The 61,079-nt window shown below is 35.1% G+C and overlaps 4 protein-coding genes and 1 non-coding gene across 5 annotated transcripts; 3 read left to right on the forward strand and 2 right to left on the reverse strand.

Moving 5' to 3' along the window:
• The first annotated feature begins 4,772 nt into the window (after positions 1–4,772).
• Positions 4,773–22,020, forward strand: LOC132311723 (uncharacterized). The gene is made up of 7 exons (XM_059809785.1): positions 4,773–5,077; positions 14,996–15,139; positions 15,995–16,062; positions 16,329–16,379; positions 16,501–16,560; positions 16,659–17,105; positions 21,506–22,020. Exons 1-7 carry the CDS (start codon positions 4,933–4,935, stop codon positions 21,542–21,544), a joined length of 954 nt encoding a protein of 317 aa, XP_059665768.1. The 5' UTR covers positions 4,773–4,932; the 3' UTR covers positions 21,545–22,020.
• A 980-nt stretch (positions 22,021–23,000) lies between these two features.
• Positions 23,001–23,072, forward strand: TRNAD-GUC (transfer RNA aspartic acid (anticodon GUC)). Its single transcript has one exon. It is a non-coding gene; the product is annotated as a tRNA-Asp (tRNA).
• A 1,438-nt stretch (positions 23,073–24,510) lies between these two features.
• On the forward strand, positions 24,511–26,281 carry LOC132311724 (rubisco accumulation factor 1.1, chloroplastic-like). Its single transcript, XM_059809786.1, has one exon. The coding sequence runs from the start codon at positions 24,587–24,589 to the stop codon at positions 25,946–25,948; it is 1,362 nt and encodes a 453-aa protein (XP_059665769.1). The 5' UTR covers positions 24,511–24,586; the 3' UTR covers positions 25,949–26,281.
• Positions 26,282–29,011: 2,730 nt separating this feature from the next.
• LOC132311726 (peptidyl-prolyl cis-trans isomerase CYP19-3) lies at positions 29,012–31,899 on the reverse strand. The gene is made up of 2 exons (XM_059809788.1): positions 31,775–31,899; positions 29,012–29,841 (listed from the first exon to the last, which is right to left on the reverse strand). Exon 2 carries the CDS (start codon positions 29,821–29,823, stop codon positions 29,299–29,301), a length of 525 nt encoding a protein of 174 aa, XP_059665771.1. The 5' UTR covers positions 29,824–29,841; positions 31,775–31,899; the 3' UTR covers positions 29,012–29,298.
• Positions 31,900–35,048: 3,149 nt separating this feature from the next.
• On the reverse strand, positions 35,049–50,593 carry LOC132311725 (AT-hook motif nuclear-localized protein 14). Its single transcript, XM_059809787.1, has 6 exons — positions 50,102–50,593; positions 46,951–47,003; positions 40,058–40,189; positions 36,141–36,293; positions 35,404–35,704; positions 35,049–35,318 (listed from the first exon to the last, which is right to left on the reverse strand). Exons 1-6 carry the CDS (start codon positions 50,523–50,525, stop codon positions 35,269–35,271), a joined length of 1,113 nt encoding a protein of 370 aa, XP_059665770.1. The 5' UTR covers positions 50,526–50,593; the 3' UTR covers positions 35,049–35,268.
• Positions 50,594–61,079: the final 10,486 nt, after the last annotated feature.

Consider the following 61,079-nt stretch of genomic DNA (forward strand, 5'->3'; position numbering starts at 1 on the left):
CTATAAATATATACTACGTATAAAAGTACAATACTTTTTTTATTGTTTCTATACATTTTTCGCCTTTTTTTATAATAAAATATATGAAATTTGAAGAATGTATCTGAAATGTTATATATTTTTTCTTTTTTCACAATGTGAAATTTGAAGAGATCAGGCCAAAATGACCTTCCTAATATGTGCAATATTTCAGTTTTTATGACACATTACATAATTGATACTCCAATCTAAGTAATTAATTGTTGATTGCCCATCCCAATTCCAATTATATTTAAAAAAAGTAGTTAGTTTAATATATCAATTCATATCCTGACAACAATTTCTCCATCACATCAAGAATTACCTTCTAAATAAATTATCTACACATATACATATACATATAAAAGTGCCAAGGTTCTTATTATTATTATTATTATTATTATTATTATTATTTCTATTTCTATATAGTTAGGTTTTTCTAAATAATAAATAAGGTATTTGATATTCCGTATGTTATTTTTCTCAAATAAAAAGTCTCATTAATTAAAACACATAATAATATAATTCAAATAAATTGAGTAGCCCATCAGTTTCAAAAGTTTTAAACTTACAAATATTTTCATTAAATGTTTTAAATACTATTTTTATGGTTTTTAATTCAAATAAATTGAATTAAATAGTTCAGCTACTCGAGAATTCTAAAGTGACTTACCATTTTCTATTATATATGTATATAACATGCATGCAAGCGTGCAAATGCATCCACAGATTTCAACATCTTTTATTTGTATAGCTTCTTATTGTTAATTTCTGTAAAATTTGTGTTTTTACTCAGTCATTTTCGATGTGATACACTATTATCATCTCCCTCATAAAATTGTTGTAGTTTTTTTAATTTTTAATTTTTATTTTTTTATGGAAGGTGCTTCAATCAAAGTGGATAAGGTGAAAGGTGATTACTTGGCTCAACTCTTTAATTCTCATTTTGCAAATTCAATTTTAAAATATGAAATGAAACTTGACTAATAAATTAGTAATAGTTGTTTGACATACCCACTTTCTCTTTTTTTTTTTTTGTTTTTATTTGGATTAATTAATAGCGGTATGTTGGTTTTAATTGACATCATTTTAATTAACATTATTTGTGTGCCTTATTCTTTATTATTATGTTTCTCTTTGTTCCATGAGTGTTACTATAGAACCATGTTTAATTTGTTTTATTGTAAGTTATTTTAAATCTTTTCCTTTGTTTTGTGCTTCTTTTTTTTTTTTGGAAAAATTAAAGGAGAAATAAGCTTGAATTGATTTCTGGTTTGACTATATAGTAATTCTACATATATATGGAAGCCTAAATAAAAAATTGAAAAATTGATTGGTTTGGTTGGTTAAATTGAAAATTTTATATATTAAAAATTGTAATACAAACTTTTACTTTAGAGCTTCGGGCATTTCAAATAACCGTGTTAGATTGTTTTAAACCTTTGATATATTTTTTTCAGACCTATTAAGAATTCATTTACAACTAATTCTAAGACCAATAATTCCCTACATTTTCTCATAAGCATTTCAAATGCGTGAAGCTTTGTAATGGTGAATTGTGTGCTTTACTGGGATGCAACAAACGTTTAAAAGGGATGAGTGATGAACCATTGAGGTAAGATTTTTTTTTGTATTTGCTCCTAATCTTGTATTTTTGTGCGTGGTGTAACTTCTTCCAAAAACATTTAATTAACGACTTTTCAATGGTTCTTACAATGATTTCATTCAAAATACTAGAAGGTTGATAATAGTGGAATAAATCAAGGTTTATGATCTACTCTGGGTAAAGATCTGCCCGATTCGATTTGTATATATAGGACAAATGTTCCCACTACCACTTCTTTTGCTATGACTTTTTTTTTTCAATTCATTTCATGCTTTTCGCCGAACATTTTATGTATTTCTCTATATTTCATTCATCGATTGATTAAGAGTTTGAATGTACGATTGTCATACCAATTGCTTTATTTCTTCTAACTTGTTACCCTTATTGGATATAATCGATCACACTTTATTTTCTAAGGTAAAACATATAAGGAGATTTGTCATTTTTCAATTGATGAATTTAAAATATTATTTTAATTGGTATATTTTTTTGTAGTAAAATCATTATAATTGCTCTTCAATTTTGGTAGGTAATTCATATGATAAGAGTTAAAGTTACTTTTTGTAAGACATTGTATGTTACTTGAGTGTTTTTGAAAGATGATTAACCTTGTTCATCTGATTAACTTTTTAAAATGTTTAACTGTTTTGTCGATGTGAGTTTAAAGCTTTTTAAAACTGTTGGGCTATTTAATTTATTTGAATTAAATTATTATGTGTTTTTATTTAATGTGATTTTTTTTGTGAAAAAAAAATTCAAAAATGTTAAGAAATTAGCTACACTTTATTAATATAATTTTAAGATTTTTTATTTTTAAAAAATTAAAAAAATTTAAGAAAGTGTGTTTTATTTATTCAAATAAATTGAATAGCCCAACAGTTTCAAAAAGCTTTAAACTCGCGAATATTTTCATTAAATGTTTTAAATACTATTTTATGATTTTTAATTCAAATGAATTGAAATAAATGGTTCAGCTACCCAATAATTCTAAAGTGACTTACCGTTTTCCATTATATCTATAAATAATAGTTATTACCTTCTCAATGAAATTATCAATAAATATATATACTACGTATAAAAGTGTAAGGTGACTCTGTCTAATTTAATTTCTTAATATTTTTTAATTTTTTAAAAATAAAAAATCTTAAAATTATATTTATAGAGTGTAGCTAATTTCTTAACATTTTTGAATTTTTTTTTTCACAAAAAAAGTCACATTAAATAAAAACACATAATAATTTAATTCAAACAAATTGAATAGCCCAACAGTTTCAAAAAACTTTAAACTCATGAATATTTTCATTAAATGTTTTAAATACTATTTTTATAATTTTTAATTCAAATAAATTGAATTAAATGGTTCAGCTACCCGTATGTATATATGTGTGTGTGTGTGTATATATATATATATATATATATATATATATATATATTTATGGGTATTTTTATAAAACCAAATACCCATATGAGTGAGAGAGAGAACCAATTTAAATGCATGATAACGAAAGGAAAATCTCATGATGATAGCGTCAAAATCAAATAAATAGCGAAATCTCAAAAGTTGAACTAGTGAGAGAGAGGCTGCCAGTCACAACTGCAGAAAATGGGAATGCGACTGTAACAGGCTGAACTCAGAGTTTGAATATTCCTACTTACCCAAAATTGAATATATATATATATATATACACACGCAGATAATTTATATATATTAAAAAGAGAGTATTTTTATATTTAAATTTTCTTATTCTTGTATTTTGGAGATCAAATTAAGCTAAACTATTAATTCTCTCCACCTTTTTAGTTGCCTTTTGTGGCTTCTTCCATGTACTCACATGTGATCAAACTAAAATAGTAGCAAAGAATTTAAATGAGGTCTTCGAGCCCAACCTGGAAGCCAAAGAGATACTGAAACTAGGATTTTTTTTATTTTTTTATTTACCGCCCTCTCTGAGAGCAACCGGTGTAAAGCCTTTATTGCTAGTTAGGGAGTCAGTATTGCTAGTGTTTGCTTTGGTATAAGGCAAGCAATTTGTGGGACCCAGAGGAAAAATAGCAAAGGATCTCGTAACAAGTAACAAAGCTATTGCGAGCCAAACAAGGCCCACCACTGGTGCAACGGCTCTTCTCCCTTTGTTTTATTTTTTTTATTTTTTATTTATTTTGAAATAAATATTTATGATTTCTATTTCTTAGTCTTTTGAATTTTTTTTTAAAAAAAATTTGTCAACAAATATATATGATTTTTTTTTTTTTTTTTTTAAAAATCATACTGTTAGAAATGGGTTTTTTTTTCGTTACTATTTCCTTTTATATGTAATTTTATTTTATTTGTGAGAAAATATGTAATGTCTTTTTTATTTTATTTATGTAATTGTGAGAAAATATGTAATGTCTTTTTATTTATTTTATTTATGTAATTGTGAGAAAATATGTAATGTATTTTTGATTTATTTAATTATGAGAAAATATATTAATTTAAATATATTAAAAGAAGTATTCTATTCAAATATATAATGAAAAAAATTTCAAGTGGTTGAAAATGTAGCCGTTTTAAAAAATACAAACAAAAATAATAAAATAATAGATATCAATTAACCCATACCGTGACTAAAAGATAACAATATATAATAAAAAAAAAAATTCAATTGATTGAAAAAGTAGCCGTTTTAAAAAATACAAGCAAACAAAAAAATAAATGTATTTTTAATTTCTTTTACTCAAAATATTAAATGTATTAAAAAAGTAAAACAAAAAATAATAAAATAATAGATATTAATTAACCCATACCGTGCCTGAAAAATAATAATATACTGTTGCTAGCCACATCAGCACAATCCAACAAGGCTTTGATAGCCTGTATTGCTAGCACTGTACCACTTACCTTGAAAGCTTATTTTATTATTTTAATAAGCTTTTAATTTTATTAATTTTTATTCGAACCATCAAAATGTGGTACCAACCAAAGAGAAAGAAACATGAACATCAAAAAAGAGTTAGGAGTCTTACTCAAGCTTTTTTGATTCACTCTGCTTCACGTAAATAGTATTAAATACATGTAAGAGCGTTGACCCTGTTTGACTTAATTTGTTTTGATTTCAAGTCAAACGCGTCTTTAAGGCTGCAACGCATGGGACCGCACAATAAGTTACTGCAGAGGATTTGCGCCCTTGGAATTAATAGCTTTCCCAAATGGGATTCGGACTTGCGCAATTGTGAGTGTTATATTTTCCAAATCTTACTCTTATTTTATCAAACTCGAATTTCCAGATTGCTTCAGAGAATCATTCACACACCAGTTTTCACACGCAATGACACACATACACAGAGAGGTGAAAGGTGCGAACAATGGGACATATAGGAATCCGTGCATTACCATGCACCAACCATGGGCTTCTCTGCTCGTTTATGGCATTAAGCGCATCGAAGGCAGGTCTTGGATGGCTCCTATCAGAGGTAGACACTAAAACCCTAAATTTTGATTCCGAAACCCTAATACCCACCTTGATTTTGTATCAGTTTTTAGTATGCAGTGACGCTGATAGTTACTTGTCGTCTGCTTCATATGTTACAATCATATATTGATGATTTGATCTGTTTGTTTCCGAGAAATAGCAGCTCAAATTGGATACGGCCATACATCTAAGGACACGGTTATATATAAATATGTATATATTTTTGGATACGGCCATACATCTAATTATTGTTTGATTTCGACACTAAAGATGGCATAATTTATAAGATGAAGTTATGTGAATACTGTAAAGAGTTATTAGGTTATTTATTTATCTGACTTACCAAAAAAGAAAAAATTACTGAAAAAAAAGAAATTATGTTATTTATGATGCTACTCTCTTACTTTTTTAATTACATTTATGTGTTTGTCATATATAAAGATTTTTATTTGCATGCTCGGCTTGTGTTGGCTGTGTAAAAGATCAATGTTTCTTAGACAAAAAAGTTTGGACAATTTATGGTGTGTTCATGTTGGTAAATACTATTGCATTGCATGTTTTTGTGTTAGACGAATGTTTGAAATAATAAAATTTATTTTAAAATTATAGACATGTGCATGAATTGTCAGACACGTTTCTGGGAATGTCTGCGATGTTTCGGGCCTTTCAATGTCCAACATGTGTCCGACACAACCCTGACACCTTTGTAGAAGTGTATGTACTTCTTAGTTGAGAAGATGTAGAAAAGAACCAATGCAATATCCCTCTCTCTTCTCTCTCTCTCTCTCTCTAATAACTAAATTTATCAAAAAATCATGATATTACATTGAAGCTTAATATACACCCGATTGGAAAAGAAAATAGTTTTGATGCTGGTAAACACTGAAAATCCTCTCATATCCAAACCTTCCATACATGTTTGTATATCTATATCAATATCTTTTTGTTACGTATACCAATGCTACTATCTTTTGCAGCTCCTATTTCTCAATTCATATTTTCTTCAATTTCTTAAAACTAAAAATAAAAGACCCTGCAAAAGTCGTAGTAGACATGATCTTTAAGAGGGAAGGATCTCATATGAGATCTTAAGCCGTCCTCATGTTCATTAATTTTATTGTTCACACAAGAAGCCGACCTCATGTGACCAATGACAATCACCATGTATAGGGTGATTAGAGGAGGCAGTATTGTGTTAGTTTTGCCTTAATAAATGGAAATAAGCAAAAACAATGGCAATTTAATAATCATTATCCACTAGCAGTCATTAGATGAAGTAAAAATTGATGACATAGCGTATCTAATTAAATAGCACAATCTGATAGCTTAAAGTATTATTATATCTCCAAGAGGTGGCTATTGTGATGGCAGCTAGAGGTTGAGTCAACCAGACAGATGGTTGGGTAGAGAGGTGGTGGATAGAGTTAGAGGGTGTGCACTAGGAAGGCTAAAAGTTTTTCAAATAACTTTTTTAAACTTGTGAGGTTATAGGACTTAGGTTGGTAATTTTTTTTTTTTTTTTATTTTTTATTTTTTATCAAAACTTGGAGCCTGTAATTTGTTAGGAGTGTTTTGTTAGTTGTGGCACCTTGTACATGGGAAGATATGGAGGTTTGCATATACCCAAGGTAATTGTAGCTTGCAGTGGAACACTCACCAGTTAGGGTTCATGCATTCATCAATTAGGGTTTTATTTTATTTTTTTCATATTTGATTCATCTAAATCCTTTTATTTTTATTTTTTATATATGCATTAAAAAGTGTTTTTGGAAACTTATCAAAATCGAAATCCTATTTTTAAAAGGACTGGAAACTTCAATAGATCGACACGTCATCGAAGCCTACTGGCCCAGTGTCAATCAATCGACACTTGGCTCAATTGGTTGAGTAGTTCAAAAGTTAGATTCCTTTTTGAATTAAAATACTCAAAATTCTAATGTTTTCCGACTCTAAGCTCTATATAAAGACACCCAAAGTTCTGAAAACATAAGAAGAACATAGTAGAGCATCCAGTCATACTATATCAGCCCTTTTGCATTCTAGTGATCATTGATTACTAGACTTTTTATTTTTTGCATTCATCATACATTTATATGGTGAGTTGTGTCAATTGGTTGTTGAAACATCCAGAAGGTAGACCTTACTTGAAAGTAGATTGAAAATCCATGAAAAAGCAGGTTGCATGAGGAGTGGATTTGCCACCGGATAAGCAGCCGGAAGGATCTAGGAAATTCTTGCGTTAGTCTTGATTGGGAGGGACGAAGGGGTAACCTCTTTCTTACATAGTGGATTTTAATTTGCCTTTGTAAGTCCCTTGTTTTTTTTTTTTCTCCCCAAAAGTTAAAGAAAGCGAGCACACACCCACAATATTGCCCCTAATAGGGCTCGAACAGTCAACCTCCCCTTTGAGGAGGAGAGATCATACCATCTGGTTAATGCCCATTGGTGGTCCCGTGGCTTTATTTTTTTTCCATTTGAGTATTTCATGTAAAATTTGGCGTTTAATGTGTTTGATTTATTTTTATTGCTTTCATCGTTATATGTATTATGGATGGTTTAAATTATATGCTTGCTAGCTGATTCGGTATATAAGTTACTATTAATTTTGTTAAGTTTTAAAGTTAGTTAGAGTTCTTAGAATTTGAATTAAAAACTATTCGTCCCCCTCTTTGCGCAACTTTAGTTAGATCTTAGGGTTTGGTTCAATATTCTTCTCAAAACCCTATGCCTTATCAAAAAAAAAAAAAAAAACCCAAAATTATTCTGACGGAGTATAGGGAGGGCCTAGAAAGGGGGTTAGAAGAGTGAGAGATTCCTTGTGAATTTTCGTATTTGTCTTTTTTTTTTTTTTTTTTTTTGAATAAAATTTTACAATATAATATTGGAAGATGGGGCCTACTAAGAGATAGTGACATGCTCTATATAATGGATATAGATATATGGATTTTGTTTACTAGTAGAATGAAAATAGATTAGAAGTGTATATTCTTTAAAATGATGTTTGGTTGTTTGTGTATATGCATTTATGTCTTCGTGTAGTTAATTATTTCAATTTGCTTAAATGTATTAACAACTTAGCAGATAATTTGATTAGCTGCTTACTTTATGCTAGTGATTTTTTGAATTAGTATGAGAGTTTAGACTTTACACTGGAGAATTTCAGTCTACCAAATTTTATATACCAAAATAATTCTGTATGAAATTACAATACCATTATTGAGATTATTGAAACTTTGTTCCTCCAAAGAATCGTTTTTGAGGAACTTTATGAGCAAAGAATGTTAGTTTTATTTTTTCTGGGTCAAGTGATTTATGAGCAAGAATGATATCATCATAGCAGTAATATATCTCTTTAAATGTGCTGGAGAAGGAAAAATAAAATTAGGTATAAGAAGACCGATGAAATATAGTGGAGGAATTTAATTTAGTCTAAACCTTGGTTTGCAGTATAGAAGATTAAATTTAAGTGTTATGCTCTATATTATAAATAGATCTATTTAATGCGAGTACATATAGGTGATATCTCTGCTGGCAGAGCATCACGTTTAAAAAGGGTTTTGAGGTCTAATATTCTTCAACTGTAATAGATTTGTTAATGAGTGTTTGATAGATGTCTTACTTTCAATTCAGACCTGCAAGGGTGAACTCTGCAAAAGGTTTGTTCCTCTTTCTCTGTCTCGCTCGCTTGGGTAGGTCAGCAGGTTAAGCCTTATAGGATAGAACAGACATTTTGATGTTGGGAAAGGTTTGAGTTACCATATCTTTACAAACTTTGCAAACTTCTGTTTTGGGGTGAATTTTAAATTCAAAAGTGGTGCAATACTATGATGTTGAAGCATTTTGGTGTTGCTAAATTTAATGTTTTAATACATTTCCATATTGTTTTAATTTTTGCAATTTCTGAAGCGACGAGGAATACTATAAATTTGTGTCAGCTAGTGTTTGCATTTATGATACCACGATTTATGGAATAACTTACCATAATAGCAGAGATTTGACTATGCATATAATAGCATATATATGATACCACGATTTATGGTATGACTTACCATAATAGCAGAGAGTTGACTATGCTATAGAATATGCCATAGAATATGCTTTAGAATAAGTTGTGATTTGATTTTGATTTGATTTAGTTTCTTTTCTTGTAATATGAGCATGTGCTCATTTTATCTATAAATACTAGAGCTGTGAATGAATAATTCATTTCATTCAAGCCTTTACGCAATTCTCTCTTTTTTCTTCTTTTTATATATTTTTACTTGGTATCAGAGCCAACACCTTTCCACACTTTTCAGCAGTCTTGCTACTTGTGCGACAGCTACCTTAGGCTGTTTGTGACATCGTGTGACGTTGCCTATACATGTTTTTCTGTGTTGCTGTTTTGTGATCGAAAATAGGTATTTTTAAGTTTTACAATTTCTTTTTCACTGTTCTAGGATTGGGTAAATTGGGATAGTTGGTTTCTAACACCTAGAAGGGCTTGGGAATTAGTTTAGAAAGAGGTTCTGAATATTAAGAAGGAGGCTGTCTGGCTATATGTAAGTGGGCAGCGCTCCTTAAAAAAAGGTATGTATTTGAATTTTTCGGGAATGGTCTGAGGAGACATTGTTAATGGTCTGAGGAGACCCTTTGATTTATTAACAGAATTTGTGGTGTTTTTTGGAGTTCTTTTTATTGTCGTGTGACAGATTATGGCAGATTCAGGGTCCTCGACTGTTAATTCTCTTGGCTCACATTCTGTGGGTGGTGGTGCCATTTTTCCCACCAACTCATCAGAAAATCCAGGACTTCAAATCACCACAGTGAAGTTGGATGGTTTCAACTATTTGATTTGGGCACAGTCTGCCAAGATGTTCATTGGTGGCAAAGGCAAGATTGGCTATATTACTGGTTCTGAGAAAGAGCTAGCTGAGTCAGAGAAGGCATATCCACAGTGGTTTGCAGATAACGCTATGGTTATGTCTTGGCTAGTCAATTCGATGCAACCAAACATAGCTGTTGGCTATATGTTTATGAAGACTGCCAAGCAGATTTGGGATTCAGTTCAACGCACTTGTTCTCATAGGCAGAATAATGCACGAATTTTCCAACTGGGGCGAGATATCACCAGGATTTCTCAGAGTGAATTGACAGTTTCAGGTTACATCGCCACGCTTCGTGCTATTTGGGAGATGTCATATTATGATTCCTTCCACTCTTGGAAGGATCCGGATGATGCAGTTTTATATGCAGGAATTGTGGAGAAGAATCGAGTGTTTCAGTTTCTTGCTGGGTTGAACGACGAGTTTGAGTATGCTCGTGTTCATTTATTGGGCTTATCTTCATTCCCTACTCTTGAGGATGCATATTCCTATGTGTTGTCAGATGAGAGCTGTCGGACTCATCCATTAGGTGTTGCTTCTGTTTATCATTTTGCTATGGCAGTTCGGATTCCCAACCTTTCAGGAACTTCACCATCCCAATCAGTTCAGAGCACTACCACCGGTCCTCCTCTGGGACGACAACGTGGACGGTGTGACTATTGCGGAAAAATTGGTCACATCAAATCTCATTGTTATGCTCTACATGGACGTCCACCGCAACAGAAACAATAGCCTCGATCCTCTATACATTCTGTTACACAACCAGTCTCGTTGTCAACTCCTGACAACCCTGCCTCTACATCTTCTGCCACAGTTACCTTAACTCAAGCTGATTTGGACAAGTTCAAGCAATTCTTCAACCAAATGGAGGCATCATCTCAGCCAACCTCCACTTATGCCCACTTAGGTACTATTGCGTCTACACATATCGTATCTACATCTTCAACACCATGGATCATTGATTCTGGTGCTTCAAACTGGTATGTCCTCACTCTTCCAATCTTATAGTATTTGCTCTAGCTAACGCAAGGTCCGCCTTGCGGATGGCTCTCCATCGTCCATTGCTGGGAAAGGTCAAATATCAGTTACTCCTTCATTAACTTTGTCAAATACACTTCATATTCCAAAGTTGACTACAAATCTTATTTCCGTTAGTAGCGTTACCAAACAATTAAATTGTAGTGTAACGTTCTTTCCCTCTCATTATATTTTTCAGGATCTGGTGTCGAAACGGACAATTGGCAGTGGGCGTGAAGTGGACGGTTTATACCTATTGGATGCTCCTTTGTCACCTCAAGCACATTCAGCTTCATTTTCTAATATTGTTTCATCTAATAAAGCCTAGCTTATGCGTTGGCACATGCGTTTAGGACATATTTCTTTTGGTTATTTGAAACATTTATTTCCTTCTTTATTTTGCAACGTGGCAGTGTTAGATTTGTCCTGTGAAACATGTCATATGGCTAAACATGTTCGTTCCAATTATCCTGCTAGTAGTAATAAATCTGCTTTAACACCTTTTGATCTTGTTCATTCAGATGTGTGGGGTCCTTGCACAGTTACTTCTAGTCTTGGATTTCGATATTTCGTGTTGTTCATTGATGATCATAGTCGTGTTACTTGGGTTTATCTTATGAAAACCAAAAATGAGGTATACACCATTTTTAAAAATTTTATGATAATGGTTCAGACTCAATATGGTCGTACCGTTAAAAAATTCCGATCTGACCAGGGTACATAGTACACTTATGGAGAGGTACAACGGTTATGTACAGAATTTGGGATTGAGCATCAGCTGGCTAATGTTAAAACTCCTCAACAAAATGGTCGTTCTGAGAGAAAGAATCATCACATCCTTGACTCAGCCAGAGCAGTCTGCATTGGCATGAATGTTCCCCAGTCATTTTGGGGAGATGCAGTTCTTACCGCTGTTTACATCATTAATAGGACTCCTTCTAGGATTCTTAACTTTGCAGCCCCACTCTCAATCTTACATCCCAATTCATCTCTATTTTTGATTCCTCCGCGAGTCTTCGGGTGTGTGTGCTTTGTTCAGCAGTTGGGGCAAACTCGTACAAAGCTTGACCCCAAGGCTTTGAAGTGTGTATTTTTGGGCTATTCTCACTCTCAAAAAGGTTATAGGTGTTACCATCCTCCCAGTCGTCGGCGGTTTATATCCATGGATGTTTCTTTCTTTGAGCATACACCATACTATAGTAGTTCAGTTGGTTCTCAGAGTGAATGGTTCCCATTGAATATAATGGATGATCACCTTCTTCCGTCTTCAACTCCTCTACCATTATCTGTTTCTTCGTCTATAATTCCTCCTTGTGATACCCCTCCAGCAAGGGGAATTGTTCCTTTTTCATAGGTTTATAGTCGGAGACAATAGGTACAAGCTTCTACTCCCACGATTAACTGCCCCGTTCCTTCGGCACCAGCTCCGCCTTCTCAAGCTATTGTTTCGCTTTATGATCGCCCCATTGCTCTTCGAAAGGATAAACGTTCTTGTACTTACCCTATTTCTAATTTTGTTTTTGATTATGCTCTCTCACCCTCCTATCGGAGTTTTCTTGTTTCTGTTGCCTCGGTTTCTGTTCCTTCCAGTGTTGCAGATGCACTAACACAACCTCAATGGCGTGATGCTATGACAGAAGAACTACAAGCACTTGAGAAAAATCAGACTTGGGACATGGTTCCGCTTCCTATTGGACGAAAGGCTGTGGGTTGTCGTTGGGTGTTTATAGTTAAGCATAATCCAGATGGGTTAGTTGCTCGTTACAAGGCCCGATTGGTTGCCAAAGGTTATGCTCAGACTTATGGCATAGATTATCAAGAGACTTTTGCCCCTGTTGCCAAGATGAATACCATCCGTGTATTATTTTCCGTTGCTGCGATTCGATCTTGGCCTCTATTTCAGTTAGATGTCAAGAATGCCTTTCTTAATGGTGATTTGCAGGAGGAGGTGTACATGGTTCCTCCTCCGGGCTTTCGTTCTCCTGCTCATTCTGGTATGGTATGTCGTCTTCGTCGTTCTCTATATGGCCTCAAGCAGTCTCCTTGAGCTTGGTCTGATCGCTTTGGCACTGCTATGCTCAAGTTTGGTTTCCATCAAAGTGCAGCTGATCATACCTTGTTTTTACGTCATTTAGGCGGTAAGACAGTTGCTCTCATTGTGTATGTCGATGATATTATTCTTACCGGCGATGATACTACCGGAATTAATGAGGTTAAGAGCTATCTTGGCCGTCAGTTTGAGATTAAGGATCTTGGTCCCCTACGGTACTTCTTGGGCATTGAGGTGGCTCGCTCCAAGACTGGCATTTTCATCTCTCAACGCAAGTATGTTCTTGACTTGCTTTCTACTTCTGGTCAGCTTGGCGCTCGTCCTGCTGATACTCCGATTGAGCAGAATCATCGGTTGGCTGATTTTGAGGGGGAGTTGTTGTCAGATATTGGTCAGTATCAACGACTTGTGGGGAAGCTCATCTATTTATCCATGACTCGACCTGACATTGCTTATGCCGTGAGTGTCGTGAGTCAATTCATGCACTCTCTCCTCGTGCCCCACACCTTGATGCAGCTATTCGGATTCTTCGCTACTTAAAAGGGTGTCCAGGCCGTGGTATTTTGTTTGCTAATCATGGTCACTTACGTGTTGAGGCTTGGACAGATGCTGATTATGCAGGTTCAATTTCAGATAGGAGGTCTACTTCAGGTTATTGTACCACTATTGGTGGTAACTTGGTTACTTGGCGCAGTAAGAAGCAGGATGTTGTCTCTCGATCTAGTGCAGAGGCAGAGTATAGGGCTATGGCTCTTGGGTTAGGTGAGTTGCTTTGGCTGAAAACCTTGATGACAGACTTGTGCCTTCCAGTGTCACTTCCATTCTCACTCTACTGCGACAACAAGTCTGCCATTAGCATAGCAGCAAATCCCGTTCAGCATGACAGGACTAAGCATATAGAGGTGGACCGTCACTTCATTCAAGAGAAGATCATCTCTGGTCAAATTTGCGCTCCATTTGTCACAAGCTCTCAGCAGCTTGCAGACATTCTTACAAAGGGCGTCAGCAAGATTGTGTTTGAGAATGCATTGTCCAAGTTAGGCGTTTCAGATATCCACGCACCAACTTGAGGGGGAGTGTTAGCATTTATGATACCACGATTTATGGAATAACTTACCATAATAGCAGAGATTTGACTATGCATATAATAGCATATATATGATACCACGATTTATGGTATGACTTACCATAATAGCAGAGAGTTGACTATGCTATAGAATATGTCATAGAATATGCTTTAGAATAAGTTGTGATTTGATTTTGATTTGATTTAGTTTCATTTCTTGTAATATGAGCATGTGCTCATTTTATCTATAAATACTAGAGCTGTGAATGAGTAATTCATATCATTCAAACCTTCACGCAATTCTCTCTTTTCTCTTCTTTTTATATATTTCTACTGCTAGTATGATTACTCATTTATTGATCTCTTTATTAGCAAATAAAAGAAATATTAGAGTTCCATTTTCAGTTATGGATTGGAACACATGGCTTAAGGGGATGCTTTGTGGATTCCAATGAACATTCTATTGATTCATTGCATTTCATGGTATCTTGGCTGACAGTTTTGTAATGCAAAATAAATGCATCACGGATCCAAACATAATATAATCAGAGTCGCCCATAAAATGTGAATTACATATTTTAATATTAAGAAGAAAAACAAGTGAAGTCATTTAAACCCTATAATAATACATGAAGCTCAATTAAAATCCAATGTAATCCTGTTGTGCTCCTTTAATTAGATGTGGCCTCCAATTTCCCCATGATTGTACTTGGAATAAAAAATGGAATTTGTCAAATATTACCAATGTGGTTCTTTGTGGTGAGCAAGTTACTTGGTCACTTCATCTAGCCAAGCATGTAATTATTCAGTATGCAAATTCAACATATTATTACTATTTTGTTCTTTCATCTAGCTCAGGTTGTAATTATTTGGTTCTTTGTGAAAGTTGGTTTGAAATGTATAAAATCTTGTCTTTCAAAGGCCGGCTTTGGATTCATGCTGCTGGTAAGGTTCCAGAGAATTCTACCATTAAAGCAATGGAGGATTTCTACAGGGAAATCTATGCAGTCGATGGAATTACTGATCTCAAGTTTCCAGAGCATTATCCAGTTTCAAGACTATTAGGTATTTCATCTTAAAATTTCTGATGTAATATGGTTCTGGAAATCACTAAGTCCTTTATGTTTTTGTTTCCCTTTTATATTTAAAATGTGTTGATAGAACATTTGTATGGTTTTTTTTTTTTTTTTCCTCCCACTGTGTCTTTACCTTTTCGAGAAGGGTTTATTTTTATTTTTTTTGTTATATGTTTTGTTTTATTTTATTTTTATTATTATTATTATTATTTTTTTTTTGGGGGGGGGGGGGGGAGGGGGATTAGAATTGAGAACATGTCTATATTCTTTTATTTATTTGTACTAAATAAAACAAGCAAAAAACTTTTGAGTTGTAATTTTTGCATTGTCATAGAGCTATGCCTTATTTTATACTCACTTACTGGTGATATCATTTTTGCTGACATCTTGGTGGTGCCTATGTAGCAAAGGTGCTTACATGGGCACTATACCTCAATCAGAATGCGTTGAAGTTTATTGGTGTCTCCTGTTAATAGTAGTATATCTTACTTTGATTTTGATCAGACGTTAACCCAATTTGGGTGCAAATTGGTCAATCTGGTTGGGTGGATGTTCTTGGACTGGGTTGATTTTATTTGATGGGTCCCTTTTGCAGTTGAATAATTGATGGAGTACTAAAGTAGTATTGAAAATTTTGACTGTCAAGGATTTTCCATATCTGAATCATGAATACGCTTGCTCTTATGCTCTCATTTTGGAACTTATGCTAAAAACTAGAAAAACTATAGAGTAGATTTTCAATAGGAAACCTCTGAAACTAGGAGTATATATCTGGTGTGTGCATGTGTTTACAGATATAGCATAAATGTTCTACTAACTCAGAATGGTTTGGTCCAAAACACAGGTTGCATTGAAGTGGTTGGCTGTGTTAGAAGTGAGGAACTAGAGTGCTGGAAGGAGGTTCCTGAAGGGGTGGGCAACCAAGAGCTTATTCTGTTTCTTATCTATATATAAACAAGACAATATTATTTCATATAGTCTATATATATATATTAATAGGTAAGACACACACACCCAAGAAACACTCCCACTATTGTCCCAATGGGACTTGAACCCTCAACCTTTCATGAGGGAGGAGGACGACATATCACTTGGGTTAGGCCCTTGGTTATTTCATCTGTATCAACATGCTATTTTATATTTGTTGACCGTAATCTTGACCATTTCTCCCACTGCAGGTGAGGCTAGAAGGACTAACAAAATTTTGCTGGTTATGTGAACAGCCACAAGTATGTACTTTTGTACCGTAAACTGCTATATGTTTCAGTTCAATATTTTCCATGTTCCATAAGTATACACGTGTATGTATATATTTTGACGGTGATTGAATCATTTCCCTAACCAATGCAGAGATTATCAGATCCACTTGAGATGCGAGGATATCAAGGCGTTTATGACATGGAAAGGAAGGTATTCATGGAGCTTAAAATTTGGCATTCCTGTGCGTGTACAAGTGTGTTTGTTCTAGTATTCGACTTATGCTCTTCTTCTCCATGTAACTGTCACAGATATATGAGGCTGCAGTGAGAGCTCTTGTTCCAGTTGAAAGTCCACTACCAGTAAAGTTTCCACTTCCAAATCCACGAGATCCTTTTTCCTTGAAGCCAGGATCGATTTCTGCTCACTTCCTTGACTCTAAATCATCTGAAGTGGAGAAATCATCAAGTCTCAGCGCGGCCATAGCTGGTGCACGTGCAGCAGCGACACAGTTCTCAAAGAAAGACCAGAAATTTCAAACTAACGTTATTGCGAATAGAAATAACAATGATTTTAGAAGAATGGATCAGAGAAAAAGCAAATCTTTGGCTGAAGATAATGCGGCAGCAGATAAAGTGGGCACTAAGGTTTGGCGTGAAAAAGAGCAAAGTGGTTGCTCCGAGTATGAAGGAAATAGAAGTAACCACAAAGGATATCCTCACGCAGAACTAGGCCGGCATCCTGGGGCTTCTTCTAAGGTATGCATTCTCTTATAGTTCCTTCCCCCCCAAGTAAATATGCAGCCTCTTATCTTATCTGCAGCTATTACATTCATTTTCTTTTATGTTTTCCCATACTTTTCTTTTTCCATGTACTCGGGAAAAATGTGTTGCACCAGTGAATTGCATAACTAGGTGTCGCAGTGGACATTTATAGGCACAAGAGAGAGTTGTGTGGCTCGTCTTGTTTGCTCACAAGCAAGCCCACCAATGAGGTTTATCTTAAATTCACACACACAGCTAGCCAACAAGTGAGGAACTAGGCATCAAAATAGGTAACATTTATTTTAATAGTAGGCAGCAATGATGTACAATGTGGGCACAAGAAGGGCATGCATAGGCCAACAGACAACTAGATGGGGTATAAAAGTGAAGGGAATAGAAGTTTGCTCCACTAACCTTCCTCTATATATGCTAGCCAAACCTTTAAATGAGTGGCATGCAGAAAATATGAGCAGTCATAATGCAAAAAATAGAAAAATACCAGAAATCACAATTAGAAATCTTTCACGTTGCATTTACCATGGGGTGCAACAGGCCAGTGGTATGTGTTGATTGTTGGCTATCCTCTACCATTCAGATTATTGATGGTAAGAATTGCCTCCAAAGCGGTCTTCCAAGCAAAGGAATCCACCTTTAGGGGACCCTTTATATGCCATATACTCTTCCAAGGAAATTCTATACATCTACCACCTCCACCTCATCTCTAATCCTCACATACTGAGGTATCTCTAGCAAAGATCACTTGGTCCAAGTTGACCTAAGTCACATAAAGCGGGAGCGGGAGCGGGAGCGGGAAAGCAAAAAAATTTAAGTCATACAGAATAGGAATCGGAGCGAGAGTGGGAGCGGGAGTGGCACAAAGCGTGAAAGCGACATCAATTTAGAAGAATTCTGTGACTTAGGGTTCAACCCCCAACCCCTCACAACACCCACAACACTCTGCTCCAAAAAATGGAATGCACTCCGCCATAGATGATGCATCCTTATCCCTTTAGATACAGAAAACATCAGAAATCCTGTGACTTAAATCTGCATGATCAGACCATACATCATATGGGACCCTGATCTTTCCACCAAGAAGTAATGGAATGCAAAAAGATCCCCCATCATTTAATAATGCCATCTGTAAGACCACCTGCGTAAGATTCCTCTCTCCCTTGATCCATCCACCTCTAGAGCCTTCTTTTATACCTAACCAACCCCCCCCCCCCCCCCCCCCCCCCCCCCCCCCCCCCCCCCCCCGACCACCACACACACACACACCACACACACACACACACACGCCCTATTTGAAGCAAATATTGATGATCCTTGACTTTTTAATGCCTTGGGCTAAACCTCCACCCTTAACCAATTAAAAAAACTTATGCTAATTAAATGACTCACCACTCAGCCCCATAGGCAAACCCTCTGAATATATATATATATATATTTTAATTTCCTCACAACCAATAATGGGATAGTGAGAGACATGAGGTTGGAACGTTTGCCACAGACATGCTCTCGTCTTTGCTTGAGCTTATTCACCTGCTTGCCTATCAATTTCTTTTTTTGATAAGTCTTGCCTATCAAATTTTTAAAAGAAATAAATAAAAATAAAGGTAAGTTTCATGCATGTGCTGTACATGTGGGTGGTTAAATTAAGTAGGGGAGTCGTACTCGGGCAGAGTCAGCCTGCGCCAACCCAAGGTGATGACCCCTTAGCCCACACCATGCCCAAGACCCAAGACAACTCGTGCCGTCTTGTGCGAGTACCTCATGTCCTTCTGGTTGCCCAAACTTTCAAAAAATCTAAGCTGATCAAAAGAGTTACCTAGGTGAATATAGTATGCTAACAAACAGATTTTTCAACCAAAATGAAAAAGAACATGCTAAAGCGTAAGCATGAAGCATTAAAACCAATAATACGTAACTTTTAATGAAATTATGCATATCATGTTGTAAGAATTCGTAATAAAATCAACCAAACTATGATGTACCACAATAATTTACAACTATAACCAAACCTGTTTACATGTTCTAAAACCGGTATTATAAATGTGACCATAAAGTAAAACATGTAAGTTTAACGTCAGTTGTGGCCTCTTATCTTATCTGCAGCTATTACATTCATTTTCTTTTATGTTTTCCCATAGTCTTCTTTTTCCATGTTCTCTGGGAAAATGTGTTGCACCAGTGAATTGCATAACTAGGTGTCACAGTGGACTTTTATAGGCACAAGAGAGGAGTTGTATAGCTCTTGTCTTATTTGCTCACAAGCAAGCCCACCAATGAGGTTTACCTTAAATTCACACACATAGCTAGCCAACAAGTGAGGAACTAGGCATTAAAATAGGTAACATTAATTTTATTAGTAGGCAGCAATGATGTACAATGTGGGCACAAGAAGGGCATGATTAGGCCAACAGACAACCAGATGGGGTATAAAAGTGAAGGGAATAGAAGTTTGCCCCCACTAACCTTCCTCTATATATGCTAGCTGAACCTTTAAATGAGTGGCATGCAGAAAATATGAGCAGTCATAATGCAAAAAATAGAAAAATACAAGAAATCACAATTAGAAATCTTTCACGTTGCATTTACCTTGGGGTGCAACAGGCCAGCGGTATGTGTTGATTGTTGGCTATCCTCTACCCTTCAGATTATTGATGGGAATAATTGCCTCCAAAGCGGTCTTTCAAGCAAAGGAACCTTTAGGGTACCCTTTGTAGGCGATATACTCTTCCAAGGAAATTCTATACATCTACCACCTCTACCTCATCTCTAATCCTCACATACTGAAGTATCTCTAGCAAAAATCACTTGGTCCAACCCTCAACCCCTCACAACACTCTGCTTCAAAAAATGCAATGCACTCCACCTTAGGTGCTTCCTTATCCCTTGAGATACAGAAAACATCAGAAATCCCGTGACTTAAATCTGCATTATCACACCACACATCATATGGGACCCTGATCTTTCCACCACAAAGTAATGGAATGTGAAAAGCTCCCCCCATCATTTCATAATGCTATTTGTAAGACCACCTACGCAAGATTCCTAGCTCCTTTGATCCATCCACCTCTAGAGCCTTCTTTTACACCACCCCACTATTGGAAGCAAATAGTGATGATCCTTAACGTTTTAATGTCTTAGTGCTGAACCTACCAATAAAAAAAACTTAACGCTAATTAAATGACTCACCACCCAGTGAGAGACATTAGTTAGGAACTTAGGAATGCTTGCCACAGATGTGCTCTAGTCTTTGCTTGAGCTTATTCACCTGCTTGCCTATCAAATTTTAAAAAGTAATAAATAAAAATAAAGGTACTTAAAAGTTTGACGCATGTGCTGTACATGAGGGTGGTTAAATTAAGTAGGGGCGGTCATACTTGGGCAGAGTCAGCCTGCTCCAAGCCAAGGTGCTGACCCCTCAGCGCACACCACTCAGCTCGTGCCATCCTGTGCGAGTACCTCATGTTGTTATTCAGGTTGCCCAAATTTCAAAAAAATCTAAGCTGATCAAACAAGTTAACTAGGTGAATATAGCATGCTAACAAACAGAATTTTCAACAAAAAGTATAAAGAAAAAAAAAAGAACATGTTAAAGCGTAAGCATTAAACATTAAAACCATGTATATGTAACTTTAATGAAACTGTGCATATCATGTCGTAAGAATTCATAATAAAATCAACCAAACCACAATAATTTACAACTATAACAAAACTTGTTTACATGTTCTAAAATCGGTAATAAATGTGACCATAAAGTAAAACATGCAAGTTTAACATCAGTTATAGGACTAGCATTGATAGTCTTAAAACTTTGTAATTTTTTTTTTGGCCCTATTCAGTTGGAGGAAACCATTGCCCAAGTCCCGTTCTAAAAGAATTTGTCCTTTGAAATTTAAATCCAAGCCCAATCCCGAGATCTCAAATATTCTATCCAAGTTCACCAAATTTTCGGGTTGGGCTTGGGTTGTCCGAGTTAGACCTGACCAAGTTCCACCTAAAATTAAGGTTGGTATCTTCTACTAGCTGTCAATAACTCTCTCCTCCAACTTTGATACTCATTTTTTCGAGAAAGTGTGCTACATTTTATACTAGGGGAATAATGATCTCAAATTTCAGAAATTGGCATCATTCCCATCTTTAGAGCACCAATAATAATGTCTATAGTATTAGTAATAATAATCATAAAAATAAACAAATAAATAAGCAAAACCCGCCTTCTTAATAATGAAGGAAAACGACATCATTTGATGTCAAGAGGCAGTTTACCAAGGATGGCTTGCCTTTTCTTTCCTAGTAACTTCAATACTGTACTGTCACATTGCTGGAATGTTGGTACTTATATTAAATTATTTACTTTACTGATTCCATCCTTTAAAATCCAGATTTTTGTTGCGGCATTGAGAGCGCTTGGTCCATCATAAATTCCATGCATTCTCAGGGAGAAGAAAATTTCTCTGTCCAAGAGCCAAACTTGAGCTCAAATAGCCTTCGCATCATCCAGAGACGAGTAAAAGCAAGAATTAGTAACAGTCCCGCAGAAAATCCAAAAGGAAGAATTTATTAGAGATGCACCGATATGATTTTGCACAGGTATAGTGCAGCTGCTGCTCTTAAAAGGAGCTAGAGACGTAGTTATGCATCGTCTTCCTTCCTTATCTTGTATATGCAACCGTATATAGTTCCTTCTAGGGTCTCCGTGATTTGAAGTTAGTTATAAGGTTCCATGTGAATTGGAGGATTTTAAATAAATTTAGGTTCAATTGTGTGAGAAATATAATTTGATGGATTTGTGAGAATTATGTGTGTGAATTTCAGATAACTATATGTAAGAGCTATTTGAAATCCATGCCTTCAAGGATTCAAGTTGCACAATAATTGTAATCAAATGTTTCTCCTATGCCTCTACTCTATACCTCTCTCTCTCTGCACTTGTCTTTGTAGACAATTGGCTTGATTCTTGGCACTGCTTAATATGTCCATATGAAGATCCAGTTTGATGTTTGAAAACAGTTGTGCAATTAGGGCACCTATCATAAGTAGATTGGTCAGATCAGGGCTGATCCGATCTGAATCTGATACTTGATTTGATAATTCGATGGATATTTTGTGAGAATCAATTCATATTTGATTTGTTAACAAATGGATATCCAATCTGATAATCCGGTCCGATTGGATAAGGGGGGTGTGTACTTCTTTTTTTGGTAAAATAAAATTAATGTGAAAAGAGAATAATAAAAAATAAATAAAGATAAATAAAATATGAAAAAAGAAAATTAGATCTTTTACTCTTTGTTTTAGAATAAAAACTTTGGAATAAGAAAAAAATAGAGTACGCAGGAGAGGAGGAAGAAATAATGATAAGAATATTTTGACAATATATAAATATTAGTATATATATTATAAAATTAGATTATATATGTTTAACATATTATATAATAAATTATTTCAGATCGAATCGACCATAATTCATATTTGATTTGTTTAACTAACGAATTATCAGATTCAGATCATTAACGGGTTATTGGATTAAATATTCAATTCATATCCGAGTTATTGGATCGAATTTAGATCAAAATTCAAGAATATAAGGCCATGTTGATTTATCTAAAAAAATATTTTCAAATACTTCGAAAATAAAAATAAATTAGAGTTTTTGTGATACTATTTGAAAACAAATATTTTAATATTAATAAAATAGTTTTCTAAAAACAGCTGAAAAAAATGAATTTCCAATTTTTTTTTTCCCCTTTTGGTTGGGGAAAGTTTTCAACTTTTCATGGTTTCAAACTTCTGTGTCACCTTTGGAAAATATTGGCAACCTCACTAAAGTTTGTATCTTTATGATTTATTATAGGTATATATGCGTACTCATAAAATGTCGTTGTAGTATAGTGGTAAGTATTCCCGCCTGTCACGCGGGTGACCCGGGTTCGATCCCCGGCAACGGCGAATCCAAATTTTTTATCATTAGAAATAAAGGAAAAATAATAATTATGATAGATAGCCAAAGCACCATTTAATGGATTCTCCCTCTAAACAAACACAAGATAAACTATAACTCCTTTCATTTAAATTTCTGTCTAACTTTCCTAATCCAAACACTGCCCAATTTTTTTTTTTACAATTACACAAAAAATGGCCCCCGAACAAGGGAAAAAAAAATATAAATATATATATATATATATATCTTTCACAACAAAAATAAACTGAAGTGGAAATTTTGAAATTTAAAACACATCAAAAATCATCTTATTTTGAATACACACATCATGCATCAAATTTCTATGTAAAATAGCCCGGTTGGCAGTATCTCTCTTATCGGATTTATTTTATATTTTTATATTTTTTAAGAGTTCGAATCTTGCTAAGAACATATTGTGATTGTGTGGTATTTTGTTTGTCCATATGTTTTCTTTCAAAACCCAAATGCTTATCACTTTGCTATTTACCGGATCCACTTATTTGTAGACATATAATTTATCGGATTTTAATCGAAATCTGATCCGATTATCTGGATATAGATTTAATAAAAAAATCAGATAATCTAATAATGATTCGAATTAGATAACAATTATTTTAACAAATCAAATATGGATTAAAAGTAATCCAATCAGAGTAAAATTTATATATATATAATTATAATATACTATATATGTAATATATATTAATTATTTACTATTAAATTCATATATTTTAATTATTTGTCATTAGATTCAATTGGTTCCCTAGTTATATATTGCACCATTCAATATATTAAGAACTCCCCACTCTACCTAATCTTATAATTAAACATGTAAACAGATATGATTTTTTAGAAAAAAATCAATCCAAAATAATTAGGATATGAATTAGAATATTCAATCTAGTAATCCGTTAAGATTCAATATGATAATTTGTTTGTTAAACAAATTCGATAAATTTTTTTTTTTTTTTTTTTTTTTCCTTACAGCATGTGTATCGACTCCACAATACACGCACCATTCAAGTTAGAAGTGCAATTCAAAAACGAGACCTTAAGTTAAACAAATTCGATATATATATATTTATTTTTTTTTTTTTTCCCTTGTAGCATGTGTATCGGCTCCATAATACACGCACCATTCAAGTTAGAAGTGCAATTCAAAAACGAGACCTTAAGAACTTACTTCTCTTGAATCCCTCCCAACGCCGTTATGCTCACGAGACGAATTCAATATAAATCTAGTTGATCCAATAAGTCTTATTTGTATAAGCAAACATTGAATCCTCATTTGATCCTTATTGGGCCTTCCAATCCATTCCATATTTCCTCCCAAATTGACAAAAACCCAAACCACTGTCAAGCCCAAATCTAGATTTTCCCATCTCCTGTGTCTCTCATCTACCTTGTGAGCTCAGCTAAACCTTTCTCTCTCTCTAAATATCAGCATATCAGTTAGCAGATAAGGCTCCCTCCCTCCACTAACCTCCACACTCCTCCACAAATGTTTTCTCTCACTCCAAACGCCGCCAAAACCCTCCTCTCCTCCACCTTCCTCCCCCTCCACCACCCACTCCCTCTCACCCACCACCACCACCACCACCACCACCACCACCACCACCCACCCTCCCACAAATCCCAACTCTCAAAACCCATCTCAGCCACTCTCAAACCATCCCCGCCAAATTCCTCTCCACAGCAGCAATTCTACCAACCTTTCCGCCCTCCTCCTCCCCCTCTTCCCTCCCAATTCCGCTCCCTCGACACCAATGGCCGCATCGAAATCCTCGCCAACCGTCTCGGCCTCTGGTTCGAGTACGCCCCTCTCATCCCCTCTCTCGCCCAAGAAGGTTTCTGTCCTTCCACCATCGAAGAGCTCACCGGAATCTCCGGCGTCGAACAGAATTGCCTCGTCGTCGCAGCCCAGGTACGCGATTCATTGATTCAATCCCAAGCTGACCCACAGACCCTCTCGTTTTTCGAAACCGGCGGTGCCGAATTGCTCTATGAGATACGCCTCCTGAGCGCCAGGCAACGCGAAGCCGCCGCGCGTTTCCTCGTCGAGAACAATCTTCTCGACGCCAAGGAGGCTCAGGACCTGGCACGCTCCATGAAGGACTTCCCTCGTCGCCGCGGCGACCGGGGTTGGGAGAGCTTCGATTACGAGCTCCCTGGAGATTGTCTGTCGTTTATGTATTATAGGCAAGCTTTGGAGCATCGGAATCCGTCGGACCAGAGGACGGCGGCGTTGAAGCAGGCGTTGGAGGTGGCGGTGTCGGAGAATGCGAGGAAGAGGGTGTTGGAGGATTTGGCGGGGAAGAGTGGTGGTAAGGAGGGGGATGAAGTGGGGGTGGAGGCTGTGGTTCGGGTTCCGGTTGTGAGGATGAAGGTTGGAGAGGTGGCGGAGTCCACGGTGGTGGCTGTGCTGCCTGTGTGCAAGGCGGAGGAGAGGGAGAAGGAGGTGGTGGAGGCGCCATGGGAGTGTGGGAGCGGGGGTGAATTCGGGGTGGTGGCGGCAGAGAAGGCGTGGAGGAGGTGGGTGGTGTTGCCTGGGTGGGAGCCGGTGGCGAAATTGAAGAGAGGAGGGGTCGCGGTGGCATTTCCAGATGCCAGGGTTTTGCCTTGGAAGGTGAATAGGTGGTATAAGGAGGAGGCTATCATGGTGGTGGCCGATAGGGGGAGGAAGGAGGTGGTGGCGAACGACGGGTTCTATCTGGTGGCGGTGGATGGCAGTGGGTTGAAGGTGGAAAGGGGGACAGCATTGAAGGAATTGGGGGTGAAGGAGAGTTTAGGGACAGTGGTGTTGGTGGTTAGGCCACCAAAAGATGACATTGAAGACCAGTTAAGTGATGAAGATTGGGAGTGACTGATTAAAGTGGCTGATAATGAGATTTTGATCTGATTTATTGATGCAAATCATGTTAAATTTTCATAATTATTGGTGGGAACTCATAACTCAAATGTGAGGGGTACCATTTTAATGCCATTTACAGGGATGCTTCTTCTTCTTGTTGAGTTGTTGAAAATGGCTCTTTTCGTCGCAATCTTATATAGCTTTTACCAGGAGTCAAGTAGATAAATTTTTAGGTACATTTTTTGGAGTTGTAATGTATTGACATGTACCCAAAACTTATATTTTAGGTACTCTTTTGTTTTATAAATAGATTACATGAATAATATAAATGTAAGATTTTAGGTAGTGCATGTTGCTCTGTTGCATTTGATTTATATAATGGGGTATTACCTTTTGGAAATTTTTATAGTGGCTTACCATTTGTACATCATCTTCCTTTTTCACCATTAGAATTTCCGTTTTCAATTCTTCAGTCGACAGACTTGCTTGATAAGCATTTTGAATTTTTAGTCTGGAAATGCTGTTTTCTACTTAGATTATATGTTGGCTGATGTATATAGATGTCAACAAAAAAGATTTTGTGATTAACCGAGTATCGGTTAAACTCGAGACAATTTAAGCAATTGTTTGCAGTATAATTTGGATGGAACTCTCTTAACATGGATATTTAGGTGCTTTAAAGAAAAGAAATGGAAATGACTCCCATTTTCGGTTGACTTTGGAATGCTTCAATTTGTGGTTTGCTTGCTTGAACTGGAAAAATAAAAAAATTAACGCATTGATTCTTTACATTTTTATTGATTAGCATTCCTTGCAGTGTTAGTATGGATTAAGATTTTTCCTGTATCACAAGCTAGCATTGCTGGATAGGTTATTCTGATACTCCTTAAGAGACTTAATATGAGAATTAGTGTTCTTTTATAGTCTGGAAAGGTATCGATTTTGAACTTCTGGTACCTAAGCTATCAACACAGATCGAAATGGTTGTCTTATGTTAGGGTTTAATTTGTTTTAGATGCTTCCATTGATTTTAGCTATTCTTGTTAAGCTTTTTTTGTTTTCATCCATCGATTTTCAGAACAATTTTTACACACATTGTAGCATTCTTGCATGTAAGGCATTGTACTAGTCCAAGCCAGGGGCTGAGCCACCTTATCTCTAGTATGGTAAATTATTTGCGGGGCATATTAAAATTCCAGGATTGCGAAGATGTGCGGATTTTACACAATAATTTCATACCCCTGATGGGATAGTCTATTCCATTCCATTTACTTCTTGGAATTGTTGTTTGATTCAGTTTTTTAACTTGAGTGTTTTATTTTAGTGCTTCATGTCTTAATTTTGTACTGCTGGTTCTTGCATTTTCTGTTTCTCTGGATACTCGGGGTTCGTCTGGTGTTCCAAGACAAGGCTTTAGCGGTAACATAGATAAGAAGCATTTTACAGTTTTTTTTTTTTCGTTCTTTTTTACTATATATTAAGAATGGTATCAAGATTGTCCCAAACCACCGGTTATGGACCTATGGTGTACTGATAATCTCGGATTAAAAATCCTAGAAACTGCATACATTGAAGACTGGATGCTTGCCTTATGAGACTTGTGCTTTTGAGAATGTGCTTGTCTCACTTGGTAAGGCTCATTTTATATTCTGCAACAGTGATTTTTTTATTTTTTATTTTTTCCTTCTTCCTAGTCTTGGCAAGTAATTCATACTACCACTTTGTCCGTATCAACGTTTCACTTTGGGAGGTAGAGAAGACAACAGCCCTACCAACTAAAATAGGTTCATATTACACATTATTACTAAATTGAGTTATAGAAGTGCATTATAGAAAAGAATGATCTGACTGTATACTTTTATGCTAGCATATCTAGGTTCACTATCCTGCTGAAGCTAATATCCCCGTGCGTGTATGGGGTGGCTGATCTGTGTGTTGAAATTTGATTGAAATTTAAGGTTCATTTTTGTTGGTCAAACACGAAGTGTTGTGCATTTGGTTTGTCAATTCAATTGTATACTTGAATAGCTATTGCAGCATCTACATGTAGTTTTTCTAATATTTAGAAACTTAGCAGCCGCTAAAAGCCATGGCTGTTTCACCTGTTTGTTATATGTCACCTTGCTACATTATATAGTATATCGACAAGATGATGTAGCCTATGGCTGGTACCTGTTATGCGCGACTTATCCCAAGTTAATGTGCTTAGTCCTGCTTGTTGGTAACCATATGCATCTCTCAGGTCATGCGCGTTTGTTTGTTTATGCAATTACCTGCAACTTTGGCTCCCATTGACAAATATTTGGAGGGTTTTGCCAGCCATTTCTGTCCATATTTGATAAATTGAATGTAATTTTGTGTGTGAGGCAAATGATTTTGGTCCCTGGGAATTTCTAAGTTGTATGGTTGCTATGTTTTTGTCTTGGTACTCAATTATCCATATGTTCTCAGCCTCAGAGCTCGTTTGGGATAGCTTTTGCATCTGCATTTACGCAGGCACTGAGAGCATCAAATTCCAGAGCTTTCAGTGGACCGTGAACATCCTGAACACAGTTTATGACAAACTATAAATCTGCTTGTTTGTGCAGAATTTCTGACAAGTTCCTAATACTGTTGAGGAAATCAATCTAAATGGTTCCTCAAAAAAACATTAAAATCAAATGAATTGACTGACCCATCTTAATAGAACATATACAACCCATATAAGAGTGGTCTAAAACAGTTCGGTTTGTTTTTCATGAATGGAGCAATAAAGTCTCGTGCAGAGTCCCCAGAGGCATTCGCAGGACTTTCGAACAGCACTGCACTCCTGACTTGAATGACTGTATCAAGTGAATATTTCGTCCACTCTTGTACTACACAAGAATTATCACCGATTTTTCTTTTATCAATTTCTTTTTTCAGATAGGACTCTTGTACTACACAAGAATTATCACCGATTTTTCTTTTATCAATTTCTTTTTTCAGATAGGTAATCTGTGAAACAAGTAAGTTCATACACAATTAGATATAAAAGTCTGCTTAAAGAGGCATTTGACCTTGATAGTTGTTACATATCAAATGTGGAACAGAATATAATAGAAATACCATTATCATTCAAGAGAAGAGCTTATACAGCTATTTACCAAACAAACAAAACATCTGAGAAGAACGTAAGATAATTTTCCACATTAAAGATCCAAAACACAAGGTGCAAAAGACAAGTTTGGAGTATCTCTACAGAAATCGTGTTCTAATTTTCCATTAAAAAAGAAGCTAAACAATAGCTCTTTATAAAGGATATATTAATTATACCATCAGCTGTAAAGCTTCAGCTTATCTCCAACTTCTTGGTCAGTGCCTTCCCCCTCATCTTTCCGAAATCAATTATCTTTTATCTGACCACAATCTTCGATCACAACCGGTGATAAAGGTAACCCGCTGTCAGAACCCATCTTCTCCATCTCCTTGACCACAGTAAGGCCATCCACAACCTGCCCAAACACAACATGCTTCCCATCAAGCCAAGGTGTCTTCTTGGTGCAGATGAAGAATTGAGATCCATTTGTGTTTGGTCCAGCATTTGCCATCGACAGAATTCCTGGCCCTGTGTGCTTCAGCTTGAAGTTCTCGTCCGCAAATTTTTGTCCATAGATTGATTCTCCTCCAGTCCCATTACCCATCGTGAAATCTCCGCCTTGACACATGAAGTTCGGGATAATGCGGTGAAATTTCGAGCCCTTGTAATGTAATGCCTTACCGGCCATTCCAAGCCCTTTCTCTCCGGTGCAGAGGGCACGGAAGTTTTCAGCAGTTTTAGGGGTGGCATCAGCAAATAGTTCCATCACTACTCGGCCAGCTTTCATCTTCCCAATCAATATGTCAAAGAAAACCTTTGGGTTTGACATTTTTTTCTTCACTCAATTCTGAAATTTTCCAACCAAAAGTTAAGTCTCTGTCTACACTAAGTGCATAGCAGAGGTTAAACCTAGTAACAGCATCTAATGAAACATCCAGTAGGACCAGTAAAAAAAACTAGGAAGTTCACATAAGAATATGTTTGGTTTAAAATGAACACAAGTATACTGTAATATCCATAAAAAAATATTAATTTTAATTTACAAAACAAATAGGGATAAAGAAACTAATTAGTTTATTTTAATCCATGTAGGTACAGAATTAGAATTTCCAATTGGATTAGAATATTGGCGTTCGAGTCCCCATAGGGGCAAATGGGTGAAGTAAAAAAAAAGGCTGCACACCTTGAGATTGAGAGAGTACCGTTCATAAGTGCAGGTTGAAACTTCATTCACAATTATATACAAAAAATAATATAGATAAGATCAACTTGACAGCATTATTTTAAACCAAATATCTAGATTTCTCTTCCAAGAATGTACTATCCCAGTCAATTTCAAATTTCAAGCCTCTGTAGCCAATTTTTCTTTTTTAAAAACCTAATTATTTCCTACTTAGGCACTTTGGCTACATGTATATCCTAATCCAATTAGAAATCCTGTACACACCAAGACTAAAATAACCTAAATTTTACATATAGGTTAGCAAGTCTTAGTGTTGTTGAGATTACTAATCTCATTTCAATAAAATAAAGTTTATTACAAACTCATGCCTTCACCTTCTACCTTGTTTAAGATAATCAACCTTGTTAAAGTCTCATGACCAATTGACTTAATAAACGGAAAAGGATTCTTTCTGGTCCCTATAGGAACTACCACCATCCGTTTAGCACACAGTATGGACATAAAACCACAAACCTACATATAATGATTATCACCGATGTTCCTATAAAGTAGTATGAAGGCTATTCTTGTAGGAGTGCATAGCTGAGAAAATTGGAGGGATAAATGAGCCTTTTTTATCCTTTAATATAATAGTAAATTTCTTTTTCCAATAAATTTTGCAATACAGATAAATTTTTTATAGACTTTCATAAATTCACACCAAGGAACATTGTGCTCTGTGACAATAAAATACTCTCTTCTCCAGTTGGGTAAATTTTGTGAGATTTGTTTGGCACAACGACAAATCTCATGGAGGGTGAAACAATCAAATTTTACCTATTATTTTACAGCCACAGAGCACAATGTTAGTCTCTTTGGTGTGAATTTATGAGTGCCGCAAAAATATAATCTGTATTGCAAATTTTATCTGTTAATTGTATTAAAGGTTAAAAAGACCGAGCTAAGCACTGCTACAAGAATAGCCTTCTCACTGCTTTATGGGTACAGGGTGATTATCAATTTTGCTTGTAAAATTGACACTTAGCAAAGATCTTAACAATTTTCTTCAATTAAATTCAGGAAAAAGTTTTTTTTTTTTTTTTGAAACCATTTAAATATAGATTCCAACTAAACAAATATGTTATTTATTTCAATTGAAATTTATCAGGATCTCCAAAATGTTCATAGTTTTACCAAAAACATGTTTACCCCTGAAACATTTTCCATTGAAACAAACAAGAAAGCAAAAATTTGATATAAACAACACAAACAAACATGGCAACATACAAGTAAAAAGGAAATGCAAAAGTTGAGAGAGAAATTAGAAAATATATTGTTTCATCATCCATAAGAAATCCTCTGTATATATCAGGAGGACCTCATCACATGGATGATGATTTTTGATCTTGCACAGCTTTTGAGCTCCACAGGCTTCGATACCCGCCTGCAGGCCTTCGATATGTGCTTCTTCCACTATCATATATGATGTATACATAGATACATATATACATACACATACACTATAACACAATATATGTATATATATAGTCGCATATATGCACAAAGATGAAATGTATTGAAACAAATGGAACCATAATAGTACACAAAGATTTCGTACCTCCGAGGGAGCTTCAATTTGGAGATACCTTCTTTATCAGGAACGAATAGGGTTTTCGCTGTAACCCTGTAGCGGATATTTATAGTACAGGAGGGGTTAGGGTTTTAGGTTTTCATTTCGTATTTTTTCCCATTGTTACCCTGTATTTTGACATATTTCGTGTCTCGCCCTTTATATTCACAATTTTAATTATCACCCATCATATTTAATATTATTATTATTATTCATTTATTTTTTTTGGCAATTTCAAATTTTTTATTTAGAGATCTCCAATTACTGTTTTTTACATAAAGTTTGGTTATAAGGACAGTGTAGCCTAGTATATATAATTGAGTTTATGAAATGCCAAGGGATAAGATATTAGGTTTTGGTGTTTTATTGTATATGAGTATTTAAATAGTGAGGCGATCTTGGCACTCTACTTTTCTCCAATCGCACTACATTTATGGAATAAATTATTTCTTTTGACAGGACCTATAAAAAATTATCAAAAAATAAAGTTACCTCTTGTGACAAAATTGAAAAAAAAAAAGTCAATTTTGTTGAATAAATATCTATTTGGATTATACAAAAAATATATATATATATATATATATAGTCACTATGGAATAAATTATCTCTTTTGACTGCCAAAAATAAAATTATTAGTATAAAAATAAATTATTTTCTTTGAGAGGAGGACCTCCAGAAAAAACAAAAAGAAAGTAAATAAGGTAAACAAAAAATAATTTAAGTTGTATAAAAGGTAGTTATGACATTATAAATTAAGGAATTGTGTATTAATGAATTCAAAAACTTTCTTGTCATTTCATTTTAAAAAAAAATAATAAATGCAATGCGATTGGAAAAAGGGAAGTGCAAATATCATCTTCCTTTAAATAATTACACAATGCATACTGGCAGTCAAGGGCGGGATATTTATCCCAACCCTAGGTCGTACAAGTTTTTATCCCTTCACTATTTCAAAATTGTCTCAATTGGGACAAGGTGGGAGTAATTTGCCATCCCAAGAATTCCTATTGTTAATTTCAAATGGGATTTTGAATAGTTTTTTGATTTTAAAAAAAAAAAAACACCCCTCATATGGGATTTGATTTGTTGTACGTTTTTAATAAAAAGTAAAGAGTAGCTTGCATCTATTAGTTAGATGCACCAATGAAAAGTAGAGAACAATGGAGGGGATCTAGTTCCCATATAAAAAATAAAAATAAAAATATTTCTTAAGTCATGTAATCTACACTTAAACTTATCCATTACGTTAAAGCGTAAAACTCTCATTGGAATGGACTTCTCGGCAAAACAAATCGATCTAAATAACATTACCCTTAAAAATATTCCCCAATGTTCTAGCTATCGATCATCTGCTTCCAGAAGTAATCTAAGAATTTCTTGAAAATCCTACCATTCATTCTTTTTTCTCTGAGAAAGTTTGAATCCTACTTAGAGGTTACTAGAAATCAGAAAATGTTGAAGAAACAACAAAATCTTTCTTTTCATCTACTTCCAGAAGAAATCGAAGAATTTCTTGAAAATCCTACAAGATCCATTCATTCTTCGAATCCTACTTGGAAGTCTACTAGAAATCAGAAAATGTTGAAGAAATAGCAAAATCTTTCTTCTTTAAAGAAAGAAAAAAAATAAAAAATAAAAAAAATCTTTCTTTTGTCCCTCCCAGGTGATTAGGAAATAAAGAAATAGTTAATATATTCAAAATAATTACATATTTACGAAATGCCATTACTCTTAAAAATATACCCACAAGCAATACTTACTGAGGTGGTGTTACATGAATTCATTAAACTTATTGATCTTTTTATTATTTACTATATCATTTATTTTAAATTATATTACTTTATTAGTAAATTAGGTGAAAAGTTTTTGTTAATGACTTGGAAGTGGATGGAGACCGGTGAGAAAATAAGCAAGAAAGATGATATGTGTGTCATTTTAAGACAAAGTAGGTTGCTATTTAACATCCACAATGAGAAAATCCTTGCAAGAGAGAGGCAACATTATTGCACCATCCTATAGAAATTTGGGGAATCAGCAATTCTGCCTTGGTGAATCTTGAAATTAGAGGCAATAGAGAAGAAAGTTGACTTGTGACCTTGTGTTTCTTCATCCTCCCAACCTCCTGCTTAGCTCCATCGCATTCTATTTCAAGGAAAGCTCTCCCTCTTTCACTTTGAGCAAGGGTTGGAATTGTAAAAAGGGTGAGGACAATAATTGTCCACCCCATTGAGCAATGTTCAAAATTCTCTTCAAAATGGTTAGGCGCTTGCCCATTTATTCAAAAGTTTAAGATATTAGGCAGTACGACATCAAGAGTTTGCATCCCGGATCCCTGTCAACACCACTATAACCTTGGAGACTGAAAATTTATAGTTATGTTAGCCTTAAGCTTTAGTTGAGATATTTTTGTCATTATGCTTCTATTTATCGAATAGTTATGTTAGCCTTAAGCTTAGTTGAGATATTTTTGTCATTATGCTTCTATTTAACGAGTCATGCGCTTGCTCCTTTGTCATTTTAGCTTGCTCCTTTGTCATTTTAGTATTTTAATTCTGCTGCTAGACAGAATTCTAACTCTTATGTTTACGTGAAAGGCTAAAATTAAATCTTTGCTAGGGCAACCTTATTCAGCAGTTTGTTTTTTACCTCTCCCTTTATTTGAGATTGAGTTGTGGGTGTTTAAGCTTTTTTCTTTTCTTTTTTTTTTTTTAACTTCAACTAGCACTATGTTTTCCCTTCTTACTGATTTTATTTTTCTTTCATAAGCTGATTGCTTTAGAAATGCACCGGGAAGAAAAAAATAACAAATTTCAAACTTTCACGACCACTATAATATAACGCGAGCTCCAATTAATAGGGTATGGGACCACGGTTCCCCTCACCGGAGAGGATTTTGATCCATTGAATACAAGTGGTTGAAAGAGCAGGTGTTCAGGGCGGCACGTTTACCGATACAAGGCAACTCCATGGTTGAGAAAGAAAATACTGCAATCAGGGAACTCACTTCTTGAAGAAGAAGAAATTCTGAGAAAGCAGTCATCCCAATTTAAGACACAGGTCTTAAGGAGTGAGGACTCACGTCGCAGTACTGTGTCATCCCAAGATTGCCGGTGACAATGATTTTCAAGTCACATGAGAAACATTCATTACCAGATAATACTACTACTTTTCATCTCCTCATACATAAACAAGCACTATCCATCTTTCCTGCATAAACATCCAACCTAAAGTGATAAGATAATCCACAGCAATGCACAGATAGTACAGAGGAAACCATTGCTAATATGTGATGCATAGTGAAACAGTATCAGCTGCCAAAAAAAATGAAAAACTGTCAGTAACCTGTACAGTATCAAATTACACTCCAGATGATGGAAGGAGTTGTACATCTACGTGCCCTTACAAAAGAACCTCTAGTATATAGAAACCTTCGACACAAAAGCATATCCAAAGTCGCAAGACCAATCCCTAGCGTTAATCTGCTAATAGTCCCCATTTTCTGGAGATTCGTGAACTCCGTGATTCGTTCTTCCTGCAAAAGAGAATTTCCCCACTTCAGTCTCTCTCTCACTCTACACACACACAAAAAACGAAAACACAGACAAGGGAATTTATACCTGCTAATTCGTAACTGGCATTGCCTCTACCATCTGTGCCACCGGAACCTCTCCAATCAATTGACTGTGAAGGCGTTACTGCCATGGTCCTAGGTTGCATTATATACTGACCACCACCCATACTTTGATCATCAGCATTACCCCGGAGTGGGATTCTTCCAGAATCAACTGCAGATTGGAAGCTAACACTTGAAACTGATGTTCCACCAACTGGTGATGGGAACTTGCTAGCAGAAGCATCACCTTTTACACCAGCAGTCATATCCTTCTTGTTGTCGATTACAAACGTACCAACTATAACCTGGGGACACAATCAACTAGTAAGGCATGGATATAGAAGTAACCTTTCTTCTATTTCTTTTACATTTCTCTATTTTCGCCTTTCTCGCTCTTCTTTTATCTCTCTACGTCTAAAATCTCACTATTTTTACAAGTAAAATAGAAAGGAAATCATTCTGGTTTAAAACACACATTAATTAGTAACATTAGTGGTCCCCCAAATTACAAAAGGTAGTCAGTTCCTCTCTCTCTCTCTCTCTGCATGTGTCAAGTATTCTCTGTATACTTTATTGTTACTGACACTAAGGGTTCGCGAATCAGAGAATGGTGTGCTTAGCTCTCTTTCACTCTCACACCCGCCCGCCACACCAGAACCACGTCGTCAGCATATGAAGATTGCTGTCCCCTAGTTCTTACAGCATATTTTTGTCCAACAAATATTACAATTTAAATGCTACCTGAACTGGGCCTGCAGCCTTCATGGGTCCACCAACTCCACCTCCAATAATTTGGCCATCAGGATTGGAAAGACATACGCTGAGTCCACCCGTTCTTCCTCCAAGCTCAGTACGGACATAAGATCCAGACAGTGTTAGGATGTCAAACACTCCCTGAAATCAGAATAAGCACAAAACAACTATCTTATCAATCACAAAACTTGTTTTTTAGAGGACAAAGCTACATATCAACTTTCAAGTCATCCAGTTGGGTCACAGTAACAATGTCAAAGCGACGACATCTAAGCAAATAACAAACCAGTATTTTCATAAAAATATCCACATTCTGATAGGACACCTGCCATTTAGTTCTATTTGTTTTCCTTTTCTTTTTAATTTTCTGGAATTTAGGCACCCCATGAATGTTGAAGACTTCATTTTTAACAGAACTAAAAATAAACCAATATGATAATTTGGGTATTTAAATAAGTCAATTTACTCTTTTCTCAAAGCTTTGTTAGAAAGAAGATCTCATGACAGTTCCTATTTGTTTATTCAAATAAGTTAATTGCCTTAATTAATAACCCAGATAACCTGACCAATAAAGATTTGTTAAAATAAGCCTCACGCACATTTTAACAATCGCCCACTATGGCCTGACCAATAAAGATCAAGCATGACTTCCTTACGAAAATTTACCAGATAAAGTTATATAAATGGCACGTCAGCATTCTATGAATCTTTTTAGTGGTCATCAGCAGTCAGTCTTTTTTAATTCCTGAACATTCTTGTCTCGAGGATGAGTAATGTTTTGGATGGTCTCATTTCAGAATCACAAAATGCTTTTGTTGGTGGAAGGCAGATTTTGGATTCTGTTCTTATTGCTGGGGAATGTGTTAGACTCTAGATTAGTGGCGTTCCTGGCGTTTTGTGTAAGCTTGATATTGAGAAAGCTTATGATCATGTTAATTGGAAGTTTGTTCTGTATCTGCTTCGGAGAATAGGGTTTGGTGATAGATGAATAAAATGGATTGAAACTTGTATCTCGTCAGTTATGTTTTCTGTTCTTGTGAATGGTTCACCTGCGGGTTTTTTTGCTAGCTCGCATGGTCTACGACAAGGAGATCCATTATCGTCTTTTCTTTTCCTCATTGTCATGGAAGGTTTGAGCAGGTTAATGAGAAAAGCGGAAGATTTGGGTTACATCAGGGGGTTCAGAGTTGGCAGAGATGTTGAACATCAGATGCAGATTTCCCATTTATTATTCGCTGATGATACTTTGGTATTTTGTGATGCTGAAGTTTCTCAACTCAAATACCTGAGGTGCACTCTCGCTTGCTTCCAAGCGATTTCTGGGCTAAAGATTAATGTCGGAAAGAGTGTACTTGTACCAGTGGGGGATGTTCCAGATATTTCCCCCTTAGCTGCTGTTTTAGGATGTGGACTTGGTTCTTTTCCTCTTCCTTACTTAGGATTGCCTTTGGGAGTTTCTTCTACTTGAGTTGGGAATTGGGATCCAGTGATTAATAGATATGAGAAAAGATTAGCAGGATGGAAAAAGCAGTATCTATCTAAGAGGGGGATAGTCACACTCATTAAGAGTACTCTCTCATCCCTTCCTACCTATTTTTTTATCTTTGTTTCAAATTCCATGCTCTGTTGCTGAAATGATTGAAAAAATTCAGAGGAATTTTCTCTGGGGTGGAAAGGGAGAGGAGTTTAAGTATCATCTTGTCAATTGGGATCAAGTCTGCCAACCGTTGAGGTTAGGTGGGTTAGGCATTCGAAAAATTGTTCCTTTTAATCGTGCTCTCTTGGGAAAGTGGTTATGGAGATTTGGAAGGGAACGCCATCGTCAGTGGAGAAGAGTTGTCTCGTGTCGTTTTGGTGAGGAGAGTGGGGGCTGGTCATCTCTTCCAGTCACTATTACGGGAGGCGTTGGTGTGTGGAAATTCATTCAGAGGGTTGGGATGTTTTCTCCACACATATTATATTCAAAGTTTGTGATGGCAGACATGTTCGTTTTTGGGAGGACCTTTGGTGTGGCGATCAGTTTTTGTCTCACTCCTTTCCTAGGCTTTACAGTATTGCAGCCAATAAGTATGTTTACGTAATTGATTGTTATCAACTTGATAACAATGGAGTTACGTGGGATGTGCGGTTTAGGCGGCCCTTTCAGGATTGTGAAATGGAGTAAGCTTGTGTTTTTTTGGATACGTTGTATAGACAGAAGGTTGTTGGCAGAGGGTGTGATGATATTTTGTGGGTTCCTTTTAGCTCATGGTCGGTATGGTGTCCGCTCTATGTTCATCTGTTTGTCCAATTTCGTTGGTCCTGAGTTCCCTTGGAAGTCTGTCTTTGGACTGCCACATTGGGGAAGATTTTGACATTGGACAATTTGAGAAAGAGAGGCAACATTATTGTTAGTTGGTGTTGTTTATGTAAAGCTGAAAGTGAATCCGTGGACCACATTCTTTTGCATTGTCCTGTGGCGTTTGATTGTTGGAGTTTTATTTTTAGCATGTTTGGCCTTTTTTGGGTAATGCCTAAGCACTCCTCTCAATTAATTAACGCTTGGAAAAGGTGTCCTGTCAAAGAACAAGCTCGGGATTATTGGAAGATTGTTCCACATTGTGTGTGGTGGTGCTTGTGGCGTGAGAGGAATAACAGATCCTTTGAAGGAAAATAATCGTCTTTAGCTACTTTAAAAATTCATATTCTTCGTTCTCTGTTCTATTATGTAAGAGGAAGTGCATGCTCCTCGATTGATGATTTCTTTGATCTCTTGGATTCCATTGGTCCTTAGACCTTTTTTATTCTTGTATTAGGGACACGTTCCCCTTTTGAACGTTTTTCTAATATATTTTTACTTATCAAAAAAAAAAATTTCAAAAAATGAACGCATTTCATAATTTTATTCTACTAGCATTTTGGTAATGTCCCATGCTATAAGCTAGTGCTCACATGCCAAGGAATATAAAAAGTTGATCATTTTTTACGAGTATAAATGTCGTACTTCTTTTCTTTTTCCTTTTTGTTTTTGTTTTGGAAATGGATTCTATAGTCTTTTACAATAGAATTTGAACACATAAGTTGGTAACTTAACATGGAGGTATTACCATAATAGCAGCACAACCTAGAAATGAGGCCGTTTATTGAACACCAACATAGCCTTACTACTAACATAGACTCATTGAAAGGAAATGATAACAAAGAGGACACATTCCAAACCATAAAACACAATGAAATCATTTTTGGTATGTTAAACTGAAATTATTTTTGACTAGTAATTATAAAGAAAATGAGAAGTCAGATTTCAATGCTAATAACACTTCATTTCAAACTATACAGAAAACACAATCAACTTTTCAACACGAGCCATCCATAGTCCAAATAGCCCAGTAATCAACCAAAGATATATTTTCCAATATTTACCATACCGTTAATCCACATGGATAGCCGAGTTGGCTGAAATGATGGCTCTTGAACCAGCAGTCATACATACTATTATTACTAAGAATTATGAAAATGACATGATTTTCATATTAAGAGATGATGAAGACCAGAAATCAGAAAGGAAATGTCTTAAGAGAAATATTACAACTTTACCTATCACATAATCACAAACAGAGTATTTTTAGGGAAAAGGAAGCAACAATTAATAACTGAAGAATTAACATATTACAATTAAGATGAAGCCTAAGGCATTTCAAGAAGAAGAAAAAAAGAAGCAACAATTAATAACTGAAGAATTAACATATCACAATTTTTTTTTTTTTGATAAGTAAGAATTAACATATCACAATTAAGAAGAAGCCCAAGGCATTTCAAGAAGAAGAAGAAGAAAAAAAGAATGCAACTCTTCTTTGTTTTTTTTCCCCCCAATTTTGCATCAATCTGATGAAAGTTTTGTGCAAAAGAATTCATAAACTTTCTACCTCATACGTAATGTTGCCTCCAGATGTTGCTGGTTGGCGTAGAGACGGATTAGAGATGGAACCTGATGCTGACAGAATACATATTTCGCGCTTGCTTTGTTGCATAAATACCATAATTTTCTGAGAGACGTCCTGTCAGATGCATCCATATATCGAGTAAGAGGGTCACAATTACAACCAAAAAAAAAAAAAAGAAGTCGAAACTAATACTATTCAGAAGAAGAAAAGAAACCACTCTGGCTGTTATATCCACTACTCAGAGCAGACATGAATTTATATTTATTATGTTCCATGGACGTGAGTAGTGTATTAGGTGTGGATATAAATAGAAAACTCAGACCCATAATTGTTAAAGGCATGCCTAGTCTCCAAAAATGCCCTAGGCTTGTCGAGGCTCATCTAGAGTGCCTCAAAATACTACAAGCCAAGCCCGTTCAGTTAGGGTCACATAAAGTCCTGAGATTTGTTTTTTAGTAGTCTACAAGCTCAAAAGAGCATTCATCTTATTTATTTATTTTTTCCTAGGTGAACTTCAGTAAACAAAACGAAAAACAAAGAAAACGGAGATACAACCCGTCTACACAACAAACATACAAAAGGAAACTCTGGAATAACCACTTCCAGACAACAACAGAGCACCAAAGCCAAGAGAAAAAGAAAGTAAAAGGAATTCATCTTATTTATTTTTATCATTCATTTTGTTTTTGTTTTTCTTTTTAAATGAACAGGAATTTAAATATTCTACATCACATCAGGTCATTATTAATGGATTATATTATCATATATTTGATGAATTCATGAGCTCATACGGTAATCGCGTCTAGTGCTTGATTCTAAATTCTTATTTATGTTTAAAATCTACATAATCATTATTATTAATGTTGCACAATTTTTTGTGGCATTTGAATTAAGTAAAGCATATATATATATCTAAGATTCTAAAGGATTTATGCGAATTGATTTTCACGATCCTCCAAGTTTTTATGTCAAAAGTTACATTTCAAAAAACTTTTGATTTAGCTAATTTATCGGGTTGATATGCTGAAAAATTCCTTTATTTATATTTAATATTCATTTTTATTATACAAGTGCCTCACTTAAATCATGCTCACACCTTACGCCTAGGCTCTAGGAGACCTCTGTGCCATAGTGTGCATTGAGCATATAATAACTATGGTTGGACCTCCCTGAATACCAAATCTTAGTACAAAGGGATTTGGCTTAAAACGTCCAGAAGGTGGATGCAAAGACATAGACATGACTTGTGCATAAAAATACCTTATGTGATTGTGTACTGCATGATATTATTATTTCAAGGATATATAAAAATTAAAATTTAACTAAAAGGGATGTCAGAAAAAAGGAGTTTCCATCCATCCCAGCAAGCAAGAAATCTTCTCGTCAAAATTGATTTTTTCTTCTACAACATCTAATGTACAGAATTCAGTTTCTTTAATTTGGATTTGTGCATCAGGCACATAGTTTATACTTATACCCACGACTTGTCGAAATGGGTAAACTTGGTGGAACTAAAGATCCATGTAACACAACAATATTAAATTAGGCCAAGGTGTAGCAATGAATGGGGACCAGCCATACTTTATGGGACAGAATGTTGGGCAACTAGAAAACAACATATGCATAAGAGACTATAGCGAAAATGCAAATGTTGAGTTGGATTTGCAGTAAGACTAGAAAAGATAGAATTATAAATGAGCACATTCGGGAGATGGTTGGGGTAGCAGTAGCACAAATTGGAGATAAAATGAGAGAAAATCGATTAAGATGGTTTGGATATGTGCAAAGAAGACCGTTAAATGCACCAGTTAGGAAGAGTGACATAGTCCACATGACTTTAAGTGCAAAGAAGACATTCAGAATGGAAACATATGATTCGTGTAGCCAACCCCAAGTAGTTGGGAAAAACGCTTGTTGTTGTAGCAATGAATGGGAACCATGCTTCAACAAAAAATTAAAACAACATGACTTTCTGAGTATAAGGTAGAAACAATCAAACTATCTAGGCACAAATACTCTATAGTTCCCTTAAGCAAACCCAAAAACACAGGGAGAGTAACAAACACAACATATAAATATTGGATCTATCAATCAATTCAACAAATTTTTTTTTTTGATAAGTAAAAATAACATAAAAAAAGGCATTCGAGAGGGGAACGCGAGACAAATTTTAAATAAATTCAACAATTTTCAATATCAGCACAAGATAAATTCACCTGAACATGAGTCAAATTTTAAATAATTTTTTTTTCACTTCAACTCATTTTTTCTTATTACGATGAAATTCTATAGAAAGAGAGAGGAAATAAAAATAACAAAAAGTGCCCTCAAGAAGAAGTAATACTGATACAGATATCTAATACATACAAGTGAAACTTCATGCATATAAATTCAGCGGAAAAAAAACTTCATATATAATACCAAAGAAGATATAACACCAAAGAAGAATAAGCTGAACATTGGAAAAATAGTAACCAAAATAAAGAAATATTTTAACATCCGTTAACCCAACCATGGAAGAGTAAATACAATTTCTGGAACCCCATTTAGAAAAGGACCACATTATAGAAGCATGCCATTTCAAATTATAGTTCAATGACAAGGACACGGCTGTTGAAGTGGACACAGACAAGGCGTAACGGACACGGGGCCCTATCTGACGTAACATAACAAAATTAGTTATCACGGGTGTGGACTTTTTCGCACCTCGCATGTAGCACCTAAAATGCACCGACACGCAACTTTTTATACCAAAATCAATAAATATGGGTTATAATGATTTTTTTTCAAAAACAATGCCTATACATGAATTCTAAGTTGTTATTATTTAAGGTTTAGTGTGTGTGTGTGGACATATTAATAAATTAATGAGTGTATTGCTTTGTATGATTGGGTAATGATTAGATATGGGTACTTGGACACTACACAAATAACATTGTTATTTTAATTTTATGATTACCCATTAGTGTATCAATATGTATAAGCAACCCATGTTTCTATTACATAGTCAAAACTCATAAGAAAAAATTTGATAATTTTTCATTAATATATACTATATAGAAGAAAGGATTCAATTTATGAAGATCGGATACTTCTAATCTCTAAAATTTGGGATACGGGACACGACTAAAATGTTGAAGAGTCATTGAAATTAGTGTAAGTATCAAAAAATAAATTAAGAAGAGTACAAGTGAAAGAAAAACATAAATTACTAGGCAATTACAAGAAGTATTTTTATGATATAATGTTGTAATTACAAAACTAAGGGTAAAATTATAATTTTTATTCTGTAAAAAGATGAAAGAAATAGGCTGAACAGATTCTCACTTCATTTGCCTTGCAATACGAGTGAGAGAGAGAGAGTATATTTTCTCTTCAGCGTCTTCACCAAAGGAAAAAACCATATTTGAAAAAAAAAAAAAAAAAAAAGAAAAAAAAAATAACTAGGTCTCAATAAGTGAACCAGAAGAGCTTCGATATAGTTCCGACAATGATTTTAGAGCTCTAGCAGAGATAATCACAAGAAAAAGGCCTCTGACAAAGCATTTTGACTGCATCTCTGGCTCTGAAAAACTGAAATGCAAGAAGAGATGAACAATTTCTTGGTTTTTTGCATCTCATTTTCACTTCTACTTCTCCTTCACCAGTCTAGATCTAAGAGATCTTAAGTTTTTTGAGCTTTGGATGCAAAATCTTTATAGAATTATGCAAAATCTTAAGTTTTTTGACCTTAAGTTTCTTTCCCCTAAAGAAATCTTTATTGCAGGTAGGGATGTATAGAATTATGGATCACTCTCAGGCCACATTTTGATGGTGGTGGTTGGGTGAGGGGTGAGGATCTCAATTCTGACTCCCACAGGAAAGTTTGATAAGATTTGGCCGACAACAAAAAAAGCTTGAATTAACAATTTGGATGTTCAACCTTATGATCTAAGAAGATTTACTAGCCCCAAAGATAGTGGAAACATATTGGATTTCATGAAAATAGATATCTGATCTCATTCCCGCGCAAACATTCAATCGCTACTTGAGACTTCTTAATACAGCCCCACATTCACTACAGGATTTTAAGGAACTTAAGGAGAACTTTATGCATTTAGGGTCTAAAACCACCTGTGATAAAGCTTGTGTAAGAAGGAGAAAGCTGATTAAATGGGCCAGATAAGAAATGATCCCACAGAATTGCCCTGTAGACTTCAATGTGCCAAGTGAAGTTCAACAGGCTGTCCAGAGAATCTCCAAGTTCCAAACAATCCAACTAGATAGAAAATGTGTAGGACAAAGTGAAGAACAAGAAGTCAAGAAGATGAGCAGAACTGTCTTCTTGAAAATTAGTTTTATCACCTTTTTTCCCTCTAAACCAAAATAAAATTCTAGACATCACCACCAGAGGGAGCAATCCAAAGCCAAGAAGCACAAGATGCCAGCTGCACAAACTTTGGAACGTAGAATAGAAGATTACATTTCATCCAATGATAGAGCACAACATTACAACAAGTTTCCAAGCAATCACTAATCAGAAGCTTACATTGGCCTAATACTTTAACCACCTTATTTTCTGCCTCGGGACTTGGTCCCATGAAACCATATATAATAGTTTATAAATGAATCACATTCTAATCTTTCAATTTCTTTGCTACCAAGCTATGATAAAAAGAAAGAAATTTAGTAAATATAAGAGGTCATTAAGCTGCAACATTTTCAACTTGAACAAAAAAATTAGTGGATAAGAGCTCATGATATGTATGGTGTGCAACCCTCTAAAATTACAGAAGTCACATCTCCTTTTTAGAAGGTTAAGAAACCCGTCACATTTCTCAGCAAATGGAAAAGGTTACAAAGAGAGTAAATTAATTATCATAATAAAAGTGGACATGAGGTTCTTGCAGTTGAGATATTATTTTTCTTCTAAAAAGCGTGTAACAACTTTCAGCCAAGACTAAGAGGAGGAAAATAATCTGTCGAAGTAGATGATACCAACGATGCATTGAGCATATGCAATGATATGAATCAATAATGTCCAAAGTTAATTAACTATATCTATGAAGCTATGCTACATGAACCCTTCAAAAGTAAGTTAAGTATATGTGTCAGACACACAATACTCATACATGGGTATGAGATGTGTGTTCAACTCTTATAGTTGGAAATGCAACTATAAAGGATATCCAATAATTTTATTTTAATATATTGCTTCAAATGAGTGAAATGCATGTATTGAACACTATCTGACATTATTGTACAATGAAAAATAAAATTCAATTAAAAAATACAAATATTTTGCAATGTCCGTGTCATTCTATTTGGGATTAGACATGGGCTTGGATATGCACCCACACCTAACACATGTACCGGAGTCCATGTAACATAGTTACGAAGCTGTTTAGTATCAAACAAATATATTTGTTAAAACCAAACAAATATATATATATTTTCCGTAGTTGAATGTAGAAATTTTAAATAGTTAGCCAGTTAGATCTTTAGAGTTGGAGACGCATACCTATAGCCTGAAGGGCAACATTTGTTGCATAATCATTTATAAGGAAATGTCTTCGTATCTTTTTTTAATACAAGCCATAAAACTATAATTGTGAACTATGATGTTAAAAAAAAAAAAAAAAAAAAAAAAAAGCATTTTTATATAGTAGTCATTAATGATACTGAATATTGGATTTTGTTTTTTCTTATTTGAGTATATTTTAGTTATACACTTTATGATATCATCAAGCATCTCAAACAGAATGATACTCTTTCCTGCTTAATCTTGCCAAGATCCAACCATAAAAATTGAACTTATATCAATTTCAAGGCAATTCCTCATAATTCACACCATTGAACCTTTCTTAAATAAACAAAGGCCAAAGAAAAACTTCATTAATAAGAAAAAGGAAAAAGAATTTCTTTCTTTGTATAAGAATATCAATTTTGTGTCATGTAAAACAATAGGAAGGCAAATTTATAATAAACCAGGTCAAAATATTTATACTGCAAATGTTAGCCTCTAATTCTTTATATTAGGAAACAACTTATTATCAATTTAAGGTCCTAGAATGTATTAAGCAACGGAAATAAAATTTTGGCATTCTTCATGTAAAAGACCATGCTGTAACATCTTCTAAATGAACAAAGGGTAGCCTGGATAATAACATCATCAATAACCAAAATATTTCCGTTAACAACTCCTGGTTGACAGCCAATATTATGATGAAGGAAGAAGAATATTACCATGATTCTTTTTTAAGGATAAACAGATGAGTGTAAGTGTCCCACAAATAAATTTAGATTCAAATACCCTCTTATCATATTTTGCAAAATTCAATGCACTCAAGAATCCATGAAAAAGAAAGGAGTGATGAGTTACACTAAGCCTTAACCTTTTCAGAAACTAATGTGAAATATGTAGCAGTCAGCAACTTCAATGATAATTTGAGTCATCTTTTCATATACTCTACAATTACTTAAAATCTGAAATGTGTTATAAATGATGAAGAAAGGGACAAGGGAAGAACAATAAAAATTAATTAAGCCGTCAAATTCAGGGCAACAATCAAAAGCCATATAGGATAGCATGTCCAAGAAATGCTCAGTGATAATAACAAGAAATTTATTATGAGATGGGTTTAATCTCATCACTATAAACAATATTAGGAGATGGTCAAATAACTACATATACTATAAATGCTTTCTCATTAACCAAGAAATCCAGCATTAAGAAACACAAAGAAAAAGGCCAATTATAATATGTCCAAAATGAAAAACATATTCACAGAGTTTTGGAGAATTTTATCTGGCAAACAAGTCAAGTTTAATGACATACTTAGAATTAATATAAACTAGATGCTTTTAACAGTAAATAAAGAACGTGAAAAGCATACTTCTCCCGCGGCTACAGCAATAATATGCGGTATAAAACCTTGTCCTGCATTGCCTGCATCAAGCAAGTAGAAGTGAAAGCACCAAGTAAGTATTCAAGTATGTAACTAACACATACAATAAACTGATAGGAACTCAGATATTACTGTTTCAAAATAAGAAAGAAGCTAAAGAGAAGTCTTATGCCATAAAATATGTATTTTAAAGAAAATAATATGTACAAAATTTAATTGCAACAAAAGTATTCCAAATGTAGAAAATAGAAAATATAAGTGGACAGCTATTCTCAATCGAGAATAAGCTTAGAACTCTGAAGCATTAAAGAGCAGCTTGCAAGACCACAGGACATATGCCTTCATCTTATCATCACACTAGATATAACATTCATTTATGAATACATTGTTGAAACAATTGAACTAGCACCATTATAGATAAAATAAGATAAATTGATTAATATGGTTTAGCCAAGTGCAACAAATACCAATAAGCGCACCAGTGAGGAAGAGTATCGTGGTCACATTGAAGGTAATGATAGGAGAAGAAAATAATATAGGTTAAGATAATACTGAAAAATGAAAGAATGTAGTTTAACTGAAGATATGACTTTATATATAGCAAAATGCCCCAAAAAAAAAAAAATCATGTAATTGATCCAGAACAGTAGGAGGAGCTGGCATTTTGTGCCCTAAAATTCAATTTTTCCTTGCATATTCAACATACATTTTATTTATTTTTTATAAATGAGATTTATTGGTACAAAACATGTCATACATTGGCCTTAGTATTTATAATTGCATAAGATGCATTGTATTCTTCAAGATACATTATAAATTATTGACTATGGTATATGGATGAGTGCAGCAGTCATGTAACTTGGAATGTTCTCAGTTAATGATAAAGTTGTAACTTAGGTATAAAGTCTAACATAAAGCTTCCCTGATTGCTACATGCACCACCCTCTTAAATTCAAAATTTTCAGCAAAACTGTAGGAAAAACTGTGAAGGTTTAAAAAGAAAAATTCCTAAGCATTTCGAAAACACATCAAGAGCTACCTAGTGGGATCAATAACACCTCAGGTCTTTCTCTCATTTCAAAGGAATATAATATTAATAAAATGACTATATCATAATCTCAAAATTATGGATATATCACAATATATCACTATTGTTTCAGAAATTCTGCAAAAAAGAAATAAAAATAAACAAAATTGTGGATAGTCTTGATTAAAAGAAAAAGATATATCAAGGTCATGGAAAAAATGACATTGATATATTGATTGATACATAGCGAACATCATCCTGGACATTTTTTCCAGGCTTCTTTCTATTTTGTTTCTTTTCCTTTCTCTCTTCTATTCTACTTCTTCCCCTCATTATTAACTTTGACGAAATTGAACAAAAATACAAATAACCAAATCAATACCAAAGGATACAGGACCAGATAATGGTCTGGAAATGAAACAGAACCCTTCAATGTCACTGCTTACAGCAGCATTATGTTCACCATAAATGAGACAACTAAAAAAACATCTCCCTCTGAAAGTGTGTTACTTAAAGAGCTTGAACACATTGATTCTTTGAATAAATCATGTCAACACAAATGCAACGAATTATCCTAATTTCAAGAAATTGCACTCCATAAATGGCATTTAGTGAGAACTTTCACAATGGCCCATTTAATTGAAAGGAAGAGGAGAAAGAAGGAAAGGGAGAGAAGCAACAAGGGATACTTTGCCTTTCAAATAAAGGAAGGGATACATAGGCTTTTTGTTGAGAAAAGGGAACATAAGGAAAGGGAAGAAAGGATAGAAGGGCCTTTCCTCCAGACCTACCGTATTATTTTCTCCCTAAGGAATTCACCATTTTTACATTTTTGCCTTCAAACCACCACCAACCTTTTAGAATATACGACTATAATAGTAAGACCACGAAACACACATTTCGTTCATTCCTCCTTTGATTCATGTATAACAAAACAAAAAGTATAGAAAAACCTCTCCCTTTCCCTAGGCATGCCTTCCCCATCCTTATTGCCTTCTATTTTTTTGTCCCTCAAACAAAACAGGGCATGAAGGTGAAGCCTATATGACCAAGTTGGAACAAACATTGGAGAAGATTTTTCATTTTTTCCCAAAATAACTATTTAATTAGAAACAAAGAAAGAGATATGCAATGCTTCACCAACTTTTCCATGCATACTCAACTGCCTTATGTACGATCTTCAATTCAAGAAATTCAGCACAAAATGTTTCAGAACCCCATGAAGTCTAACCAAGTAATTCAATGTTATACAAATTGAAAGTGGAATGACAACAATGCTAGCAGAAACAAGTTGCATACATCGATTGAAAAACATTACAGAATACAACCACTATAGCTAAGGAATAAACCGCACACATCAACTATACATATTTAACTGTAACAAGCAAATACATATCAAAACGTGAAACTAGGCAGAGCAGTGCATAACAAATTGAAGGGTTTTAGGAACATAATAAACTTCTCCCACTGGTACATACAAATAAAAATTGCTTAATATATCGTGCTGAATTAAATAAATTCGAAAAGATAATATTCAGGTATCCACCAAGGGTAACAAATTTGGAAAATTGGCAGTGCGAATATAAAGAGTAAAATATTATGTGGCAAAACCAAGTCAGAAAAACGTAGTAATATCAAAAATAGTAATGAAACCTAACAAACTTCGATCATTGGCATATCAACTATGCAAAGGTAATTGTTCCATCTAAACACATACACCAAACCCTTCAAAAATAAAAATAAAATAAAATAACTTGGCACAGAAGTGATATAATAAAATTGGTTTCACAAAGATAAATGCTTGTAGAATCAAGTTGATATCAAACATAAAATTACAATATAAAACTAAAGGTTTCATACCCAATTCCTCTCCAATTGTTACATGCAAACACAATTTCACCAAAACCCTCTTGAATTCAACCAAAGTTTTTGCCACTCCACAAACTCCATCACATAATGCTTACAACAATCCCTAAGAGTGGTCTAGTTAACAATGCCTACCCAATTGTTCCATGCAAACAAAGATTACAAATATATATATATATAGACTGGCATTCAGAAAATTTGCATAAAAATCAGTGAAAAATTTGAAGGGCTTTTAGAGAGACCCACCCAGAGCAGCCAATTGGGTTTTTTTGGAAGACGAAGAAGAAGCACCACCACCAGCCCCAAAGGACTGGTCTTTCTTCTTCGGCGGCGAAATTGGCATCGAAGACAGAGACGCCGATGACGACGACAGTCTCTTGGCCGCCGCCGCTTGCTCCGGCGTCCCGTACTTTCTGGGTCTCCCTCTCTTCCTCCGGCCGATCTCTAACGGCGTCGACACCGCCGAGGGAACGGAGTGAGGGTACACCATGTGAGGCGCCCTGTCGGTGTTGGGCAAAATTCCATTAGTGGGGGAAGTGGCGGCAGCAGTAGTGGCGGCGGAGGCGGTGGTGGCGGTGGCGGGAATCTGGAGGTGTTGAGGGTGTGGTGGTTGTGGAGGGTGGTGCTGTTGGTGGTAGTAAGAGCTCAGTCCACTTTCATTCGGTTCCATGAGAGAGAAGTAGAGAGAGAATGTTGAATGGTTGAATTTTTTTTTTTTTTTTTTCGATTTTTTTGAATTGATTTGTTTTTGGATTAAGTTTAGTTTATTTTATTTTTGAGGTGGTGGTTTCTCATCCGTTTGATTGGTATTCGTGTAGTGATTCGACCCCTAATTTTAATTGACTTGGAACTTTGAAACGCCACTTCTTTTGCCTCTTGACCCATGTGACTTTTCGGAGCATCAAATCCGTGTTTGCTTTATCATTAAAATATATATTTTTTTAAAATTAAAATTAAAAAAAAAAATTAGTTCAAATTTTAAGAAATTATTTGCTACCAAATACAATGTTATTGACTTTTTTTCTATCCTTTTAAAACGAAATATACAGAAATTTAAAAATTTTCTAAAATTGTCAAGAATCTTGTTAAGAAAAAAAAAAAAAAAATTCCAAAACTTTATGACTGAGAAGCATTAATAAAAAAAAAAAAAGAGACACGGAACCAAAATAGAGTGTTTTTTTTTTCCGAAAGTTTGTATGATTTCCCGTTTCTTTTACAATTTAAAAAAAAAAAAAAAAAAACTTTTTATAATAGTAAGAAGTACTCTAATCACTTTCGGAGTTTAAATTTCTGCAGAAAAATTAAAAAATATATGAAAAATTGTTATAAACTGATAATATTTTAAAATTATATTAATTCATAGCAGAGGACTACACCTTTTATAAGATAGCTATTAGTGACACTTGATTTTCTCTAGATACTCGATTTTTTTTAGGTTGACTTTTAAGCTACTCACAAAGTATTAGTAACAATTTTTACTATTTCCATGATATCTTCGTAACTTTACTAAACATTTTTTAAAACTCTATTTGCATTAATCTTTTCAAAGACCATAAATCATTTGAAGAAAACTAACCCTCGAGTTTGAACTAATTTAAGTGTAATGAGTGAATACCTGTCTATTTATCTAAAAATTTAGATTGTTAGATAATATTTTATACCCGTCTATTTATACCCAACTACTCTCCCATCCGGATTCAATGTGGGACAAATATCCCCTTGAAACATTCTCCCTCACCCGAACTCGTAATGCCCTCGTTGCGGTCGGCCACCCTACCTATCCAAAGTGACTCACCCGGATGTCTTTCGGGCAGGGCACTTGGCGTGGCACCGGATCAATGATTGGATTTGACTCTGATACCAACTGCAACGGGTGGGCGCTTGCCCATTTACTAAAAAAACTTAAATTATTGTGTAGTCCTACATATCCACCCATTTATTAAGGGTGACAATTCGTGTTCGCGAGTCATAATTATATCATGTCGATCTAAAATTATTATACTAAACAACTCAACACGAACACGACCCGTTTAATAATCGTGTCAGGAATTCTCAACACTAACCTGACCTGTTTATTAAACGTGTAACGTTACACGTGCAACCCGTTTAATGACCTATTTACTAAGACAAAGTATTATATTATTTAAATTTTAAATAATACTCAATCAAACAATAAATACTAGAAAAATAAAAGTTTCAATCCAACCAAATTACTAAATAATCTTTAGTCTATAAAAGAATAAATTATAACACACAAGTTTAGACAATTATTTTAGAACTTAAATATAAATTTGTTTATGACAAACACGACACTATTTAATAAACGGATTAATCGTGTCGACTCATTTACGACCCAAACCTATTTAAGATCAACCCAAACCTGCTTAACTCGTGTTGTATTCGAGTCGTATTGGCGGATCGTGTCAAATTTTGTCACCCTTACCATTTATACCCAATCACTCTTTCATCCAGATCCGATGTGGGACAAACATCCCCTTATAACATTTACCACGATCAATTATGAATTAGAGTAAACTATAAAGCCTTCCATACATTTTTCTTTTTTTTCCATACTCAATCAAAGCACAATAAGCTTTGACAAAAATAACTTTGAACAAACTTTCAGAGCTCTCTTGTGAATTCTCCAAAAACTTGTTTGGAGATAAATCATGAACTACTTTAACTTTTATATTTGAGCAACTACTAGCTATATATCGTGCCAAGAGCCCATCCCAAAGCAAGTCATGCATATGGGATCCATTATTCGTCAAATCCATGAATGAAGAAGCTTTAGTTCTTGACCAAGTTATTGACAAACTTAAATTTGCTGTAATATTTATACTACACCATGTACAAGTAGAAAGTTCACTGTTTTTATCTTCAACTTGTTTACCTTGGCAAAACTTTGTTGAATCAGATTTGTTATTTTCTTACAAATCCATGAGTCACAAGTTGAAAAATGAAAACTTCTTCAACTTTACACAAGTTAATTATTTTCTTAGATTTTTCTTAGATTTTTACCAGTTTTTTTGTTCTTCAATCTTAGTTTCGTTATAGGCGACTAAACTTCAGTTGTTATATTATTTCATTCAATTGAATCACTTGATTTTCTACTATCCCCATACAAATCAATACCATTAATACTGTTAAATATAAAAGAGAGAAACTGAATATTGTATTGATGTATGGCATATGAAGATACACATGGGTCTATATAGGTGACGAGATGTGTGGAGAGCAAAAAACCTAAACCCTATATGGTAAATCTATACATGGTTAGAATATATTCTACAATATATTAATAATATATTCTACAATATATTCTAACAGCCCCCCTCAAAATTAAGGTAGATTGAATAAAACCATTTTGAGTTTGGAAATAAGATCTTGAAAGCGGCATGGTGGAAGTGATTTAGTGAAAACATCAGCGATCTGATCATGTGAAATGATGGACCGCAAATGTAAGGTCTTTTGAAGAAGATGATGACGAACAAAATGACAATTAATCTCAATTTGTTTAATGTGCTCATGAAAAATTTCATTATGTGCAATCTAGATTGCACTCTTATTATCACAATAGATAATAGTGGCAGTGGATGAAGAAACTCTCATGTCTTGAAGGAGCCAACACAACCATAGAAGCTCAGAAGTAGTATCAGCAAGCGTCCTATATTCAACTTCTGTGCTAGATCGAGCAACCACAATCTAAGATAATGTATGAAACAGTTTATGCTCCTAAAAAATGACATGACGAGAAATTCTTAGGCGTTTATCAATAAGATCATAACATCTATACCCCTTTTGTTCAATTTCATAGCCAAGAAAACAACAAAGTTGAGAACGTGGTTGTAACTTATTTCGCTCATGAGGTTGAAGAAGAACAAAACAGGCACACCCAAAGTCTTTAAGATGATTATAGTCGGGAAGTTTTCCATAGAGACGTTATAGGGTGTTTAATTTTGTAAAAGTGGTGTAGGAACACGATTCATGGTATAAACAGCAGTAAGAGATGCTTCATCCCAAAAAGATAAAGGCATAGAAGCAAAAAGAGTGAGTGAACGAGTTACATCTAAAATATGTCGAAGTTTATGTTTAGCTCGACCATTCTGTTGAGATATGCCAGTATAAGAAATGTGAAATATTGTACCGTAATGTTGAAGAATTTTTAAAAATTCTTTTTGTCGGTATTCTTGAGCATTATCGGACCGAAACATTTTGATTGGTTTGGAAAACTGAGTTGCAATCATTTGAGTAAAATCATGAAATATTTTAAGTAATTCAGAACGATTTTTCATTAAAAAAATTCATGTGAATCGTGAAAAATCATCAACAAAAATAACAAAATATCGTGATCCTCCCATATTAGATAAAGGCGAAAGTCCCCAAACATCAAAATAAATAAAGATCAAATAGAGCAGAAGCAAAAGACTCGCTTTTATTAAATGGTAAGGCAGGTTGTTTACCCAACTGACATGAAATATAATCAAGAGACTCAAGTTTAACCTGACCTAACAAACCCGCAAATGCAAGGGTTTTGACACGAGATAATGACGTATAACCCAAATGAGAATGCCATAACTCAAGTGTAGGAGAGGTGGACCATGTTGTAATACCCCTAATTTTTAAAGGATAGTCTCGGTATTTTAATTAAGGGTTTTATTGCATTTTTATTTGATTAATTGAGTTATTTGTTTATTTGTTTAGTTGTTTAATTACTTAATTGAATTATTTGCCTATTTGTTTAATTGGTTGTTTATTTGTTTAATTGTTTTAATTTAATTATATACTTATGTGGAATTATTTTAAGGTTTAAATTGAATTAGTATTATTTTCATAATATATGTATTATAGTTCAGGGTTTTGTATTCTTTTATGTTGTCTCGTGGTGGCCAACTATTTGAGTTTTTTGGTTCGTAATATAATTAGAATTAGGTTTATGATTGAAGCCTATAAATATAACAGTATACGTCTGCCTAGGGTTAAGAAAACCTATTCAGTTTCACGAACACAGAGAGAGTTTTGAGAGAAAAACAGAGAGAGGAAAGTTAGGGTTTGGCTAGGGACAAGGGCTGAACCAAAGAGGGGTAATTGAAGCTTGCTCGTGGGTTGAACCAGGAGCAACAGTGGTCGGTGAAAGTAATTAAGGTCGTCGGAATTATTAGAGAAGACGGTTTAAGGTTTCAAAACTGAAACCGAAGGCAAGTTCCTATTCTAACTCATTCCCTTAGACCTGTGTTCTGTGCATGCCTAGGTAGTCTCCAGGGTTTAATTGACGTTAAAAAATTGATCTTTTAAGCATGCTTGAATTGAATTTAACTGCATTGAATTAAACTGTTTTATGGTTGATAGATGTTCTTGATTTGTTTTCATTGATTATAAACTTATTTTAAATTCATGTCGGTGATGTATGATAACTTCTTATAATTAATTTGGGACATAGATTGAACCCTAGAAATCTTATTAAAATAGTACAGAGGGTTCGGCACATCGCCGGAGGCGAAGAAGATGAACAGAATCGATTTACGGCTCTCAAAGGGAGAGAGCCGGCTCTCCAAATGAGAAAGCCGGCTCTAGGGATGAGAGAGCCGGCTCTCACAAGGGGAGAACCGGCTCCACAAGGGGTAGAGCCGGCTCCCCATGGGGGAGAGCCGACTTCACCAAGGGGAGGGAGGTGGCTCATTCTCCAGTTTTGTTATTTTTCCGGGGTTTGAGTTCTGTTTGGCCGTTTGGGGTATTCTTAAGTTGTTTAAATTGAAATAAATGGTCTAAATAATTGTTTTGGACATATAGAAATACTTGGAAGCGTGATTGAATTAATATACTGAGGAATGGAACAACATGAAGCTAAACAAAAAACCTGCATGTTGAGCATTGAATCGTTAATTTTAAATTGCTTACTGGTATTTAACAATCTTGTTTCTCTGCATGATTTGATAGTTTTAATCATGTTTCAGCAGTGTATTAAGCATAGTTGGTTATCTAAAAATTCTTATGCTTAGATTAGATTAATTGATGTTTAATTTATTATTTACTGCATTAATTATTTGGACTGTTTGGTATATAGTATGCACCAGTATGGGATGGTGGTATACTAGGGATGGATTAGTTCAAAACACTAAGTCCTACCTATTCTGGATTGAGATATGGATTAACTATAAAAGTTAAGTTCTACTCATATTGGTGTCAGGTCAATAAACAATTGAATGACATACTTTAGTTTTTGAATGGATTTTTATACATACGTCAGGTCATTGTATCAGATGGATGAAATTTTTGTACTAGTCTGATACGGACTTTATATACATATGATTATGGTACCGTGATATGAGCTTGAGTCTCAGGATCATGGTTAAGGTGCGCATATCGCCTAGGATGAATAACTGGACATAGACACCTGGTCCCCTAATAGGTTTAGGTATACATGCCCACGTTATGTGCGATTTGCATATTATCTCTAATCAGACTGGGACAAACCTATGGGCTAGTGAGCATCCTATAGTGTGTATATTATACATATATGGACTATTTTAGTTATTGCTGAGTTATCTAGGATGTATCTGCGTATCGGGATTATGTATGGATTGTAGTAGAGTAGAACTTGCTTGTAGGCCTGACCCACTTTTATTTTTCAGGTGTTCGTCAGTTCCAGGCTTAGAGCTTGATCATGCTGAGCAGATACAGTCACCCACTCTTCCGACTACGTAGGATTTCTTTTCATATTTTAGTTTTGGAGTTTATTTCCTTACTTTACTTTCTATTAGGATTTTATTAGGGATCCACTAGATGGATTCCCGAGTTGTACAGATTGAAGGTTTTGGAAAGTTTAGATTATATTAATTTATAATTTTTGAGGATTTTATATTTAGAATTCTTTTTAGCCTTTATTATTTATCTCTTAATTCTTTTTGTAATCTTGCTTGTTTACATATTAATTGTCTGGTATCTCTCGAATCTATGCTCGGACTTGATCACCCGTGGGTCTAGAATCGAGGGGTATCACAGTTGGTATCAAATATTCCAGGTTCAATGTCTTTAGGAGAGTGAGAATTAGGAGTCTGGGATATGAGTAAGGTAGGATCATGTGTCATGTGATTATAGCAAACAAAGTCAAAATACCAAGAACCATGTTTACTTGGTGTAGTAGAAAGAGCAGTGGAAGATGCACCATGATAGCAAAATAAAACCTGGTTGAGAACTGCCTCAAGGTCAGTTGTTATAATACCCCTAATTTTAAAGGACAGTTCTGAAATTTGTTTTTAATTATTTATGTGCATTTTTAATACATTTATTTGCTTGTTTTGATTAATTAATTATTTGCTTGATTATTTGAATTAATTGATTTAATTGTAATATTATTGAATTATTTATTTAATTGTATTTTAGTTTAATTACTTGTATTTTTATTTGTTTAAATTAAATTGTAGTTTAATTAAGTTAAAGGATTTATGTATGTTTAGCCGACATAGGTTAAAACTTAGGTTTTTTTGGGTCGGCTAAGGGTTTCATTAGGGCTCTAATTATACAAGGATTAGGGTTGGAGTATTGAGCCTATAAATATACTCTTTATGTGGGTTTAGGGTTTTAGAAAACAAAACACATAAACTCTTTTCACGTTACAAAGAGTTGTGAGGGCAGAGAAACAAAGAGGGAGTTTGAGTAATTTACAGAGAGGCTTAAGGTGGAAGGAGTGGAGTGCTTCTAGGTTAAACCAAGAGCACCGGAGGAGTGGAACAACAGTCTAGGACGTTGTCGGAAACTTTAGAGACGGTGGATTACAGTTTCAAAATCTGAAACTACAGGCAAGTCTTGTTCTTCTCTCTCCCGTTAATTCGTGTTCTGTGCATGCCTAGTTAAGACTCCAGGGATTAATCAAAGATTAAAATAGATGAAGCGAATTTTATAATTTATCTAATATGCATGCTTAAACAGTTTTTAGTTCCATTGAATTAATCTGTTTTAGTGTCGCTTAAAAGTGCTAACTGAAATCTTGTTGCGGATTGTTTTTAAATCTTGTATTAAATTCTTGTTGTGAATATATATTTATGTTTGAGGGTTGGTCTGAGACATTAAACGAACCCTTGAAAACGTAGTTAACACAGTAATTAATCTGTTGTGGGTTGCTTAAAGTTTCAAACTAAGGTTTTGTGATCGTTGCTTCAAAACCTATGTTCCATGCATGCTATCATTGAATATCAGTGGTTTAATATGTACCTAGGACTGAGATTGGACCTAGAATAAAAATTAAAACATGTTACAAAGGCTCTGGTAATCACCGAAATCAGAGAAGACGAAGCTGGAACGGACAACAGCTGCTAAGGGAGGGGAGCAGGCTCCCAAAACCCTTAGAGCCGGCTCCCAAAGAGTTGGAGCCGGCTCTAAGTGATTTAGAATAGGCTCTAAATGTTTTTGAGCAGGCTCCAAATGGTTTTGAGCAAGCTCAAAGTTTTTAAAGAGCCTGCTCCATCTTAAAACGCACAAAACTGAGTTTTAGGGACTTTTTGGCTAAAATTGGATTTTCAAAAATTATTTAAAGGCTACTGGATGTTGTAATTTAATGTTTAAGACTTGTAAAAATGTTGGGAAGCATGATTACAAGTAGGAACTAAGAACAGAATTAATCTAAGATTAAACAGTGAACCCGTGGGTGGATGATTTGAAAGTTAATTTCTATTGTCTACTATTTTTGAAATTTTATTTCTCTGCATGACTTGGATTTATAAATCATGTTTTGCCGCTGTGTTATAAGCATATTGTTGTATAGTTATATGTATGCTTAGTTGGGATCAACTGGTGTTAAAATCTGTTTTACATTGCATCAGTTATGGTACTATTTGGAGAGGTAGATTGTGTAATTCTACTTTATTAATTTAACGGACTATAATTGGGATTCTAAATCTTATATTGAATGCATAAGTTGGTTATATACATGTTAAACTATATTTATGCTAATTCTGGAGTGGTTGATAAATACTTATTCCTGTTTTTGTCAACTTCGTTAACTGGAGGATTGTATGTACCGGTATGGGACGGTGACATACTGGGTATGGACTTGTTCAAACACTAAGTTCTACCTAACTTGGATTAACGTATGGATTAATCATATAGGTTAAGTCCATCACCTACTTGTGTCATATCAATTGAGAATTGAATGACCTACTATGGTTTCAGAATGGATTTGTTATACATATATCAGACCACTACACAGATGGATGGTATTTTGTATTAGGAGGAGTACGGACTTTATATATATATATTATATGGTGCCGTGGTATGAGTTTGAGTCTCATGACCATGGTTAGGGCGCGTATATTGTCTAGGATGGATAACTGGACATAGGTGTTGTTCCCCGGTAGGTCTAGGTACTCATGTCTACCTTAGGGTGCGTATTTACATGTTGCCTTCTATTCAGGCTGAGACAGACCTACTGGACTAGCGAACGTCCTATAGTGTGTACTATATACATATATGGACTACTCTAGCTATTATTGAGTCTTCCTAGGATGTATCTGCGTATCGGATTACTGTTGGATTGTAGTAGATCAGGACTTGCATGTGGGCCTGACCCACTCCTTTATTTTTCAGGTGTTCGTCAGTTCCAGGGTTAGAGCTTGGACGTGCAGAGCAGATACAGATATTCATTCCTCCGACTATGTAGGAATCTTTTCTATGATAGTTTTGGATTTTATTTCTATTACTTCAGTTTTGGTTTGAGAATTTTAATAAGGGGTCTAATGGATGGATTCCCGAGTTGTAAACTTATGGAGTTTTAGATTATCGAATTTGTTTAATTATGATACAAGAGTTTCCTTTTAGTTTTTTTCAGCTTATTAAATTATTTCGTATTTCACTTTGTATTCTGTGTTCGTTAAATATTAATTATATGATATTTCCCTCGGGTTTGGGCCTGGGCCTGATTAATCCGTGTCTCGGATCCGAGGGGTATCACAGTTGGTATGAGAGCACTCCAGGTTCAAGTGTCTCTAGGATTCTATCGTATAAGACTTCCGTGTAGCGTTTTCTCTTTATTAGAGTTTAAGTATTAAGATTCATTGTATTCTTTACGGTTCGGATTAGTCATGCTGATGTCTGTCTTTCTGTGTTGACAGAATGGCTAACGCAAGAACCAGACGGAACAATCGGCAACGAAGGGAAGTCGCCCGCAGGCAGCGTCAGGAGGATGAAGGTCAGTTCTTTGAGGAGCGGGATGAAGTTCAGCAGACTCGGGATCAGGGAGGCGATCCAGAGTTTCCTCCTCACCCCAATGACCTTATTGCTCGGGCTATAAAAGCAGGGGTAACGGCTGCACTTCAGAATCAGCCTCAGGTACAGCCGTCACCGTTACCAGCACAAGTTATTCAGACTGATACTTGGGAGAAGGCTAGGAGTTCTTTCACAAAGGGGAGCCCACCTGAGTTCACAGGCTCCACCGATGCGAAAGCAGTTTACCAGTGGAAACAGGACATCGAGCGATATCTTCGCTTGGTTCAGTGCACGGAGGTTTAGAAGCAAATGCTTGCTACCTTCAAGCTAGTTGGGGATGCACTACAGTGGTGGGAGTCAGTTACCACCATAGAGGAGAGGATGGCTTTAACTTATGATGAGTTCAGTGCACGCTTTGAAGAAAAGTATTTTCCTTATGCAGTCAGGGCAGCCATGAAGACTAAGTTTCTCAATCTGCAACAGGGAAACATAACAGTGGCAGAGTATGAGCAACAGTTCACACGTTTGTCTCTCTTTGCACCGGAGGAGATGGATACAGAGGAGAAGAAGCACAACAGTTTCATCAAGGGACTGATGTGGTCTATCAAGAGAACTCTTACAGGTAGTCCAGCCTATACTACCTATGCTCAAGTGGTAGACGCCGCTCTGCAGCAGTACCAATTGACCGTGGATATCAGACAGGCCAAGGGTGAGAAGCGGGGTGATAGAGACTCTGCTAACCAGTTAGCTGAGAAGGGGAATGGGAATGGACATCGACAGAATGATAAGGGCAAATTCCAGGAACAGCAGCCTTGGAAAAAGCACAAGGGTGGTTCGGATGCTCCCAGGGATATGGCACCTATTCAGCGTCAACAGAATGGGGGACCGCAGGCAGGACAGGGTCAGCCACAGGCTAACCGACAGAGGAGGCCATTTGGTACTTTCCAAGATAGTTGTTACACTTATGGAGAGTATGGTCACACTTCCAGGTAGTGTCTTACAGTCAGACAGAAACAGGGACAGG

Source organism: Cornus florida, unplaced genomic scaffold (assembly GCF_030987335.1).
Source record: "Cornus florida cultivar Cherokee Brave unplaced genomic scaffold, ASM3098733v1 CherokeeBrave_3.0.0_Hap2_Chr06, whole genome shotgun sequence".
Taxonomy (NCBI): Eukaryota; Viridiplantae; Streptophyta; class Magnoliopsida; order Cornales; family Cornaceae; genus Cornus; species Cornus florida.

What these genes read in the sequence shown, in the direction of transcription:
- LOC132311726 (XM_059809788.1), bottom strand. Translation starts at nt 29,823, where the DNA reads ATGTCAAACCCAAAGGTTTTCTTTGACATATTGATTGGGAAGATGAAA.
- LOC132311724 (XM_059809786.1), top strand. Translation starts at nt 24,587, where the DNA reads ATGTTTTCTCTCACTCCAAACGCCGCCAAAACCCTCCTCTCCTCCACC.
- LOC132311725 (XM_059809787.1), bottom strand. Translation starts at nt 50,525, where the DNA reads ATGGAACCGAATGAAAGTGGACTGAGCTCTTACTACCACCAACAGCAC. An exon ending in TTGCTGTAGCCGCGGGAGAA is followed by an intron (nt 40,190 to 46,950) that starts GTATGCTTTTCA and finishes TGCATCTGACAG; the next exon opens with GACGTCTCTCAGAAAATTAT. An exon ending in AGGCTGCAGGCCCAGTTCAG is followed by an intron (nt 35,705 to 36,140) that starts GTAGCATTTAAA and finishes TTGTGTCCCCAG; the next exon opens with GTTATAGTTGGTACGTTTGT.
- LOC132311723 (XM_059809785.1), top strand. Translation starts at nt 4,933, where the DNA reads ATGACACACATACACAGAGAGGTGAAAGGTGCGAACAATGGGACATAT. An exon ending in GGAAGGAGGTTCCTGAAGGG is followed by an intron (nt 16,063 to 16,328) that starts GTGGGCAACCAA and finishes CTCCCACTGCAG; the next exon opens with GTGAGGCTAGAAGGACTAAC. An exon ending in ATCCTGGGGCTTCTTCTAAG is followed by an intron (nt 17,106 to 21,505) that starts GTATGCATTCTC and finishes TTTAAAATCCAG; the next exon opens with ATTTTTGTTGCGGCATTGAG.